This window comes from Apteryx rowi, unplaced genomic scaffold, assembly GCF_003343035.1.
Source record: "Apteryx rowi isolate R43461 unplaced genomic scaffold, aptRow1 scaffold_57, whole genome shotgun sequence".
Classification (NCBI taxonomy): Eukaryota; Metazoa; Chordata; class Aves; order Apterygiformes; family Apterygidae; genus Apteryx; species Apteryx rowi.
Window position 1 is genome coordinate 665,947 of NW_020450838.1, and position 72,089 is coordinate 738,035.

Sequence of the window (72,089 nt, forward strand, 5' to 3'; positions counted from 1 at the left end):
TGCCTTTGTTGACACAATCTTGTTTGGGTTCTCTTACTCTCCCTGCATACTAAGTCAGAGATGATTTCCCATGGTTCACAAGGAGGCCCAGACAAACAAGCAGGGATGATACATGCTTATGGTATATTGGAAATTCCCAATAAAGTCTGGGTAGGCCAGTTCAGAAAGCTACAGATGCAAATGCATTTCTACACTACAAGAGATGCTTCAGTGGCAGAACATTTGAAAAGGAACCTCAATGCCCCAGAGAGCCCCCAAAGCCTCTGTATGTTTTGTGTTTTCAATACAAATCGCTACTTTGATATTTTGTACTGGTATTTTGGGTGCGAGCATTGATGGAACCAAAAGCCAGGCAGAAGTACAGTTCTGGTGTGCCAATAATTTTGGAGAAGGATAACAATAAAACTGGAGATAAAATAAGGACCTACATTGGAAGTCCCAGATGATACTGTTCAGTAGATGGGGTAAGACAGTACTGAAAGTACTATTTCCAAAACAGTATTGTTCCTAGCCACTGTGATGCTTGCTCTATGAGGGAGGTCAGTCATATGACAGAAGGTAGGGCTGACATATGCCTTCTGCAATAGAAGACCTGCCTTCAGGGTAGTTATTCCTGCACCCCGGTCTGTCAGTCTGATAGAGGCTGGTATCAAAATTATCTCCAGGAAAACTGTGCTATAAATCCTTAAGGACCACACATGATCTTGAATATCTTTGAAAACATAATGCCTCACAGCTGCTGGAGTTGAATTATTCCATTCCTCTGAAGGGTAAACCTTCAGTGGTCATCTGGATCTGTTTAGAAACACTGATATCTGCTAAAAGAAAGCTCTCCATATCATCATGGCTGATATCACAAATCTAGCCACTCCAATCACTATACACAAGTGCCAACCATTTTCCCTTCTTTGGCTGTATCCTCTCAGCTATTCCCTGTACTCTGGTGAAGATCTGGAAAAGACTGAACCCACACTGTGCCACAGTAGGAAAATTTCACAGACAGCTTCCTATCCAGGACTGCAAGTCCAAGCTACAGGTCATCTGGCTACAGAGATCCAGCTGCTTTTGACCTGGATCCTTTGTCCCAGTAGAGGGGCTTCTTCCTTGCTAGAGGACCAGCAGACTTGGAGTATAACAGGGACAGGAATCTACAAAGCCCTTCATACACTATCTTCCCAGGGTAGAGAAGGTGCAGGTGGTTTCATCAGGGCTACGTTTCTTGCGTAGAACCACCTGGGGCAGCACTAGGGAGACCAAGATACCAAGCAAATAGCCAGAACAGGAAGGCTGGGTGACCTCTCTTCTTTCAGGTAGAGCTGGGCTAATATCAGTTTTTAAACTTATTTGCTCTTACATGCAGTTTTGGCAAAACTGACTGAAACACTATTTCACCAAAGAACAGGGAGAAAGAATTCAGAGTATTTTGTTTTCAAAATTTAACATTTTGACCCTCCATCTGATTTTTTTTTTTTTTTTTTGCACTTCAAAGAGACTTCTTTTAAACAGCTGGTGGTTAAAGAAAAGCCAAGTATCTTAAAGTGAAACAGAAATATGGAGTACCTGTGCAGCTCTAGCAGTTAAGGCTACTGAAAATGCTCTAAACAAGTTCATACATGCAGTACATGCACAGTAATATTCACTTTGATATATACCCAGAGAAGAACACTTACTCCAGTACCAAAACCAGAACAACAAATATACATTAGGTAGAAAGAAATATTGGGAGTAAGGATTCTTAGAGTCCTTTCTTTTTGCTATGAATTGTGACCTTTCAGAGAACAATTACCCTCCTAAATAATAATTTACCTATCTGCAACAGGGCAAAAGGGTTTTCTTACCTTCAGGGAAAGGCTTAATTCATTACGGTTTAGTGAAATATTCTTAGATCTTTATCTGAATGATACATTACTTCAGGGCAAATTTTACTCCTAAGAAAAGTCTTGGCTGGTTCTTCGCACAGAGACAAAGATAGAGCTATATCAAGATACTCTGGTGCCCAGAACACACACATTTCCCTTCTAGCTTCTGTTTACTCCTCCCAGGCAGCATCCCAGCACAGCAGGCACTCCTGGGCCACAGACACATTCGCTCCCAAAAGTGRCACCCAAAAAGGAGCCGCCCCTGCCCCAATTCTGATATTCTATAATCTCTAAAGAATATCAGATTGTGAGGTTCTGCCAAGAGAAGCTTTTATCTCAAAGATAAATCTCTTCATCAGTTATAAAATGGAACAGCACAACATGACAAATGAATTTAAGATTCAAATGTTGATATTGTAAACACACGAGGCTTTCCTAGGCAACAGAAGTAAACATTGCATTCATTATCATCCGTGCAGTCAAATATCATTTATTTGAAACCCATGAAATCATATTTGTTTATATCTAATGGCATTTTAATCCTTTGATTTTAATCTCTTGCCAATGCCATCTCTCCTGTTCTCTATGGATATATGCGTGCGCGCATGTTTGTACGTAATATATGTATTTTTAATGGGAGGAACCAAATTAAAACTAATTTTGGCAATGAAGACAAATTCTCTGCTAAATATTCTTCTGGATTTTCCAATGGCTATTATCTTGTCCAACTTATTAGACTAAAGAGGTTTTCAATAGGGATTATATTTTCTTTTGTGTCTGGTATTTGCAACCCAACATAACAACAGCATTTAAAAAGTAAAAAAAAAAAGTGTAAGCAACATAAAGAAAGCAGAGATCTTTATATACATTACTGACTAAAAAGTGTAAGTGTCATGAATCTATTATTTAGTTTAACTGTGAAACTGGAGTAAAAACCTGGATCTGCTGAAGTTAAAGGCAAAAGTCCCTTTAGCATCAAGGAGACCAGATTTCATCTGGATACTTTCAGCCTGATCAGTACAAGATTATGTTTTGGTGCTGAAAATCCCCGGTTCAAGAACCATTATCAGCACAACACATCATCCACTCAGACTGTGGAACTGAAACTAATCTTAGGGCAGTTAGTCAGGGACACCTTCCCTTACTTGGATTAAATCAACATTTATCTCATTCTAATGCTTTCAGTAAACCATATTGTTCAGTAACACAGCCCTCCACCCTGTAGTGCAGTCCAGAATCTCCCTATTTCCTTCTGCTTCAGTTATTAGACATTGCACTACCCATGATAACACTAAGATCTTGCACTTGAGAAATTGAAGCTAATTCAGAATTAATCAGTGTATATAAGCATCTTCAATTATTTCCCACAATGTATTATCTAGAATTTATCCTCACTGAACTTCATTTGCCATCATATTGCCCAATCCAGCTTTATTAAATTCTTCTGGACATTCTCCCAGCCCTCCTCCATAGTTTCTTGTTTAATTTTACCACCTCATTATTCAATTTATCTTCTAGATCATTAATGAAGTGTATCAAAAGGTATCTTCTCTGCACTATAAAGTGATTATACTTTAAACTGAATCGACTTTTCCTGCAATACATTGGCAGTGCAAAGAACAAGCCTGAAAGCATCAGAAAGAAGAAAAACGCTCCAAAATGCATCCCTAAAGAAAAAGAAAGATAGTTGACTTCTCAGCCTTGCCAGGGTAGAATGGTTTGCTTTTCAGGTCCTATAACACTTTCTGCAATTCATGGTGTGCTAGCAAAACAGCAAACAAAATATAACCTGATGCTTCCAACCCTTCCTCCAACAGTTCCTATTCTTTACTCCAGGTCAGGAGTCAAATACATGCACTGCTGATGCAGCTGGGATATTTGCTTCAGTCCTTGTATCTGCGAGACGTACCACAAGCCTGATACTGCTCACAACTTTTGACATCTCCTGCAAACCAAGGTTGGGAGAAAGCAAGAAGGCAAAGAGGAGGGAAAGCAAGCGTCACCAAGCTGGGGTTATGACCAGAGCCCAGTGAGTTAGGCATCCCCTCCCATTACAGTTTAGTAGAAGTTAAGCTCCAAAGCTCCTGCAAACCATTTGAAAACCCTCAAAGAAATGATTATATCTGAAGCATTTTGCCTGGGCGTGGAGCTGTCTGCTTGCTGTGCTGTAGTTCTGTCCATAACAGTGTGGGCAGACAACATTTTCAGACGCTAACATCAGTGAGAGGAGCTACTGACTCAGAATTTGCTGTGAACTTTCAGTGAACAGGATTAAACTCCTCGGTCTCTCTGGAAAAGAATTTTTCACAGCCTCTGTGAAATTTATCCATGAAAAGGTTCCAAAAGCCTCCAGCTGAGCCTACCCAATGGACATCATTCTGTCCTTTCCTCCACCCACAGACACACCCTCTTTTTCAAGGCCTAATATAATTTTTATAGATGTCAGCAGAAAGACAGTTCAAGCCCTAGGGCAGTCGCTTCCTTATTCATTTTGGGAAATACCCTCAGCTAAACAAGACTGCCGTTGACTTTCTTCCAAATCTCAAATAGCGAAGCTCTGCAGGGGTTGACTCGTTTTGTAGTTTCTTTAGGACAATGCTTCCTGCATCTCTCATTGGCAGTTTTCTACCCACACTGTAGAAGCATCATTTTTCCACATGCACGGTGCACCCTCTCCTTCCAGTAGCTCCCCTGACTCCTATTACTTACAGGTTATATATATCAGGACTTGTTTTCAAGGAATGGGACTTCTAAAAGGCTGGTGATTACACAGGTGAAAATGCTGCACATGAGCTCAACAGTAACAGTGACCCAGTGGAACTAAGAGACCCTCAGCCCCATCTCACCACCCAGGACATGGGCCTTGCAGCCTCTCTCCTCCCCCCAGGAGCTAAGTGGTTTTAGTGACCATGCAAGATGTATGTACTCTTTACATTACTTGCACATACCAGGAGAGTTGAGCTGACATCCCTAGCACACAGTAACTTGCCTGCACCAGAATTTGCAAACTTATTAGCCAGATAACAGGATCCAACAACTCAATTTTTCCACTGGGGGGCGGGGGATGGGGGGGAGAAAGAAAGAACCAAAGAGAAAAAGGAGGCAGGAATCTCTGGTTCTTGCAACAATTCTGCTACAGAGCTGCAAAACAACCCTGAGCAATTCAATTCTGTGCCTCTTTTTTGTACTTCTGCAAAATGGTTCTAATGATACTTATTTGCCTCACAGGAACAGCAAGGAGCTCTCATTTCAGTTTATAAAGTGCTCCAAGAAGTGCAAGGAGTACTAAAGAAGAGTGGAAGTTAATTGGTTCATAAATTGTCAGCCCTGTGGTCATCCTCTTAGGTTAAAAATAGCTTTAATAAGTCAGTTTGAATTTATACAGAAACAGGCATTTTTTTTTATACAAGGCATGAAGTACTTGTTTGCTGAAACTTACCCAAACACTAATTAGTAGGTAAATGTTTATTAGGAGGCACCACTCTTTGGAGACCTTCAAACAAAGTTTGGTACAGTCTGAACTCGAAAGCTATAGCACAGGCCACTATGTATATATTATATGCACTGTCAACATATTACTGCAATGCTAATTACTTGAAGACTTTATGATGCAATTATGACATCATTATGCAGACCAAGCTATATTTCCATGGTTCTATCAAGATGATATTTTGATACCAAGATGAAACAATGTCAGCATGCATATATGGAAGCAACGCTGGATTGTCAAAGTGAGAGGAAAGGGTGTGCCTGTAAATTGCTGAAGAGCAACCTTTAACAGGAAAATGGAAGCAACATCAATACAATGCTGCAAAGATGACATGATGTCCAAATTAAATAAATCAGTGACATTCCATTTAAAGTGTGCTATGAATAAGAACCATTTATGCATTTGTGATTCAGCTTTTTAAATGAGTCAGTTACAATAAATGACAATGTTTTGACAGTTCCATCTTGAACTGCAAGATGATCATCTTTTTTTTTAAATCTCCATCCAAAGAGATTATAAAATTCATTTCTGGTGATAAAAGCGGTTTCATAAAGACAGCACTCTGGAGATCAACATTTATTCATCATCCGTGACCTCCAGAGTAAAGCTCTAACCCTACATTTTTTGCCCATCATGTCTCATTTTTATTCTAATATCTACAGACTGAACTTATCTTGCCATGCACTGTCTAAACTATACCTGGAGACAGTCCCTGTTTGAAAGAGCTTGCAGCCTGAACAGTGGAGCTCATTGGAATTGTCTAAGAACTACTCTTTAAGGAAAAAATATAGCCTCTGCAAAAATCAAAATTTTCCAACAGGAAAGATTTTGGACTTGCCTACATTTCTTTTCAATTTTATGGCAGGAAAGTCTAAACTAATTMTTCGGTTTCTGTCAGGCCAACATTAATCTGCATCTACCCATGCTGCCACAGTGCCTCATGAACTCATTACTCCACTTCCTGGCCCCTCCACTTTCGCCTAAGATCTAGCCTCCCAGCCCAAACTACTTTCCATGGGCTGTCACCTCTCTACCTAAATAAACTGCCACAGCCTGTTCAAACCCAATAGGAGAGTTATCCTTCCTGTAATTCCACTAGATTAAGGAGGATGCAGAAAAGGCATCTCGTAACAGCATGGAGCTATAATTTCTGTTCTCAGCTGCATCCCCTGGACCACACATGGTGAGACAAACCCTGTGCCCACGCGCAACTGCAAGAGCATCCTTCCAAAACCTGCAGTTCCCACATGAATATCGAACACATCCTCCTCCTTTTCAAGAGAATCCTTCATGTAAGGGAATATATTCAACTACACTGAAATTTTTCTCAAGTGACCACCCAAAGGATTAGTAAAAATGAGTTGCCTAGTAATAGCATTAGATTTTAACTGCAGGTTCAAAAAAATTTTTATATATATATAAAATATGTACACACACACATATATATATATATATGTGTGTGTGTGTGTGTAAATATAAATCTGGGAAGGCAGATGCCTATTACAAATAGCCTGTGAAATATGCCTTCTATCCTGAATTAAGATACCTTTTCCCAAATTATTCTCCTAGCTTTTCTGACTGCCTCCTGCTAAAGACTCATGTGGCTGAACAAAGATCGTGAACTGCAGTCATCTCTTACTCCCTTTTGAGCATGCAGAGGGTTCATCTTGCACATATTGTAACACCACAATTTCCATAGCAACACCAGAACAGTCTTTTTAACCACAGGTAGCACAGAAACCAGCAAGAGTTTTTAAAACCATTCTGAAATCCTTGGAAGGAAGGTGCAAGATATGCCAACTATGAATTAAAATTCATGATGAGACCATTACTTTGACACAACCATTAAAGAGGAAGTGCCAGGTAAAAATCAGTATTGCTCTTTAGCTCATCCAGCTGTGTTACAAGGCAACTCCCTTCACAAAAATTTCTTCTTCTAATAAAACAAAGTATTATTTTAATAGTTAATACAAATCATTATGAAAACTTTACTACATAAGAGACCACATCATTTCACCTAGATAATTGTTGGTTTTTTTTAAATATACCTGCTACATAAAGCTATAACACAGCTGACAGATAGCCAAAGAGAAATACAACAGCAGTGGTGCTATTGCTCCCTCTACTGTAAGTATCCATTATTTCTTTCTGCAACTGATACACTGAGTCAGTAAAAATAATCAAACTAAATACAAAAAGTCGTATTTTCAGAATGATATAACCAAATGATTATGTTCCCTAGCAACAAAGTAGAAACAAGATCCAATGAAATAAGATTTAAAAGAAAATGCAAGTTATTCCTTAAAAAAAAACCCCTAATTCTACCAGTAGTCATAGATAAGCATTAAACAGATAGTTGTACCCATATTTAAAAAAAAAAAAAAAAAAAAACACTACAACAACACATGAGCAAGTCTTTGCTGCTGGCAAGCAAGAATGTGATCAGCTGCAGAAAGGGTGGAAAACAGGTGAAACATCAGTACTGAGGAAAGCAGGGAATTAATCAAGGCCCGGGGGGGGGGGGAACAAGTAGGCAATTCATGGGGAGATTTACAGAGCTGAACTCTAGGTGCCTGGGAAAGCAGATTATTGAATAACGCTCAGACTTCAGTTACTAGAGCTGCCTTATTTCCCAGCCAGCCATATCCAGCAGAGAAGCTACATGTGCACTCATTGCTGCAGTGCCAGGCTCACACAGAAAGTCTTGAAGCAAACTCTGATACTCTATCAAAACCAAAGAGGCTGAACATAACTTTATCCAAACTGTCTAAAAATAGTTTGCTATTGAGTGGAGGACAAAAGTTACTTCAGCATCAAACTGCTCTCTTCAGAGACTCTATGCCTTTGCAGATAGAGATTTGTAACTAAAAAAAGTCTCTTCCACCTTTTCTGCAATATCACGGAAATGCAGAATGAGATTTATCTGCTAAATTTTTAGTGCAAAGTTCCTGGTGGTAGGCAATTTAAAGTTGCTTTCACTCTTTCCCAGGCCCTTCCACAGCACAAAGTGATCAGCAGCAAAGGGATCCACCAAGAAAGGGTCAGTCAGGCATTCGCATCCTGTCTGCCAAAAATCTTCAAGATCCCCAGAATAGAAGAGATCCACACACCTCCACATTTCCCACTTATATAGAGTGGTTTGAGAGTTAATTGCCCTTTTATGCTTTCTCCAAATTATTTCTTTGCCAGAAGGAGTAAGATCATTTTCATTTTCTACTAACATTAGTTACACAGCACACAGCTCTGCGACCAATTTGTTTTAGCATGCTCCCTGTTCTTCTGCCAGGGGCTTGGAAAAATCTGTGCTTCTGGTCTTAAGACCCTTGAAATCAGTAGAAAAAGCCCTCACTGATTTCACCGAGCTCTGGATCAGATCTTTGTGCTCCACAGCCTTCAAGCATCTGAAATTGCAATGGTATTTTAACATAGAGAAGTTTTTTCTTTTGTGCCAGGCAGCATATATCAGGCGCTTTGGCCAGTGCGTTTCAATCATCTTATTCACTCCATGCTCGACTGCTCGAGGAAGCGTATGGCTCATTGTGTTTGAAGTCCCATAAATCTGCATTACTTTAAAACGTATGAATGCGAGTCATTAGCCTAAGATGTCAGAGCTAGTAAAAGAGCACACGAGTTCAAGATCCCTTCCAAGCTTTCCTGAGTTTGACGTTATCATGACCGAGCACATAAAACACCATAACTGCGCATTTGAAAAGTATCACTGACTGCTTTTAGGGCAGCTTTTTGCTAGGGATAAAGACTTCATCTAAAGTTTAAATGCATTTTATTTTTTTCTTATGAACCACCACAGATAAATAGCTTGTGAAGATTAGATCCCCAAAATAGCAGCACCATCACTTGAATCTAACTAAAACCATTTGTCAGAAACATATTTTAAAATTCAATGAGACCTGTAGAGCCAGCCTTGAGTTCAAACTATAATTATCTTGCCCTGGGTATAATTAGAATCACAGGGATTAATGAACATATACAATTACACATTTTTTTCCTTCACTCAAGTTTTTCATTTTAAGGCAAGAAGATAATATGCCATCGAGGAAGAAGGTAAAAAAATAAAATGAAAGGAAGAGTTGCGTCCTTCTGGCCACACTAAAGTGAAAAGAGTCCACAAAGAATAAAGCTCTGTTAGCAGGAAAGAAAGATTTGGCAAAGTTTGGAAATATTTTTAAAACCAGTACTCCTAAACTGTCTTCATGATGGTTGGTCAGAGAGATGCGGGACTCAGATATGCTTGTTTCGAGAAACACGGATTATTTTCTTAAATTAGCCACAAAAGCTTGAGGTGTTTAGCCACAGGCTGAACTAACAATAGCCATTTAACAAGAGCAAAGAGAAAATGTACCTTAAAATACAAGAAGGGAAGATAAAATTCCCTTTTTACACACACCTGCTTTTCATTCTGCTTATTCCTTATCAAAACACAAGAACAAAAAAGAGAGATATGTATTGACAAGGTCACTTTTCATTACCTTGACACCCCTTCTGTTTCAGGCATTCCCAGAGACCTCAGCTGCTCCTGTTCCACTTTGGGACACAGAGCACCTAGAAAGCAACAAGCTCCCACTGAGCCTGCCCCCTCCCACCACAATTTATTAACTCACCTGACACTTCTCCCACAGCGGATTGAAGGGGGAGAGGCGAAGGGCTGCTCCAGCTGCTCCACATCACAGAGGACGAGCAGAACTAAATAGCATAAAATGCCAATTCCCATATCTTAAAGCACACTGCTATCACAAAAACAGATCAGGTCTGCAAAGAGAAGGAAAATCTTTTATTAGCTCAACAGATGTGCTTTTTGGGTGTATAAACCCTTTAGGCCCTGGCAAAACTTTTCCCTAGAAAGAGGTTTGCATTCTCCAGAACATGTTTGTTTATTCCCAGTGATATCATCTGGCCTGCTAAAGTATACTGCCTTTCCCTACATCATTTGCCTTGCTTATATTCTTAGCTTGGATCATCACAACTACAGTATCGCTACTACTATGGCGAGGTTGAATTTTACAGCACTTTCTGTTAGTTTAGCAGCTGGTCGGCAGGCAGGGAAACTGCCACCTTTGCATTACTCAGAAGTGGCTCTCAAATAGTAATCTTGAAAGATTTCCAGACACCAAAAACACTAAGGCGACAAGAAAAGAAACATCCATGTCAGGCATATGCCCAGAGCTCAGGACTCTGACTTGGCCATCGCAATTGCTATTTTAATTCATAGAGGCTATGACTTACCATGACTATGTATTAGCCTGACTTTGGTACTCTTAACCCGATCCAAAACTGGCCTTCTCACTAGCTTTTCATGGATTTTTGGTACAACTAAAATTAACTAACCTGATTCAGTCCATATAAAATTTATCTCTCATTGGCATCATGCATCTTGGTTCACTCACTTTCCTTCTAAGGCGATGCTCCTTTACAGGCTCTGAGGAAGACTGAACCCACATACATAAAGACGGGACTTGAGGAGCCTTTATGTTTTCTTAGCTTTCCCTCTGTATAGATAATACATGGTGTTTGCATGTTGTGGTCAGATCTATCCTGCTGACAGCTTGTCTTTACAACAAATAGCTGTATTTGCTGTAAGGAATCCAACCACTTTTTGCAAAGCAAAAAGGGAGAAAAAGGTAGACTCGGATTGCAGCTAGACTAAATACTTCAAACAACAGCGGCATTTTTTTAAGTTGTAACAACAGTCATTTCCTTCCAATTTTCTCTGCCAAGTTATTTTCTTCCATGGTCATTATGTTGCTGTTTGTACAGTGATAGTTGTTTTACAGGCTAAATAAAAGACACCATTTCTTCTGCCAGTGTCAATAGGCAATATGAGGATCACATCCCAGGCCAGCAAGGACAGAGCCACGTGAGGGGGCTTTGCACAGGCGCGCTGCATTGCCTTTGCAGAGCCAGAGCTCTCATTTCCAAACGGCCCAAAAGAGAAAAGTGACAAAAAGCACAGGGCAGAGCAAAGCAGGGCTGAGCTCTGTAACAGCATGATTACATGATTCTGTAGCTTCAATTTGTGTTCATATATATCAGACCTTTTCCTAAATTAAAGCTGTGATTTAGTAGCCTTCCTAACTAGCAAACAACTGTTATACAGCAGGAATTATCTGTTATTTAAGTATCAGTATTAGACCCTATCCTTCTCCCATGCCAGTGATTGAAGGCAATTACTAAAAAGTCTGGCTCCTCTCCCAGGCCCACCTCCATCTCTTTCCCCAGCTGTGACCTGGGGACCACCCTGGTCTGCATCTTCCCTTGCTCCCCATTTCAAGCCCTTGTCTTTCTTCACGGTAACTGTAATTTAGGTTTAATACCAAAATTTAAAAAATATCTGCCAATATTTAAAAATATTCTCAAAGGTCATGAAAAGGCAGTTTTTGTTTTATTTTATTTTCACTACAAAGTTTGCAGTCATCTTGCATTTCTTCTTGTTTACCTAAGACAAGCTCCAGAGGTTTTTTGAACTTTAATTATATTAAAATAACATGCTAAGAATGAAGTCATTCTAACTGTATCATTTACGAAACCATTTATTGAAATGAGCCCTGTGGCTAATTTGGGAAATAAAGTGGCACTTCTACCCCAGTTTTCTCTGGACAGATGAGAATTCGCTATTTGTTTAAGAGATGTTATCACTCAAGACCTGATTTTTCTTGCTTCCCTGTCCATTCAGGTGCCGAAAGAAAAACACAAATTTGGACAGGGTTAACCACCCCCAAATCATTACCTCAGAGTATGGTTACTCCAAGCTTGCAGACAGCCTAGAAGTGCAGTTTAGCTTTACGCCAGCATCTCAGCATCTACTAGGATGTCCCATTCTCCCAAGCAGCACAAGAAGCAATGTCACTGTACAGAAAATATTTCTTGAGGGTGACTCTGGGAGTGTTTCTGCAAATCATTATCCAGTGTAAATGAGATTTAAACAAATTATTTGCTAATTAACAGCAGGGTAAAAATTAACACCTTGTAGAGACAATAGTGAGGGAAAGTTTCTTCTCCACCATCCCAGAACGTCTTTCTTTCCACAGCTGGGTAGAGCAGAAAACTCCTGTCTTGCTGCAGAACTCCAGGAGTTTTGAAACTGGGCAAGAAAAAGTGATACTGGGAGAAGTATAATAACAAATACCGTCATACTGTAGAAGCAGGGAGTTGAAAACATACATCCTACTTACAGGCTGTGATGCAAAGTATACAAAACCAGCGGAGAAGGCCCCAGACTTAAGCCCTGATCACAAGAAGACAACAGTGCCAAAGGCGTCATTAACGACAAAAACCAGCAGGATTGAACCACAGCTTACTCTTAGAGAGCACTTCCATTTGGCTGCCAGAAAAGCCAAATGGCAAGTGGCCAAAAGAGCAGACACTTAGTAACAAATTGGAATTAACTTGCATTTTTTCTGAAACTCCAAAGAACCCACTGCGGAGTGTACCTCAATCTCACCTCCCCAAAACCTCCTGGGAAGCGCTTGCTAAACTCTCCAGCTACTGCTCCCTCCGGACAGAAGGTGATCAGGAGCCTTGGGTTTTTCATACTCAGCCTCAGTTGCACATGTCCATCTCTACAAGCTATGGAAACTTGCCAGAGCATGCAATAACTCATTACAACATGTAAGAATTTTCCACAGATATATATTGTTTTTACTAATGTTTAAACAAATTCCAGAGTTCTCATACATTCRTGCACCTGCAGAGTAGCCCTCAAGATTTGAGACAGGCACGTGACAACTGGAGTTAAACACAAAAAGGGGTCAATAGGAGAAAATCATTAGGTCCTTTGCAAGGCGATGGCCATTTTTTCCAGTCTGACAGTGTATATCACTGAAATATTTTTGTCTGGTTAGTCTTTTTCTGATAATGACTAACCAGTACTGTTCTTGCTTTGTACAATATTGTTCTCTTCAACTTCCTTTGTGTTACACACGTGCACACACTTGTACAAGTCTACTACAAAATACTGCTGAGATGCCCACCAGCTAAAACTCATTAGAGTCATCACTGGAGTGGAATATCACCTACTGCACATGCACGTAAAATTCTTCCTATTTTACTGCCCATATTCACCATCAGAATAATACGAGGGTTTTTAGCAGCACAAGGAGTTAGACTATTATTTTCATCTCCCTTTCAGGATGCATAATTCTCCACCATTTTTTTCTGCTTTAATCAGTTTTCTTTTAAGTATCTCAAGCAACTAGGTTTCCCATGAAGCCCATTTTTCTGACATTTCATTACACTGGGTTATGTTCAAAACTGAGTCACGCTCATAGAAGAGAGTCCTGTGGAGACGCTAAAGGATCTGGTTCAAAATTTAACTATACCACTGACATTTCTTTTACTACCTCTGAGTCCTTTTTGCAGACTGCACACCAGATGATTTATTCCATCAAAATCTCAGTATTTAGCGAGTGAAGCTGATTTCAGTGTTTCTCCACTGACACACCATCTCTTACATTTTTTCCCTGTTAGTGGACAAAATGCTGGGGGTAGGGGGCAGTTAACGGGTGGTCTCCTGCCATTTACATTAATGGCACTAAAACTGCAACTATTAATATTGTTATTCAGTTCATTGGAAACAGGCTGGATCTCATCAGTAATTATGATTTAATGAACAGAGCCCATTTAAAAAAAAAAAATTACTGTCAGAAAATGAGAAAACTCATTCTGATTCTCTCCCAGTCCATTACCTGATGACCTAAAGATCATCAGTCAGCCCCCACTTCTGGGCCCAAGTTCTTCAAAGCAGGATCAGATTTACCAGCAATTTCTCACGCATTTTGTGATTTGTAACTTGGTGGTTTGAAAGAAATGGTGCCTACCTATTGTATTTTAGGCAAAAAGAGGTCTGGCAGACTGATATTCAGAAAATGCTAAACCAGTCAGCTGTGCTAATTGCTTTGGACCAGTTTGCTGGGGACCCTCAATTGAACAGAGCAGTGAGAGGAAGGCTATTGCTCTTCGTGCTGCTGTGAAAGGATTTCCAGCACCTCTCACAGAACAGCTGAAGCCAAAGCTATTACCGTTTTTATGCTTTCACTGCCACCATCCCTTGATATAAATGGCAGCATGCTCCTCCATTTATCAGCCACTTTGGTTTGCTTTTCTCTGCTGTTTCCCCCGCAAGTTCTGTTTTACTATCTTTTTTTTGATTTAGTTCTTTTCAGTTTCCCTTTCCAACTGTGCACCATTAGGACTCCTCTATTCTAGTCTTCTCCCCAGCTGCTGAAAATTATAATTCTTTCTTCTGGTACTTGGCTTCCTCCCTCTTGATCCTTTTTTTGCCTTCCTAGTAAGCCACCTGACCCTTTCATACCTCCTCCACCCCCTTTTCCCTCACTCACCTCCTCCTCTTCTTTTTCAGCTGCTTTCATCTTTCTTCATCTCTGTGTTCTGGCTTCCCAGTTTCTCTTCTCTTCAGCTAAAAACATACAGTTTTTCCTAGTGCCCGATAAAGCCTAGAAGCCAAAAAACGTCATCTTTAATCTCATTTTCTGATCATCAGTATGGATTCTATTAAAATTGAGTTGTTGGGGTTTTTCACTTCACATTATACTGACGCAGCATTATCTAGGTTCCAATTACAGGGTAAGGATAAAGAATTTAAAAGCAAAAGAAAAATCTAGCTACTTTAGATTTTTTTGCAGTGTGATTAGCTAAAATTATGTGTGTAGAAACACACAGGTACATGCAGCATCTCCATCTTTTGTTACCTACTGCTTTTTGTAGCTCTCTGGTCTCTGTTCATTAACAATGTCCAGAACAATTAAAGCAGACYGAAAGGGGAGACAGTTATCAAAGCTAGCAGTTTTCTGTTGGCAGGCAGGGGACTGACCATGTTGGAGAAGAGGGCATTCAGGGTAAGGGAATTTAGCATACCTCGGTGGCCTTCCTTACGTAGTGCACGCATGGGTGAGCCATGCACTCAGCTCACACGTTTGGTGGTGTGGGTGATCCAGCTGCTCCCAGTTTGCCCAGTTAAAACACAAGAAATCATGGCTAGACCAGGTAAGTCAGCTTTACCAAAGCCACAACAAGGAGAGGACAAAAACTCTTAGCAAAGAAAATGCAGCTCTGTTTCCATCCTCCCCTCCTCAGTTTTACCTCTGTGTAACCTCTAACTCGTTGGAATTGCATCAAGACATACTCCTGTGTGAGCTTCCCGGCTCAGCGCAGCAGCTTTGCTGGGCCAGTTTCAAGGAGCACATTGCAGCAAGGTCTCCATGTGAGGCAGCAAGCCAAGGTCCAACCCTTCAGCAGGTCACTGGTTGCACMCTTGGAGCTCATGAGGCTTACGCAAAGGCTCGGACACATTAGACACGCATCTCAGTTTCCATCAAGTCCCTCTGAGGTAGCAGCAGCAGCACCTCCAACCTGCTGGGAAGCCTTAGTGAGGTGTTGCAGAAGCCTTCGGTTGCTGGGCTGCGTCGAGGCACAGCCTCAGCAGGTCTGCAGGCTCCACACTCCTCACTGTYTGAGTGCTCTCTGAGCACCACCACCACAGGCTCTCTGGCTCATACTGTGCCTCTGAAGTCAAGAAACTGGTCTCAGAAAGATTATGCACTCAGCAACAGTTAAAACTGCCTTTTCTTCTTTTTTTTTTTAAGGAGTGAAAGTTTTGCTGGCTAGGTCTTATTGTTCTTATTGTTATTGTTATATACGATACTGTCATTAGCTGATCGCTGTAAAACCTAGTGTCAACACCAATTGGATGTACATCACTGCTGACCTTAAGATACATGACTAAATTGCTGTGATTTAATGAGTTACTGCACAACAACAACAAAGTAATTTTTCATGTTTGCTCTTAACCTGGGGAAAATGTAAGAGAAATGGCTTTAATGGCTTAAACCTGTGTGAAAGAGAAAAGGCAGATACATGTCTGAGTTACTTGTAACTCTGGGGCCTTCTCTGCTGAACTTGCTGAGCTTCTGACACCAGAGGATCAGCATTCCCTTGGTGCTACTATAATATGATTGGTAAATAATGATCTCCTGATGTGAGCTGCAGCAAGAGGAAGAGGACTGTGGGTGGGGGGAACCAGAGCAAACACATAAGGACTGAAACCATCTGAGCACACCACTGGGTTTTGTAGGCAGGTGTATGTTCACCTTCTGTGGGTGCATGGTAGTGCTCCTGTCAGTTGTAAGTGCCAGGGGCTATGGAGCCTCCACTGCTGTCTGGTTTGGGCTCTTCCCTGACACCTCCAGATGATTTGCCAAGTAGTCTTAAGAGGACAAAGTAGAGATTTCAGCAGTTAAGTCTCTGTGGACTCCTCTGAGAGGATAATATGTGGTCCATGGATGTCCTCAAAGTGAAACCCCTCCCAGGTATATGCTCTCCCAGCAGCCGTATAATCCTGTAACTCTGCAGTGTAACACCTTCCCCAGCAAGAAGAGCTGCAGTGCCTTTACATGAGATGGTGACCCCAAATACACATCACCGCTCAGTGGACTCATGACACAGACCCTTCAGCGGAAAATGTTCTGGTCGATGGCTACCAGAAAGACAGGGACACTGCAGTATCCTTTCCGGTGTAGAGGGTGCACAGCTAAGAGGGGGCGAGGGCTCCCCAGAGGGCAGGAGTGCAGCAGCGGATGTGAGGTGGTGGCTGCACAGAACTGGTGTGAAGATGAAGATCATCTTTTCTTCACAGCTCACCTACTGAATCTTTTTTCTCTATTTCCTAACGATCTCCAGTCATTGATCCCAGAGTCAGGAAGGAAACGTGTGGTTTTGCACACCTGCAAGGCAGAGGCACTACGCCTTCATCTTGCTGCTGGCTTGTAGTCCCTGAGGTGCCAATTTGCCTTAAGAAAAACTATTTCTAATTGATGAGTTGAAAACATGGAAGCTTTCAATGGGATCATTCATATCGCTCTAGCTAGGAACCTCTCTCACAGTAACTCTTCTGTCTTCACTTCTGCTAGCTTGGACGCAGCCATAGGGTAAACCTGAGGCAGTCCAAGCCAGTGTCCTTCCTGGCTACAGGGGCACAGCAGCTTCTCTGCTGGATGCCAGCTGACTCAGAGAGAGGGGAGAGAGTGAAACAGTTGCTCTGGCTGCTTTATTACCTGTTTCTCATTGAAGCACAGAGTTTTCAAGAGAACTGGAAGGGAGGAAAGACTGACTGGATCCAAATGAACTGTGATAAAATAGAGAAAAGGACAGCTCCCTCCTGCCACTCAGGTAAGCCTAAGGGTGATGAGACAAGAGAAACCAGAAACCAAGACATAAATGTCATTTTGTCCTGTCCTGCGAAGTGCCATGAAGAGCCCAGTGTYGCACAGGCAGCTGTAAGGGCTCGTGGGCCATTCGGGACCAGTCAGAGCACACTATGCCTCAGCTGTGCCCACGTTCCACCCCTGTCGGCACCACTTCCACCTGCGAGTTGGGTAATGAAACATCTGCAGCCTGGAGGAGAAGCTCTAGTGAACTTTGTTCTCCTTGAATTGTCAAACTGCATGGCAAAAAAATGAAGACCAAGCAGGGAATTTACACTAAAATAATTGATTTAGACCTGCCAGGTTTGCTGAAAGATATATCCTTGGAAAGAAGATGGGCAACATCTGAGTTTCAGAAATGTATTCAGTATTCAACACCTTCCACCTAGATACAGCTTGTACCCTGCTAAGGTCAGAGAGCAGACAATATATGTATGGCTGTATATCCAAGGCTGTTGTTTCTCTCAGCTATGGCTACAAGTAGGTAAATAAGAAGTATTCAAGTCTTCCCTCTATTTAAGGTGAGATAAAAATAGCAAGCTCCTCTTCACTGTCTTTCTCCCATATCTCTCACAGACTATTTGTACTTTCTGGAAGACAGGACACAAACACAACATGCTTCTACTGCGGGGTAGTTTGTTTTTATTTTGTTTATATCCAATGATCCTGCTGCTCCAATCCATGAAGGAGTCATTAGCCCCTTTTCTCTGCTCACCTTCTTGCCAGAATATGGATTAAAGAAGGGTAGACCACTAGCAGCAAATTGGGGGAGGAAGCAGCACAAGCACAGTCTTCATAAGATTAACAGCATGCATGCATGTCCATAGCAACGTACTGCCTACTTAATTCTATTAGCGGTAATGTGGTTACCACACAGCAGCACGCCTTCTGATAGACGCTTCCTTTGCACACCTTGCCCCACTCATCATTTTTAAGCTTTTGTTTATATCATAATATTGGTGTGCTATGTTACATCAAGAATTCAGGTTTCTCTGTAAATCAATTAAATACATCACTATCAAATCAGGTTTATGAACCATTCTGCATAATAAGCAATTATGACCAAGAATAAAATATAAATATGAAGGGTAGCAAAAATCATGCAGATTGTTTAATCAAACCACAAAAAAACTTGTTTAATAGAATATTCTCAAGGAGTAAGTATCTCTATTTGCAGTTTCTTGGATTGATTAATTTATTCTCCATAAACAGCTGAACTTTGTTTCTGCATTTAGCAATCAGCAGAAAAAAGTTACTGTGACCATGTTCTATTGCATTTGCACCCTCTCAGCAGTGATATAAATGCTATTAAGCTTCCCTGACAGTTTGTCCAATACTTACAGATTATTGCTGTTTTTTTTAACTTTGTTGCAAATGCTGTATCACAAAATGTCTTAAAGTGAAAACAGAATGAAACAGGAAGGTTTTTGTCACAATATTCTGCTTTATCAGGGCACACAAAACACGATTTAAAATTATCTGCCTATTAAAACCAGCTTAAATAGCAGTACATTTAAAAATAAATATGTATATCTAGATACAAAGAAATATGTATATGCAGCCAGGGCGACATTAACCTTGTATTTTCTGATACTCTCAGATGACTCTCTGAGATTCCTGAAGGAAAGGGTGGAAGCCTGGAGGTAGCTGTTCATTTCCCAGGTCCCAGGGGAGCCTAAAAAGAAGATAAAACCTACCTTCTGTTTTCAATTTATACCAGCGCCTATGCTCTATTATTTAAGCAGTGCTGTCACCAACCTGGAGAGAACAGTCCATCTGATGTTGAGGCCAGTGCCTCTTGCACACTGTTTGCAAGTGCTAGAGAGAGGATCCCCTGCTGCTTCTGTGCAGGGGAAAGGAGAAGTATTACACCAATCTTCCCAATGGAGTAAGTGGAGGCAGTTCAGAGAGGAGTCACTTGCTCACTCTCTTTTGGTTCCTCCCACAGGTTTTCCTACAAAAAACTAAGAGACCTAATAGGATGCTATTCCCACCATATTCAAGTACAAAAGCCTACTCTGACATCAATAGAAAAGGCAAAGTAATATTATTAGTGCTAACTGGTTAGCAACAAATCTCACTGGGACATACAAAGCCTAATCGCAACTTGAAAAAGTAACCTATAAGAGAACGCATGTGAGAACGCCACCAAGAATCTTCTGCAACAAGTTTGGCACATTCTTCAGTTAGCTAAATGCAGATAACCAGTACACTTTGGTGAATGACAATTTAGCAACATTATTTAGCTTCTTATATCTGTGAAAGAGTAGAATCTGTTTGAAAGAGGAGAGATGTAAATTCATGTTGTATCACTTCCATACGTGGCATGTTATCTTCCTGGGACTCTCTGGCCTTCGAAGATATCTCAAGATGCAACTTCAAACAAAGGCATCGGGAAGAGAAAAAAACATTGTCTATACAAATAAAAGAACCATTTCTATTTAATTTGTAGATTAAAGCCACAAAAAGAAATATTGCCAGCTTCCTGTGGCAGTCATTTAAGATTCACTGCTGGACAAACTTTATTGTAGTCTACCTAAAGCACAACTTCTGTCACCTGAACGTAAGGCACCAGTCTCCCATACACTTAAAGGAAGGTTGCAGAAATGATAATATTCTGCTATAAAAGCTTTAGAGATTTTTTACTGGATTAATTACCACAATGTACAATTTCTATTGGATTTCTGTTCAAATTACTGCATTATCCCTTTTCCACAATAGCACAATATTATTATTTTCAGCACTCTTTGTCTTTTGCCAGACCTCTAGTTTAGTTTATATCTATAACTGATGGTACATAATGATGGTACATAATTCTGGAGGTATGTACTGTACTTCTTGACATTAACTCTTCATCCTTCAAGGTGTTTTTCATTTGAAAATTCTTGACTGAAGCATCCGAGCAATTTACAAAGGCGATATGCAATCCATAGGAATTACTTAGAGCATACTTGTTTGTTGGTTTTGGGCTAAGATTACATATCATTGCAGGCTAAATGAATAGGAACCAGGCCTTACCATGACCCTGCCTTCCCTGCTTTTACATTTCAGAGTTCAGATGACCTCCTGGAACTATTGCTTTTAGGCTGCCTGCCTAAAATAACTCCACTTGAATCATGTTTTCAAAGAGGGGATTTGGGGAATACACGAAGATTAGGATGTGTATTTTAACATAAAACAGGCCTAATTTAAATATACAATTCTAGAAGCTGATACCCCAACTGGACCTTCAAATTATACCATGCTGCTGTCCCCTCAGACTGGCACACACACACATTCGTGTGTTTGCTGAGAAATATGCTTGCAGGCTGTTCTTGTTTTTTTTTTTTCCCAATCCCCCCTTACCCTGGTGGAGCGCTCGTCTCCCAGGCACACACTTCCCTGAACTGAGGGCCACTCCAACCTGCCTTGTGTGTATAAATGTTCATAAGTCACGTGACAAACTGCATGTAGTGTACCTGTCACCCCACTACATTTACATACCCCAGTTGCTAGATTTAGGCATGCCTTATTAAAGGCTGTGTACAACTAGTACCTTTTTCTCAGTCAACTCCTTCCCTTAGCAATTTGGACCATTCCACTTCCTGATTATCCTGCCTGTTCCCCAAGCACCCTATATATGAGTTTCAAACCACACCTTCTGATAAAATCACAGAATGGTTGAGGTTGGAAGGGACCTCTGGAGATCATCTGGTCCAACCCCCCTGCTCAAGCAGGGTCACCTAGAGCACAATGCACAGGAACACATCCAGATGGCTTTTGAATATCTCCGAGGATGGAGACTCCGCAGTCTCTCTGGGCAACCTGTTCCAGTGATCAGTCACCCTCACAGTAAAGAAGTTTTTCCTCATGTTCAGACGGAACTTTCTGTGTTTCAGTTTGTGCCTGTTGCCTCTTGTCCTGTCACTGGGCACCACCAAAAACAGTCTGGCCCCATCCTCTTTACACCCTTCCTTCAGATACTTATATATGTTGGTAAGATCCCCTCTCAGTCTTCTCTTCTCCAAGCTAAACAGGCCCAGCTCTCTCAGACTTTCCTCATATGAGAGATGCTCCATTTCCTTCACCATCTTAGTAGCCCTCCACTGGACTCGCTCCAGTAGTTCCATGTCTCTCTTGTACTGGGGAGCCCAGAACTGGACACAGCACTCCAGATGTGGCCTCACCAGGGCTGAGTAGAGGGGGAGAATCACCTCCCTCAACCTSYTGGCAACACTCTTCCTGATGCACCCCAGGATACCATTGGCCTTCTTGGCCACAAGGGCACATTGCTGGCTCATGGTCAACTTGTTGTCCACCAGCACTCCCAGGTCGTTCTCCGCAGAGCTGCTTTCCAGCAGGTGAGCCCCCAGCCTGTACTGGTGCATGGGGTTATTCCTCCCCAGGTGCAGGACTCTGCACTTCTCTTATTGAACTTCATGAGATTTCCCTCTGCTCATCTCTCCAGCCTGTTGAGGTCCCTCTGAATAGCAGCACAGCCCTCTGGTGTATCAGCCACTTCTCCCACTGGAGGAGTCCTCTCTTCCTTGCCTATCCCCAGAGTCACAACGCTATTTCGATGTGCCCACCCATCTTTGCTGATATCCAGCACTATTGCAAACAACCTCTCCATGGAGCCCCCAGTGACCCATCCAAGCTCCCCATGTTCCCCCCTCTTTTGGGTGAAACACAGCTGATGGTGTCAGAGCACTTGTGATGCAGACTGTGGTTGCCAGGACACCCAGGGACACATGGAACGAGGAGCCTGGCCCCACATGTCCCCAGACTGCAGCTGAGATGCCAGGGGCACGGAGCTGCTCGTAGAGCCGGGTCTGACGGTCCTCACCCGAAGACCAGCCAAGCTCCCCAGGGAGAACCTTGGCCTCTAGTAAAGGTGGAAAACAGGGAAGAACTTGGAAACAGGGAGAAAGGAACAGCGGGTGGGTGAGCAGGTCAGGAGGGAGACAACCAGAGTGAGGATGAGCACGGAGGAGGAACAATGGTACACAGCAGACCACAGCGGAGCAGGTGTTGGTAAGATGGAYGTTATGAAAAGATGGGGGAACACACTTCTTTCTGGGGAAGTTGGTCATGGAATGGAGGGAATTACCTGCTACAGGACAGTTTGGTGGGGAAGTATATATTTAAGAGTCCAGGGAGGTATTTCAGGATGAAAATTTGCTAACCATTTTGAAGTGAAACAAGAATAGAACCTGAACTGGGGAGAAATAGTCTAAGAAAAGGAGCTAATCGGCTCAAGAACAGGAATGTGGGAATTCTCAGACATATACTGCCAAACTTCCACTAAGCAGAGCAAAGACTATAGGTAGTAACGTCATACAGCGGTGGGAATTTTTCAGGGGCAGGAGTATAGGTGTTTGATGCCTGGAGGGGCTCAAGCCATTGGGAGGTCAGTTTTTGTTGTTTTCCATTGTGACTTACAAATCTTTTGGAAGTTAATATAATTTTCTTGGCATCATTTGTTGATCCACCAACTTGATTAGCATTCCATGCAGTAGGAATTCATCTCCAAAATTTTTTCTTTTACTGTTTTTGAATTAATGCTTTCCAAGTCCGTTTTTGTCTGTTACTAATCAGTTGGTAGATTATTACAATAAGAATTTTTTTAATTTTACTGTTAACCATATTGAACAGCAAAAGTAGGTGAAACAGTTTCAAGACTGTAAATAGTTGTTTTCAGTTTCATCCTCTGGTTCTCATGCAGAAACATCATCCAAACACCAAACAAAATACTAAAATCAGATCTGCCTTCCTGACTTTTTGTTAAAGCATTAAGACATTTCTTTAATACCAGGATTTGTAAACCTTTAAAAAATGCAAAGCCTGCATTTTGAGTCTAAGCTACCTAATAGTAATTCAAGCACATTTAGAAGCCAGTCTTTTTAAAGCCCAGATTGAAAGGCCGATCCCCTACTAAGCTCAGGACATGGTAATGTAGGTCACAGATACAAGAAGAGGAGACCAGATGGCACAAGAGGCAAGAAGCCAGCATTGAACCCTGTAAGGGTAGGTCCACCATAACAAAAGGGCTGGCCCTTTTGGCRTAAGAAAGAGACAAACAACTCTTGGAATCAGCATGGGGATTAGAGATGTGAGTGCAGATGAGAGCTTCAGAGGGAGATAGCAAAGAAACAGCTTATTTTAGGTCACCAGTTTTCTTTCATGTGACCTGACATGAATGCTAAGACTGAGACCACTGCTTCTCCTTGTATGAAGCCGGGAGTAAATTATAGCTCTGTAAATCACACCTAAGAGAAAGAAAGGCAGAAAATCCATCATCTTGACAGAAGTCCAATAGAAAAAAAAAACTATACATTTTACTCAAAACCCAGGACCGCCTCTATATTTCAGGACCATCTCTTCACAACCAGGCTGTCAGGTCACCTTAGCCCTGAGAAGCAGACCCTTGTCCACCAGAGGAGGGTCTTGCACAGCTCACAAGACAGCCCATTCCATGACACAACAAACGCTACAACGGGTCTGAGCTGAAAGTCAATACAAGCAATTAAGTTGTCATAGAAGGACACAGAACATAGCAGTTACCGTAGAGTTGTTCTTCTATATAATTCTATTTGCTTCTCCATACGGAAAGGCACAGACACCAAGAGTTCAAGCTTCCCCGGCCTAAGCCAGCAATGTCCCCCAGCAGTAATCTGAGCAGATGACTCATATTAGAAAAAGAAAATCTGTCTTCAAGTCTTTATGTTTCCAGCCATCTCTGCTGTGGGAGTCATAAATTAGGCTAACATAGTCACTAGAAAGTAGAGTGAGATCACTAAATTCATTTCCCATAAGACAACAAACAGCTTTCAGATCGGAAAAGATCTTCAGTCACTCTCAGTACCAGGTTGGGCAAAATTCAAGCCAGTGATTTGTAGACAGTCTTTTTTTTTTTCCCCCATGAAAGCAATATGACATAAATCTTAAGGAAGATTTTGCAAGTATTTGCCTTGAAATTTAAGGGAATATGATGACAAGAATATCCCTGAAGGTTTAAAATGCCTGCTCCATAAGTGGAAAAAACAATTGCTTGAGAATTTTAGTTGAGAGATACTGCAAATGAAATAAAGGGTAGAAAGTAGACATTCAAAGTAAAGATTGTATTGGAGCTAGAATATCAAAAGTGAAGCATGGCTCCCCATCACACAAAACCAGAGGCTAGAAGAATCCTATTTTAGAGAATAACTGATTTTCTGTGACTAGAGATTTCTTCAAATCAATTTTTTTTTCACACATAAGATAATTAAGGTGAAGGTGACCATATTGATGATTTAATGCTCTTTACTCCTACTGAATAATTTAAGATGAAGGCAACCTTCTTCCTTCAAGCTATTACTGGCATCCTTTAATGTAGGCTCAGGACTAAGGAGACATATCTGAGACTTGCTTATGTTCAATCATTTCCTGTATCATTTCAAGGAGCTGCAACAGATAATGATACATTTTCTGCAGTATTATCTGAGGAGAAAAAGTAATCAGAAGCCTACTATTAAGTAAATAGTAAGCTTCCTAATTATTTCAAATGCTTTAGGATAAAGTTTTAAGACAATTTAAAAAGTACCTAGACCTCTGATAAGATCTGATTCAGAGACTTGCCAGTGACTAAACTGGGAATACAGGCCAGCTTCCTAGCTAGGGTAAATGGAGTGGTGCTGATTTAACACCAGTTGCATATCTGGCCCAGCTGAGACTCTGGTTTAAACAGAAATAGTAGCATCAGGCCCATGTTGTACAGAATTCATGAAGAAGATAAGAAATTCCAACTAAGCAATGCTCATAATTTTCATGGGCAGAAGATACTGGTATGTTTTCACTAGCAGGACATTTCTCAAGTTTTTGGCAGATGTATATTGGACTAATTTTTTATTTTTGAACAAATATTAGAACACTTAATTCAGGAGAATGCTAAAGATGTGTTTCATCTTACTTGCCTGATGCACTTGTTGACAAGAATAATGTTGAATAATAATATGATAAAATTACATAAGAATGTATGTATAATTAATTACAAGGTTTGTTAAGAACCTGTTTCTCCATCACCCCATTATCAGGTTTTAAAAAAATTCTGAAGCCAATCCTCTGCAATAACAGCCCCAAACTGGAATAACTAAGTGGTATATCAGATGTAATAYACTTAGCTTTCCTTACAAATTGCTCTGATAAACTTTAATTATCATAATATGGTATTAACACTGAATCAAAATGGTAATTGAAATGTCTGTGTTCTTAATTATTTTGCTGATCCAGAAAAGGAAGGGAAAATACTTGACATAAGAAGTGGCCAGAGCCAGCTACATGTGGGCTGATTAAGGAAGAGGATTTTTTTCCAGCTATACTATGTCCAAGGAACCGAGGGATAAAATCTGAATTAAAAATTCTCTTAACATATCTTAACAACTTAAAGAAATCTCATGCAAAAAAGATATTCAATAAACAAATGTGCAAGATTCTGTGCAAGTCAGGAATCAGCAACAATATATACAATGTAAGGAATAACTAGACAGCTCACAGCTTTGCAGAAAAATATTTGAGGACTATTGTGAAATACAGGTTCATCATTTATATTCAGGGGTATCATTTATAGCCAGATGAAATAATCCTTCTGCTATTCTTAGCATTGGTAAGGTCTCAGCTGGAGTGTTTTGTCCAGTTTTGGGAATCATATTTCAAGAAGGATGTGGATCAGTTGAAGACTCCAGATGAGAGTAACTAAAATTTTATGAAACAAAACATGCAAGGCAGGATTGAGCAATTTCAGGTTGTTTACTATAGAGCAGAGAGTACCAAAGGTGACATGATAATAGTCCTTAAATCTTTAAAACATTATTGCAGAGATGTAAGGGAAGAGATACTCTCCAAGTTAATGGAGAATAGAAAATAAAATGGTCAGTTCAAAATGTAGCAAGGCAGATGTAAGCTAGAGAGCAGGATAAGCTCTCTCGCAGAGAAGCATTGAATGTGCAGGGAGACGCAAGGACCTGCTTCTCCCTAAGGGACAGGAGCTGGGTGCGATCCCATGGGGGGATCATCAGCAATCCCAGGGCCTCATCAGCCAGGCCACATCCCATTGCCCCTGAGTGAGCCCAGCCAGGTCCAATCAAGGGTCCATCAGCCAAGTTCGTAGTGATGAGGCAGGTCTGAGGTCAAGCCAAGCTGCAGACCCGGATCAGGCCTGGTGAGGGTAGCTGGGGTCAGACACAGCCTCATGATCACTAGGCAGGTCCATAATGACAAAACAGGTCTGAGGTCAAGCCAGGCAGTGAGCCTACGGGTCCGGGTCTGGATCAGCAGGGCCATGGACAGGCCAGGCAGGGCTGTAGACTGGCATTGCTTCAGCTGCGGGAACTGGCAGCCGCAGGCTGAACTTAAATGTGGTCCTGGGCCATGGGCAAGCAGTTTGGGGGAAGCCCCAGATGAGGCTGGTCAGGGCCATGAAGGCCTGTTGATGGCATCAGGGCCATGGCAGGCAGAATGCCAGAAAGCCTACACATAGAAAGTCTGGAGGTCTTCAAGAGCAGGTTAGACAAACTCCTGTCCGGAAGGGCAAAGACATCACTGATCCAGCCTCTGGGCAGAAGGAGAGACCAGGTGACCCTCTAGGCTTGCCTTCTAACACTTTGTTCTCAGATTCTTTGTAGTCAATTAAAATAAAAGCTAGGCACATTGCTCTCACTTTAGTGTTAGTGAAAGRCTGATATTTGCTTCCTGAATTCATCAGCCACTGAGGTTCTTGATTCTTCTTTAGAACTGGATTTTTGGGGGTAAAGGGAAGAAAGGTAAGGGAGATGGGGTCCCACCTATCACTACCATGTGATACCACCCCACACCATCCTTTCCATGCGGTTTGGTATTATATCAGTCCAGCTTCTCAACTGATTTTTATATGAAAGCAACAAGTTCTGGGAATCAGTTTTGGTAGGCCCTACTAGAATTCTGAAATAACTTACTATTTGCTTTCAGCTTTCTCTTTCATTTGCTCTTCCCCTTCAGCTTTTCTTTACTTCTTTCTTCCCTTTAGCTTTTCAGTCAGCTCTCCCCTAAGCTAACCAAGGCTTGGGGTGCAAACACCCTAGGCTGCTGTCTGGCCCAGGTGGAAGCCGCTGCATAGGACCCGACCTTCCTACAACAGGTCATGTGAACAGATGACCCCCCATGGGGTTCCTGAGCCATCCTTGCAGGGACCCTGTAGTACATCACAGCTCCTCCCACCCTTTGGAGGTGTCTTCTCACCACAAAGGGTCACTCAGACCATCCAAACCCTTTTCCTCATTCTCAATTTACCGCAGCCTGCTACACCTCCAAGATGCCTGCACAGTACAAACATGACTAATATATCTTCACCTATAAGAAGAGACACTTCTAGTTATTTTGCTGTCATCAATAGAGTGTAGACATTAGACAGGTCTATTGGTTACTGGCAGGGGCACAGCCATTATGTCCTTTCAGCCCTTACTCACACAAATCAGTGGAATAGTTTAACTATTTTGACTGTTCCCTTCCAACCTCTGGATAATTTACAGCCTTTTGTGACTTTTGGGAGCCTTTTTTGCTTGCTGACATTATTGTCTTCTCTTTGATTTTCAAAGGAGGCTACAAAAGGACACCACATTTTCTGGGAGTTTAATAGACATTGAGCACTCAAGTCCTTAGGATAATTAAGTACTAGTTTTCAGGGATGCACACCTCATGGAAAGTCAAAACTGTGCTGTTGCTTAGAGGTCCCAGCAACTGTGTTGCAATGGTAGATAAATTTGCTTGTTTAACATTCGTTAAAAATCTAACTGCTTCTGACCTCATTTTCCATGAGGAATTAGATTTCTCCATCTTACATGGAAATTTATTTGATTCTTGTTCCTATATATAATGTAATGGGTGTATATTTTTCCTTCTTCTCCTTATGTCTTATTTATCATTTGAATGCTGTGATTGTGAAAAACTTAAATTTAAAGCAATGGCTCTAGTATTAATTATAATTGATTGAGCCTATATTAACTACCACTAGCACTGAGAAGTGAAACTTTTGCAAGAAAAAAGTTAGCTGTTTTCATAAATTCTGCCTTAGAGAATGACACTTGTATGATTTCCTTCGGAATGCAGCTAATTTAAGATTTGATTCCATGTGTCCCAATGGAAGTGGAAGTTCCCATTTAAGTTTAAGTTTGTTGGGCTTTGAATTTATAGTTTTTTTCAGTAGGAGAGTACTGAACTGTATGAAAGCTTATTATTCATATTTGCACATTCCATTATAGACAAACTGTTGCAAAAGTATTATTTTTCCTCATAGGTGCTGTAATTACATCGTGTACAAATAAACAAACGTGCAGTCTTTCAAAACTGCGAGAAGTGCTAAAGCAATATGCAAAAGCTGCTATCCAAACCCAGGCTCCAGATTTGCTACAATGGTCTGCAGAGTACGTTAACTTTTTTTTTTTCCTCTAACAAAATACCAGTTATTCTTGGACACAAATGATTTGTGCCCGTAACCGTAGAAATCTTGGTAATTTCAGTGTTCTGCCCCTTGACATTAATAGAGTTACCTTGCTTTACCCCTCCTGGGGACTGAGCTTCTAGTAGTAGTAACCTACTAGCCCTGTACAGCAATTGTACATACATGAAGTGGCAGATGGCAAAAGCAAAATATTGGCTTGTATTTGTAGTAGGCTGTCTCTTATTTTACATCTTTCTCAGTGAGAGTGAAGAGTTAGTGGGGGTAAATATCTGTGCTTAAGTAGTTCAGTCTGGTCAAAGACTGGTTGTGATTACTSTATGATCTGAGCTTAAATTCACCACAAGAATAAGCTTTCAGCTAAGTTTAGAGTAGGTCAATACTACACCACTGCCCTGACTACAGTCTGTTTAGACATACCAGAACTAACTTTAATGCAGCTAAATTGCATGCTGATAACAAACCAGGTGAGAGCCCCTAAAGCGTAAAAACCCGATGGAGAAACAGGGTAAACAGACATACCACGATGAATCCATGCTCCTGTGGCAGTCTCTGAAGTTAAGAGCACTCTGGTCCTGAAATAAAACTCTCTAGAGTCACTGGAAAGACTCCATATTGATTACAGTGTGTGTTGGATCAGGTCCTGAAGGCACTACTCAAAATCCAGTTTGAGCATGAATAATGAAGAAGTCCATTGACAGCACAGAACAAAACAGTGCTATTTAAAATTAAAGTTAACAGACAAACCAGACATTGAAAACCAATCACTTTTTGTCTAGTAAGCATAACTTGCTTGAACATCTGTGTTAAAAAGATCTGCTTTGATTAAAGGCATTTAGAAAGCAAGCACCTCTTTATCTTTTCATCTAGCTACTTTACTGCTGTGGCCTGTGGTGATACTCCTCCAGTAAAACAAGGACAAGAAAGGGGGCCTTGGTCAAAATGGAAAGACCTCACACCAGAGCTCTTAAAAGTCCTACATCAAAGAGTAAGAAACATCTTCCTTACTTTTGGGGGCAAGAAACAGATTGATAACTTATATATATAGGGGGTTTATTATTTTTATTATTCCAGTAATATAGTTATGGTGAACACATTTTCAGTTTGGATAGCCTGCTTTAKGCCTATAAATATTCTATTCAGTTAATACAAATACAACGTATATAGAACATAGTAGTGTATTAGCTGTTTCCATATAGTAGAAAGTAGATTATTTCTTCAGCTGTGCTTCCTTTGGCCCTGACTATTCATGGCTTTCATACTCAGATCACTTGCTCACACAAGTCATACTGCTGTAGTCAAAGGGAGAATTTGCATGATTAAATGTCCACTAACAAATTTAAAATTACAGTCAGGCCATAGTTCTGTAAAATTAACATCCTACCAGATATTGCAGAAATAATTATTTCCCGTATTCACACTGTTAATTTTATCTGTATTTATACAACCTGTAATCATTATTCGCTTCTACTTTTTTCCCCCCTATTTTCTTCATGGATTAATTTTGCCATAATCTTTCTTAGCTATACCAGCAAAACGTGAGCTTCAGGCAGCCAGTTATTCTCTGGTATCACTGATGCTCCCTTTAAGTCTTGGCCCCAATTATCACAGCTTACTTCAAAAGCAAAAGCGTAGGTTAAGCCTCATTCAAGTATTCCAGGGCTGATTTTGGATTAAATAAGAGAAAAATTTGCCTTATTCCAAATGAAGACAAAATGGCATTCATTTTCCTGTGATGCCTTTTTATTTACATTTATTTCCAGGTGGGAGGGAGACTCATCATCAGTGCAGATGAATTGGCTCACATGTGGAAGTCACTGAATCTCCCAAAAGACTTATTYGCAAGTGTAATGGATGTTGGGGGTTTTACTGAAGAAATTGAGTGGTTGAAGTTTTTAGCCCTGTCATGTAGTCCGATTGGAGTGGTAAGTTCCTTTACACTTTTATGTTGCCCTGTACGAATATTTTTTTATATAGTGATTTTGAGTTAATGTTTGGGTTGAAATAGGAGACTGAGTAATTATGCATTTTAACTGTATCAGTGACTAACACAGCTGTTGTTTTTTAAGTCAGGAGGAAATCTCTTTTAGGAATAAGGAAATTACTTTAACTGTATTCTTTCAGGGATCAAGGGAGTCAGAATATTTATAGCACGCTCTTTCCAAGCTTTTGTCCTTCCAGACAATTTGCAACAGATTAAACATAGGGGAAGGCAGCTAGAGAGACAGTGACAGAGGCTTCATCTAATGGTTTCATAAAGACATTTCTGCAGTGCTATGCCATAGCTGCGAGGGCTAGAACAAAAGAGTTTCTCTGTCTCCAGCATCATTCAGCAGATATGACTGAAGAGAAGTATCCTGGCTCTGTTTTGTTGTTCCTCCCTCACTCTGATTTTGTATATGTAATTTGGATGACTAAAACAAACTTCTTGTGTCAAGGGAAACAACTTTTCACCGCTACCTAATATTCAGACAATATCTGTCAAAGAAATCCAAGAACACTAGGGAAACTTGGTGCCATAACACATGCTTTCAGTTCATGTTTTTCTGACTATAAAAACCAAAGGGGAGATAGTGCATTTGGGTCTAATGGCAACTGATAGTCATGCCCTGTGGTAAACAGGTTGCAGTCTTCTCTCATAACCTCTAGAAACTGGAATGTAAAAAGCTATCAGTGTTGACAATCTAGCAAATACAGTCACAGACTTCACTGTGGGTTCAGAAAAACAGCTAGATACTTCTCACAGTACTTAGATGCATTGCTTCTTTGATTCTCTTAGCCATTTTATAAAGGAAAATGGATTTGTGATTTTCAATTAGAAGTGGAAGACAACCAAGTTACTGAGCTGATACAATCAGATGGATTGATGTGACAGATTCACCTGCAGATATCATGAAAGGCCCTTTCTCATCCCATATACCTGCACTGGGCAAATGTTTGCATACTGGAGACTGCATAGTTCCCTAATYTGTACATGAGGCCATTTGGAGGATTAGCAGAGCACTAGTTATGGCACCTTTGTTATATTGGTATAACCAACTTCATTTTACAGTTGAAAGCTGTAATTCAGATGAGATTAGGCCGTGGATGTAGGCATGCACAGAGGTGATGATCAGTGGACTGGGGAATAAAAGATAAAGTCCTGAATGATCTGTTACAACTCAAACAGAAGTTAAAGCTTAAAGCAGACGTTAATGGATGAAGCTCTATGGGCTGTTTGCAGTAGCAGTAGATTATTTTAAAAGTTTCTTAGACATTATAATTTATTCATCTATGTATCTACTTCTAACACAACAAGATTTACAAGATTTAACCTTGGTGGGACATACTTCCTTGACTCTTGTCTTCAAAACTATTTCTGCCAGCATTAGTTCTAACACCTGCCTCATGGGAATTTCAGAAAAGCACTCTAATTAGAGTCAATTCTCTTCAGAGATTGTATTTGCTGTTGTTCTTCTGTTGCTTCTGCTCTTTTTCCAACTTGTCATGAAACTGAGAAATGTTTTTAGAAATTCATCTGTTCACACAGTTTGTACTTCTGCAAAAGCCATCAGGTTCTAGTTGTGATATTAAACTTATGTGCTGTGGAAATAGCCTATGTGTTTGTAAAGATCATTTTGATGTCACAGAAGATATTAAATGTAGTTGAGTGACAAAAAAAATAGTGCAATGAAGTTTTAGTAAAACATTAGTAAAACATTACTGTTTTCATACATAGCTCTTCACTAATAAAAACATAATTCCTATCAGCAGAATTGCCTGTAAAGACAAGTTTTGATAAAGATTCTACGAAATGTCAGCGACCTTTTTCCTAATTTTACCTAAACAAAAAAGTTGTGCATTGATTTATATTAAGGAAATGAAGAGTCATTTTTTTGGTTTAACAAGTGTATATCTTATTATTATATAATCAGGTGGCACCATCTTGTGGGATTCAAAAGTCATGCACAAGTACTTCATGCAAAATAGTATCAGTTTCCTGAAAAATCTGGATTGTTATTTAAGTTGTCATCAGCTCATAAAGCTCAAAACATTGTGAATCTTTATGTTTCCTACAAGAGATAATTTGATATCCTTACAATATTGCCCATGTGAGAACTTCTTAAGGTGAAGAGCATTTAATGTGCTTTACATAAGATATTTACTTAAATAAGGACAGACAAGCCAAAGCTAAGCTTTTTTTGATTTTGCCATTCTATTTACATATTGGGATGAAGAAATTTATGGCTTGTATGCCCATTCCATATTGTCCGGCTTTATCATCTCATCTTTATCTACCAAATTGAAAAGCCTGCTACTAAACTTCTGCTTTCTCTAACAGTATTTTTACTGTGATCAAGACAGCCCTTAAACTTGTCTTTGACAAATTAAGTATCAGTTTTCTTTAGGTTCTGTTCTTAACTATATATTCATTGCTCTTAATCTCCCTTTTTCTGTTAGTTATACATAAATTGAAGGATGGGTGGATAGACAGAAAAGATGTCCATTCTCTTTCCATTAGCCAGGGTGTAGCTTTACTCCTCAACTGTAAATTATGGCTCTCAGGGCACCTACCAGCTTGTCAACTTAAACTGTAAATTATTTAGGGCAAGGGTCATCTTACTGTGATTTTCAATGATGTCTCATGCAACATGGAAGGCACCTCAAGTATTAAGATGGTAAATACAACCAAAGATATGTTTTAATTATTCATAATTCATCCAGCTTTTCCCTGGTTTATGTTTTGAGACTTTTCTTACACAGCTATTTTTTCCTGTATTATATTGGCCCTGTCACCATTTCCTAAATTATCTCCAGTTTGTCAACCACCTTCTAGTAGGGAGAACACGTTCTGTCACAGTAGAGCTATAGAACACGTTCTATCACAATTCAGCTAGTTTGATTTCTCTGAGTAGATGGTCTAGTGCACAATGAGCTGTATTAAGCTATCATATTCCACTTCACCCTTTTTTCTGTTTGTAGTTCATCATCACTGCTTGGACATTATTGCATTTTATGTTCTTTTTCCTAATGAATAGCTGAGTTGTTTCTGCAAGGTGTATCTGTTAGCATTTTTACCCCAAACAAATTCCAAACTGAAGTTTTATTCTAGGGCTATATGTTTTTAAATTCTATTTCTTATTTATCTGACTTTAATAAAAATGTGATTTTGTGAATTATACCCCAGGTTTTCAGCACCACCAAATTTTGTGATAAGTAGTAGCTTGAATTATATATCCACGCAAAGAGTCTGAAAAACACTGCACAACTGTACATACTACTGAGACATTAAGTGTACAGGAACAGATTTAAGATACGCAACCAATGACTTCCTTCCTGGAGCAGACAGTCATGGAAAGACTGAGAACTGGCAAAGCCTTTAATCATCTCCTTATTATGAGAGGCTGCACATTAGAACCAGCACAGAGTGGGCCAAGATTTTCTGCAGATCTAGGTCAAAATTACCATCCACACTTAGAAATCAGATAGCAGGGGGGAAAAGATGAGCTTTAGAAGCCCAGTGACTTTTAAAAAGTGGAATATTTAAACTTTCACCCTTGTCCAGGGTAGACATGGGTGGAAGCTCTTTAGCTTCCCTCTAAAAAGGAATATGTTATTTAAAACAAGACGAACACTAACATCCATCACATATTCATACTAATGATAGTATTTGTAAAAATATTTTATTATTCTTCCTCACTAACAACAATATAGTCCTTATATCTTCACATAAACTAATTCTTCAGATATGACATAAAATCAAGTTTGACATAAATCATGGAAATCCAAGAAGTCCCCTTCATCTACTCAGGACAATGCTGACATCATTATACTTTTTATTTATGTCACTTTTGCCAGCACATTTTTATTGCCTTTGGCATTACTTCCACACCAAAAGGTATTGGCTACTGGTCTCTTCATTAACAATGCCAAATTGAAGCTTTTTTGTTGTCTGTTCTCTTTTCCAATAGAGTATTGCAAAAACACTGAAAATCATATGCGAGGTTTTATCTGGTGATCACGATGGACCCCCACGTATTCCTTTTAGCACTTTCCAGTTTCTCTATACTTACATTGCTGAAATGGATGGAGAGATTTCAGCATCCCATGTCAGCCGAATGCTAAATTACATTGAACAGGAGATGTAAGTATGATCATTCATTTTTGGAATGTTGCTACACTTTAGCTATGAAAATGTAGAAGGATGGATGAATATGGCAGGAGATGAGCGAAGAAGGTTCAAGATAAAAAATAATATATAGTAATAATGATATTGCTATTAATAACTAAGTAATAACTAATAACAATATTACCATTAATTTGAATAGTACTAATAGTAATATTGCTAATAGTAATAGTAACTAAGTAATAACTAATATAAAGTAAAAACAATGAAGTGAAAAAGCATAAAGAATGGCTAAATCCAAGGAGTAAACAGTAATTATAGGACATTAATAAAGTCTAAAAAGACAGAAGAGTAACCATAGTTGTTTATTTTATTTTATAGCATCAAAGATGCTTCACAACTGAGAAAGACAATGTCCCTGATTCAAAACTTTACAGTATAAATAACATTTTCTTATTTGAATGCTAAGGACCATTGCTTTCTGATTTACTATGTAACACATTTGTTCGCAATTGTTCTCACTGTACTACATACATAATAAATCCTTGTGCCTGGTAGCTTAGTTTAGTCTCTAGAAAGCTGGTAGTGTAGTTAGTGCAAATTTTTATAGTCTTCTGGAAGTCAGATGCTGAACAGATATGAYACAAAAGAAAAGAAGAGACATGTTTTGGATGCTGATCAATCTTTACAATGAAATGTTATTGCAGGATAATATTTTAAAACATCTCATAGATTTTAGTTGGTTAGTTTAATTAGAGTTTAGTTGTTTTGGAAAGAGGAAGGTGTTTATGTAAATGAATGAAGAGATGAAGAGCCTATTCTATGTACAGAATGTGTCAAGAGAAAAGTCATGATGAAGCTTGCACAAGGTCCAAACCATCTCTTCCCTCCATAATATCAATGGAAGAGTATCCATCAAGTGTTGGAAAGGTCCAAAGAACAAAGCTTGAAGAGACATTTCAATAGAGTTGAGGAGGAAAAATCCAGTCGAAGTAGGGAAACTTATAATCAGCATTATTTTATAATACATTATATTGAAAGTGTAATATTAATTAATTAACAGATGCTAATTCTATTCTTCATACAGCATTGGACCAGATGGCCTAATTAAAGTGGATGATTTTACACAGAACCCTTGGGTCAGGCTGGAATAAGTGCACACAACTTTTCCAAGACTCTAACGATGACGGATGAAGAAACGCATACCACAGATGCCCCCATTACCAGCAGGTTCTCAATGTCTTTTTTTTTTGTCTCTGTGAATAAATGTGGTCAAGTCAACCAGAAAGTATATGTGTGAATTAAGAGAAACCTGTTCCGGTGAAACAGAACGTTTTCCTGAATTGTTGTTCAGAGAGGGTTGTAATTTTTATGTAAAATGATATTCCAATGCTATTACTGTTGTGTCAAGGAGATTGTAAGGTTAGTGGTCGTCCTTGTCCTCTGCACAAACTGTCATACTTTGTATGAAATTTATCTGACAGAGACAATGAGAAAAATTCTGCAGTCAAGTTATTACTTCATTTACCTGGGAGCAGAGCTGTATCAAAACATATCATAAAGCCATATAAAGTGAACACCTTTTCTCTCAGTACCTCCTGTCCACTACAGACCTACTGACCTTCTTCCCAAGGACTGGGTATATGTTCTCCTCAAAAAAGAACCCAGGACATGCATCCCTCTCATACTGCACTTGTGACACTCTGTGTAGTCTCTGTTCAATGAACAGTCTTGTATTGTCATTAAAAGTTTTCTTTTGGCCAGCTGACAGGATTTTCTGCTATGGAGGCTTCTGCATTTCCCACTTTGCAGCATCCACCTCTCTCCATGTATTGCACAGTGAATCTGGTGCCTAACTGGAGATTCCACTCTGTAGAAGACTTCCCAAAAGTTGGGTTTTACAGTTCTGAATCTAAGGCTGCTTTATGGACTTATCCATCAGTGACTTGTCCTAAATAACTTTGGCACAAGTACCTCAAGTCCCCAGTTAGTGCTGCAATCAATAGGCAATCCTTTCTCTCTTAAAAAGATGGAGGTGAAAGGTGACTTCTCCCTCCCAAAAGGAATTCATGTATACTCCCTTCTTCAGAAAGTACACAGCACTGAAGCTACCCAATAGAAATTATTTACTGAACCTTTTAGCAGAGCCCCAGCATCAATTCTGGCAATATAGGTACAATAGTGCATACATGGCATCTTAGGCCAGCATTCTTTCCCAGATATCCTCTAAAGGGGAGTCCCCCAGATGTTCAAGGCAATTAGCAAGAATTTATTTTTCACATCAGTAAAGTATGATGTAGTCCAGTGTACTTCTCTTTGTCTTTGCTGTTTACCCCTAAACCTKCCAAGAAGCTTCCCAGGGGAAAGGGGGTAATTAACAAACCCTAATGAACAGGCATGGCAAATCTGTGCATAATCTATACTCTGATCCTGTGGTTACAACCGAACCCATGTCCTTGATATTAATGCCATTCTTAATAAAGACTTCATTATAGCTACCAATCTTCTCATTGGCTTCCTTTTAAAAAGCAAATTAGAAGAATAAATCAGAACAGTACATAGGAAAAGCAGTCTCCCTATCTATACAAGAGAATTTGAGGTGACCTTCATCATGAGAAAAATAAAATGTCAGGAACCTGGAAGACTGTCACAGAGTTTGCTTTTGCACTCCCATCATATAATGCTCTGAGAAATAAAACGCAGCTTCAGCCATATCCCAAATTGTGCCACTGCAAAAGCTTGGGAATGATAACTATCTAGCAAAAAGGAAGAAAACATGGAGTTTGTTTAATGGAAGGGAATGGCATTTAATTTTCTCTCTGAAACCAAGTTTAATCATGAGCATGAATAAATAATATGATAATATTATGTATGAACGCGGCACATGACATTGAAGTATTTCAGTGTGTACGACAGAGAAGCTCTTTTTATCATAGTTTTACAATAACAGCAGGACAGGACCAGAGATATTAAGTGATTTCCCAAATTGCTTCAGTGAAGGAAGTCAATGACAGAAATGATATCTACATCTTCTCATACCCAAATCTATGCTCAGAATACATTTCTGCTAACTCCTGTAGTCTTATCACAAGTCTCATTACAGCTGCATTTTTCTTTAAAGACTGACCACTTGGAGGTCTGTGATTTCATAACAACTTTAACTTTTTAAAGCAATTTTCTCATCTTCATTGTTGCATTTAATTTTTTTTAATTATTTATAAGTCAGTTTTACAATTTTATTCATAATTTCAAAATGATTCAGTTGACAAGAATGCACCTTACTAGCCTTCTGTATTAAATTTCCTTTTGATAAAAAAATGAAGTATGGTTCTGCGTGTCATCAAATAATATGTCAAAGAAAAAAAATGGGATTGTGGTTTGGGTGACTGGTTTTTTTGTACCTGTTAGCTGTTGTTAAACAACTTAAGATAATTCTTCCTTAATTATTAAAATTGTTGCATTCATGTCTCAATTCAATGAGAATTCATCCATAAAGTTCCATAAACCCCCTTAAGAAAAGAAAGTACACCAATGGTTCTGGACACTGTGTCAATAATAGCCACACATCATCTTTCAACCTTTTTTCATTTTTCTAGTTTATACTCCTCTCTTTAGCAGACAAAAGAGGGAATTCTGCTGTTTTCCTATTACAGTGATCTTCTTCGTTAATTTTGCAAAGAACAGAAAAATTGGACCAGACTCCATATTCCTTCGAGAAAACCCTTTTTTCTGTTTTTGACATGATAAATATCTTCACAACATGGTTTTAGTGCAGGTTCAGCATAGTTTCAGTGTAAATGTTAATGTAGCAATACATAATAATGACACAGTTTACACACTGGGAGAGTACAGAAGATGCTGAATATTTATATGCACTTCTGCTATTGTACTCCTAATAACATAGTAATGTAACTACATTTTCAGCCTGAGTAAATATAATTGCTTTCAATGCTAAGTCTTCAGAAGGTCTATTTAATCAGCTAATAAAAGCAAACTTATGTAGAATACTAATATGCTAGTCACTGTGTGTGAAACACAGCTATAATACTCACTTGGTATTTGGAAAATAATTACTCTTGACTGCCCAGTACAGTTCACTAACAAAGTGTACAGTCATCACCCTCTCTAAATATGATGGGATATAGGTGAAAAACACTCATCACATCACTCACCTGAACACAGAGATGCTCTTGGTCTTGCCCCTGTTTTATGGTTAGCCTTCTCGTTTCCGCAGGTATGTTCTCTTTTCCTAAAAAGAAATTTTAACAGGGTGGATTTTGAGGATTTTTTACATTTGTCCAAGCATCATGGACATACAGACTACTAGTAAACTAAATAGGGCAAAAAGAATTCAACATACATTTAGAAGCATCAAAATAACTGTATACACACATACCATATTGCAGCACATATATACAAGAAGTATGAAACACTTATCTACCCAGGAAAGCACCACTTGTTTTGGTTCACCTCACTTTTGAACATTTGCTGGCCTCTTTCCCACTGCCTATATTTATTTGACTTGACACCTCTGTCCAACTGCAATATAGCCCAACTTCACCGTCCTTATCAAAATTCCCCCCAAAACATTCTGTTTATAATGAGGATGTATTATTCAAAATGCACGTGACATAATTTTTAGAACTGGCTTTCTTTGTTTTAAATACACAAAAACATACATATTTTAAACAAAACAACAATTTCTTCAGCCTCCCAAAGAGAAGAGACAAAGTCCATGGAAAAATAAGATGTGATTATATAATTAAAAACATTATCTAAGGTATAGGCACAARGAGTAGAAAGTAGATTATCTACATTACTAATTCTGCCTTTTCCTCTTCTGAGTGCTCAACGGTGCATCATTAGAATTCTTTAGATGCAATTTACCATCTCTTCGATTTTCTAATGCCAGGAATTTAGCCTCAAAATTTCTTGTCCATACCAAGTACAACTCATGTGCTGTCCTACCCTTTCCATCTCCCAGTTTGTTTAAATTAATGTATTGCAATACAGTGAAAATATCCTATATTGGCACTTGCTGCCTATGCAAAGAGAGGAAGTCTTTTGTTTGATAGTGTCAATGACTAAGTGACTCATTTTGAGGACACTACAGTGTCTGATGTCAAATATTGCTGGGTTTTGTGCAGTATTTTTCTCTCTTGTACAGATGCACATCATTTGACATCCTGCACTGAGTACACTGGTTCTCACCCTTTACATGATGTCGATCTCTGACTTACACTAAAAGCACCACCACCAGCAGCTTTTCAAAAATGAACAATACCAGTTTGCACTTGTAAGGACCATCACCAGCTGATGCACTGGGCATCCTTTATGCCCCATGTAGACGATTGTTTTAAGGGATCACTGGAGAAGATTTCACACTAGCTCAAAGAAAGAGAGTGAGGGAGCAAAAAGCTGCTGGTTTGACCCTACCCAAAACGTCAGCATTTCACTTTGCTTTCCCACCACCCTGCTTACCATTCATGCCCCTGAGGCTTTGCAGGACATGGACTGCACAGCCAGGCTGAGCCTATAGGACAGCTTTGTGAAGCGTTCCCTGTCCAGATATCTCACTTTTCCTTGAGGGTGGCTCACCCATCCGCAAGGCCCGTTTTTCAGTGTAATTTATGAGAGCACAGAAGCTCAGGCCCCGCAGGGCCTGCTGCTCATCAAGGGTTCACAACGGCTCAGACAGCACTTCGTGGCTTGACTGAGACAGGAAGAGCCAGCTTTATTCCTTTTTTTGTTTTTTGTTTTGTTGAGCTGAGAGACAAGTGCCAGGGCTGCTCACGGGGGGGGGGGGGGGCGCGGGAATGGGGAGGGAAGCGGGAGCCGAACCCCAAGACACCGAGAGGCGGCAGCGCTGCCACCAACGGTCACACCGGCACGCGCTCTTCCAACCCCACACTAGCCCCGCCCGTTCTCCATTCTCCCCTCGGATTGGCTCCTCGGCGATCCTTCTCCGCCAATCCCTGACCGTGCTCCGTAGCACCGCCCCTCCGCCGTCCCGCGCGGGCTGCCGCCGGCGCCTAACGAAGCCCGGGGGGGGGGAGGGGGCGGTGTAGGGCGGCCGTTAGCCCCGCCCCTTTCCTAACGGCCGTCGCGTCTGTCAGCCAGGCCGGCTCAGGATTGGTCGGCGCGGGGCGCGTGCCCCCCTCAGGCGGGGGCAGAGCGGGACGGCGCGCGGGGCCGGGGCCATGGCGAGGCCGGGGGTTCCGCGGCCCTGCAAGGTGCGTGGGGGGGCCGCGGGGAGAGGGGGCCGCCGGGTGGGTTTGTGTGTGGGGGGGGTCATTTACAGCCCCTTTTTGTCTGGAGCCGGGCCTCCGCCCTCTCTTCAGATAGTTTTTTAGGCGATTGATTTTGTGACTGGGGTTTTGCGTTGTCGTTGCCGAGTGCAGCGCGGCGGGGGCGTCGCTTCTAGGCGGGGGTTAGTCCCCTTGGGCACTACGTGTCTTTCGGGTTCCGGGGTTTGATCCAGCGGCCCTTCCTCAGTGCTCAGTGGGCTTATTTATATCAGTACGGTGCGTTGCATCAAGCTTTTTCCTTCAGGTGTTCTTCCACCTAGATATATCAGTGATGTTGTAAGTATTTGAGCTATGATGGTAGCTTATGCATAAAATCCCCAAAGTTTAGGTGCGTTTTTTTCATTTAGAAAGGAAGTAGAGAACTGAGAGAATTCCAGACTTGATTTCAGTCTGGAAAGTCTGTTTGTATGTCTGCGCCTGTGCTTGACCATGTCATTTCCATTAAGTGAATTGCTGCATTTGTAGAATGGTACTGAAGTTAATAAAGCTTTGTGCTGTAGAGGGCTTGGTTTGTGAAGTGAAAAATGCAAGATTCAGGCCCTAGTGGTTGTGGTGGGCTCCTTCCTTGCACTCAGAACTGTAAATTAACTTTAACTGACTTGCCTCGGAAGTCGTTCTTGAAATTAGTGATGTATGGTATTCTTCAGTTATACTGTGAAAATATTTCATGAAAGTGAAAGTTATTTCTATAATCAGCAGGTGCTGTCTTCTGGAAGACTAGCAGGAGCGGCTAAATTGACAAATGGAAGAAAACAGTAAGACCTTAATCATGAATACTACCTAAGCTCGAGTGTACATGTGAGCATTTGGGAGCCTCATACCTGTCATACCTCACAACTAGCCAAAAATTCTTTGCATGTATCAAAAGGTTCTTAGCAGGAAGGCAGTACTTCTGGGTCCTAAGCAGCCCACAAATAAACAAGACTCAAATTGAATAGGAGTTCTGCTTGATAAGCACAGGGTTGACTACCTATGCTGTGTGTTTATTTATAAAAGATTGAATTTGTATAGTTACTAGCCTGATGTGAGATTGTTGAGTAAAGACTGAATTCTCCTTTGATATAAAATGTTAATATCTGCTAAATATGTTTGTTGCAGCAATACAGATGGAGTTTGCAAAAAGGGAAAGGTAGAACACAATTCTTGTTTTTCTAGTTTGTTATTATTGTATAAAAGTAATTTTTTTTTTTTTTACTTTGCTGCCTATTAGGGAGATAGTATTAACAGTGAATTTGATGTTTTGGGGTGGTTTTTTTTTTTCAGATTTGGCTTAAGAAAAGGCTATCATTCTGATGCAGAGTCTGGATACTCTCTCTATTCAACTGACTCTGAAGATCAGGTAATTATTGACATTTTAATACCATCATCTCTGTTAATTTAGAGAGAAAGGAATACCTTGAATAGTAAAAGAAAAACAGGATAATTCAGATAGTACTGCATCTGGACTAGAAATAGCTCTTGCAAAGCCATCTAAAGTGTTTAAACTACCTAATGCAGATACATTCGGGTGGGCTTTGTGTGGAGTGAATTGGGCTCTGACAGAGCTTATTAAGGCACAGGATCTATTTTATGAACACAGCTATGCTGTTTACAAGATAGAGCTGGCCCTGGCAGAAGTACAGCCATATTTGTGAGTTGCTGTGCCAAAAAGAATAAGTGATGTAGAAGTGCTGTTTTTGTGCAGTGCTGAGTCAGTTTATCTCCAAACTAATAATATCCTGTGGATAATAGTTTAGCTGTTCCTGCAAATAACAGTAAAAAAACACACATGCACAATTACAAAACAAAATCTGCCAAATGGACATGCATGCAACAACACAATTTAAGGTTTTTTTGCAAAAATTATGCATTTGCAAAGTTTGCAAACTTTCAGGGAATTGCAAAGTAATATATGGGTAAAATAACATTTTTGCTCATTATCACAGTTACTTTTTTTAGATGACAGAGTTGAGAAACAGTCCCTTCTAAAATAATATCTTGGTTTACTGAAAGAAAACAGTGATACTTATTTTCTGACTGCAGTATTCTTTGTGCAGGTTGATACTATTCATAATGGACTTGACCGTTGTGCAGCTTTACTGCAGAATATTTTACAGAATGAGGCTACAGGTTGTACCTATTAAAAATTTAAGTTATATTTTTAGTTTCTGTAAGACCGTTTTCATTTGTTTTGTTGACTGGCTTTTCGTTTCAAATAATATTAGGAAGAGAGACTATCCATAAACAGCCTGGGAGAACCACTTCTGTTAAAACTATTTCCAAGCCTTTGATAACCAAAGGAAATACTTCCAAGAAGAAAGGGTTGAAAAAAAATGTTGCCGCTAAACATGTGCGGAAAGAAATCAGTAAGTGGATTTTCATGTGTTTGCTTTTTTTTTTCAATATTAATTTATGTAACTTTTTTATTAAACGTGTATTGATTACTACCTTGCCTACACAGTTGGTCACATCATACTGTTGTATATTTTATCTTGTTTTAACTTTTAGTTAATAAAAGAAAAATGACTGGGGCTTCATTTTCTGTAATTTAAATTAATGAATCCAGATGGACTTAAATTCAGGTATATATAGTGCTTAACTTATTGAGGAGATCCAGCATAGTTTCAGGTAATTGTTGTCTTTTGTAATAGGTGGATCCAGGGATAGATCCACAAAGGACGTAGGCATTACTTATTACCTTTGGAAACCTTAAGTACTTTAACAATTACTAGAATTCACAGCTGTTTGAGCTTTATGTACAATAAAAAAAATTGGGTGCATTTCCAAACACCAACATCATCAGGTCCAGCTAGTAGGAAATGATAGGAGGAGAATGATAATACCCACACCCCATTTCTCCTGGGGAGTTAAGCACCACAGTGCTTAATCTCTTTAGCATACATAGCTATGAACTGCCCTGGAGATAGGTGTCCCTTCAAGCCTTTCTCACATATCACAATTTCTGGAAAAAGTGTTACAATATATAATAACAAGAACTCGTATGATTTAGTGACCAGAGCACTTGAACAGAAAACAAGATGAAATATTGTAGGCAGAGTGGCTCTCAGTTGAAAATATTTCGCTTTTTATTAGCGTTTCTCTCCCTCTCCATCCCACTTCCTTTCTGTGATGTCTAATCTGGCAGGCATAATGTGAAAATACTTACAGGCAGGACTTGTAGACTAGTAAGTAGCAGAATGCTTATTTTGGGAATTACAGAAGGTGGACATATAGCTAAGGTCTTTCTAGCACTGTAAAAATATGGTGGTTTTGATTATAACCAGCAGGAGAAATGTAGGCTTGGAGCATGCTTTAGTATGGGTTATTGCCAATGGCCTAAAAGATTAGGGAACAGCTAAGCAGAGACTTTAAGAATCGTATTTTAGAATTGGCCTTCTGTAGGACTAAATCTCTGTGCTTTCTTCAAGGACAGCTGTCTGTCCAGCTGGTGTGTATTGCTCTATCAAGAGAAAAAAAAGATGGATTAGCTTGCTGCTGGATAAAAGCCCGATTGGAATCTTAGGTGGTAGGGGCTTGGGTTTTGGGGGTGGGTTTTTTTGTTTGTTTTTTCAAAGGAATCTACCTGCCAAAGTCTGCCTGATAACACTCTAGGTTTATGTAGATCAAGAAGATGGACAGCCTCAGCTGTTTTGGTTTTCTTCTCTCTATAGTGCCAATATCAAATAGGAAACACGCCTCATCCACCACACCTTCTACTGGGAAAGAACTTTCCAGTGCAGCACAGAATCAGCTGGTTCAACCAATTCAGGTGCCTTGCAGTCAACACACTCCTGTGATGCATCAAAAATTATGTGAGCATGTGCAGACTCAGATGGCTCTGATAACTGGCCAACCATCACAGAGCAGTAATGAAATTCCTACTATAACTCCTTATTCTGCTTCAAATCTTGGTTAGTGAAAATACTACTTTAGAGCCTGCTCTCTTTAACACAAATTGCCCTGATCTGTGACAATATTACTTTCTTTCATTTCAGGTTGTCAAAATGTTACAGCTCTTAATTATCGGTTGCCTACCTCCACACCAGCTCTTTCCCTGCAGCATTCAGCTAATCCTTTATCTACTCGGTCTGTAAGTAAAAGCTTGATTCAGATTATTAATAAATTTTTAAATTAGCACTGCCTCATTAATTATATTTATTTAAATATACAGTTTTCTTTTTCTTTTTTTAATTTTCCTTAAAGGAGAAAAAATTGCACATCTCAACCTGTAGTAATGAATGGAATAGATAATGACGGAAAATACTGCTACGTAAAATAAATTTTGTGTGGAGATAAATTAGGGGCATTTCCACTTGGTGTATTTATTGTTTCTGTATTGTGAATTCTGTAGTGGACAGCAGTCATAGAAGGAGCAGGAAATAACTCATTACTGATAATAATTACATTCTCAACAATGCATATTAGGATCATTAACCAACTCCTGATAAAGAAATCGTATCTTTCATATAGTTTTAAGCTTTTCCCTGCCAATGATCAAGCTGACTATTTCTTCAGATACTGTGTAGTATCTTAGAGCCACATTTTAAAATACTTATGTATTTCAGGGTATAAAATAAAACTAATGGAGAGTACCAACTGCCACCTTGGGAAATGTGGTAAAGGGCTTTCACCTTGAGACTGTAGACTTACCTTCTGTCTGCAGGCAGTCCATGTATAGTTAGCGCTCTCCTTCACTTTTAAGAAATTCATCTACTTAAATTAATGAAAGGTAACAGTGTTTTGTTGTTTTTTTTCTCCTTCCCTGTTCTGGTTTAATTCAAGGAATGAGTACTTATAAAACAAACAAACAAAAAAAAACCTGAGACTTTTTCTTCCTTGCAGAACAACTGAATATGAACTGTGTTTTAATGTTGCCAATAACTTTTAAGGTAAAGATAATCAAAACTAGATTTACATCTGAATTAGTAAATGGGGAAATCATGCAATTAAGCCAGAAAGAATTCTAGGGTTTTTTTTTTAATATATATTGCAAAGAGTGATCAAGACTACATTAAGCGAGACAAGTTTCTTTAACACTTAAATTCCCTGTTAGTTTTTGGCTTAATATGAGTATTGTTTATCCAGGATGTTCCTGCAGACAGTAGCAATGAATGTGTGCCCCAGATGGGAGGAACCGTGGTTTGCCCAGTAGTTTCTGCTCCTGCTGCCGCTACTGCACAAATACAGTCTGCCACTGCTCTTCCGGGTGTGATGCCTTGTGTAGTATCAGGTGCATCAAGTAACTCTACAGTGCCTACATTCATTCTATCATCTTCTGGCAAAGACACCACCCCAAACCAAGAGCAACGGATAAAAGAAGCAGATTTGATAAGATGTATACAAGCTCACCTGGCCTTGTTACAACCACATGAAATGAACAGCAGGACTGAACAAAAGCCTCATCGTCAATGTCCAGCACAACATAATGTCTCAAGTAATAAGGAAGAGGACACTTCCGAAGAACACAGTGAGGACATGATCAGTGAAGAGGAGGAACTGAATGTACTTGACATAGCCCCTGTGAGAGATACAAGCTGTCAAGCAAGTTTTGTCAAGAAAGTTCTAAAACCTAAAAGAGAAAGTCCAGAAAAAACAGCCCATAAAGTTAGAACAGTAAAATATCTTTTGGGAGAACTCAGAGCACTGGTGGCAGACCAAGGTAAAGACATTTTCATTGTGCAGTAGAGCGATTACATACAAATAACATGAGCGATGTTAAAGGAATGAGCACTCTTCAATATCTGGAAGTTGTATGTGTCAGATGATATGTGACATCTTAGAGTGGTTTTCCACAACTTTGTTTTTAAGAGTTTCTTTTTCACTGTGAATGATCATAATGATCGTAACCACTAGGACAAAGATTGTTCTCATTTCATATACAATGATATCCTCTGAGAGTTGATCAAGAAGCAGTTTAGACAGATTGTAACAGCAATCCCACCAAGTCTGATTGAAGAGCTGATTGGTGATGATTTATCAAGCGCCTAACACACAGTTTTCATAGTCAAGCTGATAAGTTTTGAATAAATAAAAATAGGCAGTCAAAATAAAGACAAGTTTTGTTTAAAAGAATAAATACTATTACATCACTTTGTAGGTTGCTGTCATATTACAGTTTTTTCTGTGGGTTTTTTTTTTTCCTCACCTCTTGCAGATGATTCAGAAATGTTAAGGTTGATGAGCGAAATAGAAGACTGTATATCATTGCTCCCAGCTGTAGTGGGAAGTACAAATATACAAGCTGAAATAGCGCTAGCTCTACAGCCTCTCAGAAGTGAAAATGCCCAGCTGCGTAGGTTAGTAACTGTTCAATGATTCTGTATTTACTTCAAAAATGCCTAAAACATCTTTAACTGAAGTGTTCTAAATTGCATATTCTAGCATTGTTATGGTGTAAACTTTGTCATTTCATTCTTGTCTGTGCAATATTTATATATTACCAGCTGTGTTGCTATGGCTGTATAGCTTCAAAAAATACTTAACACATAAACACTGAAACAAGATTTCAGTTAATACTGAAGTTCTAGTAGCATCAGTTTTTGCCAGATAGTGGTCTTTTGCTTGAAAAATGGATAACCAAGCGAGATGGGGCAAGTATAAGGCAGCTGCAAAACTCGCATATGTCTAGTTGCATTCCCCTTGTAAGATGGCAGTAATACTTACTATTTTACAAAAGTATTTCAAAGTTTAATGCATTCTTATAAAGTGTTTTGAGAGTCTGTTTAAAATACATTGCCATCTCTTCCGTGACTGGGCCTTTTTCTAAGTGGAACCTTCCAGCTGGAAACCTCACTTACGATAGCTAGCCTCCTTATGGTCTCTATGTACTCTAGTCTTAAATGCAGAAATAGAGCTCATTTCAGGAGACCTCTCAAATATATAGCTGGATAGCACTTTACTTCAGAAGAGAGCAATATATCTACCAGAACTTGCAAAGGGTCTGTTTTATTGAAGAAAGATAGGAATGCAGGAAAATGCATTATTTAAACTTTTTGGTACTTCTAAATATTTCTATTATTGTATTTCTAAAGTATTTCTAACTTCTAATTTATATTTCTAAAACTTCCATGTATTTCTAAAACTTCTATATTTCTAAAACATTTTTATGTTTTTAAAATAAGTAGACACTTCTTCCAAACTAATACAAAATGTAGTGGGTTTGAACTTATTCTGAACTTTCTGAATATGGGCTTTTTCATAATTCACATTTAGGAGACTAAGAATATTAAACCAGCAACTCAGGGAACGAGAGAGAAATGAGAAGACATCTGGACAAAACTGCAACTATGAATGTAAAGTACTAATAGAGAATGATGCTTGTAGGGGCAGTTTGTGTTAAGGTTTAAATAGATACAGATATATAAAGATATAGATACATCTATGTTTTAGATATTTAAATAATAATGTGTATTCATACTGCCACTGGCCTTTAGTGGCCGCTGAAGTAAGTGATGTGGGTCTGATCATGCAACTGCATCTATAGGCATGGATGTTGTGCCTGTTTAGAACTCCACATAGACACTGAGAATCAGATTTTCAGCTCCAGAGCAGATTAATTTTATCCCTCTTATAATGCTTATATCCCTCTTACAATGAGGATAACATGCTAGACAACTAAGAAGGAAGCTTATGTTTTATCTCCCTATCTTAAAAACAAACAAACAAAAAAACCCTTCTCCTTCTATTTTTAAGCCAAAGTCCTATTACCAAGTTTATTTAAAAACTTAGTTCAGTGTAGAAATCCAAAAACTGTAGACAAAACACTTAAAACTTTCTATGTTTTTCTCATGGTAGTAGTTTCTCTGCAGTCCCTGAATATGATGCTCCAGAGTCAATTGAAAGAATCACTAAAAGGCCTTGAGTCACTGCAGGCTAAAAATGAAGAACTGTTTAAAATAATAGAAAGTCAGAAAGAAGAAAATAAACATGTTGCAAAAAGTATCCAAGATAAAGATAAAGAATTGCTTGAAAACAAACAGCAATATGACATTCATGCCACCAAGCTCAAGATTGGTATGTGTTTTGAATGTGTTTATTCTTCATTCAATGTTTTTAAACTTAATATGAATTATTAGCTAAATTCTACTTGGCATTTTAGAAGTGGAAGAGGCACTAGCAAACGTGAAGAGCCTTCAGTTTAAGCTGGAAGCTTCCGAGAAAGAAAATCAGATTTTGGGCATAACATTACGTCAGCGTGATGCAGAAGTTAACAGACTGCGTGAGTTAACCAGGTACTGTTGACTAAGCTATTTTTTTTGCCTCTTGACATCACTTTTTCTTTTTTTTCTCTACTTTGGATWACTGTAATCTTAATACTACACCAGCATCATGTAGGCCAAAACCTCTCTTTGTATTTTTGTTACGATAGTACTCCAATTTTGTTAAAATAGAGCTCCAGTGCTCCAATTAGAGTTCTGTTGTAAAGTCTTTTGCTACCTGAYGTAATTTATGCAAAGTTTTAGCTTGCATAGCAGACCTGCCTATAAGGAGCTCCATGAGAATTGGATGGATCTGGAAACTAATACTTGAAGCTGTAGTATTTGGAGACTAGCTCTTAACCTTAATTAAGGAGGGATTTCTCTTTTTCCTTATATTGGCTTAGAAATCACTCCCTATGAAAAGAGCTTGCAGAACAGTCTGCCTTCAGAACCCACAGAGAGCTCTTCCTATAGGAATGAGCAGTCCAGTCCGTAACTCCACATACCTTTGAAGTAGATTATGCGCAGATATTATTTATGGGTGTAGGTGGGAGCTCCTGGACCACTGAATTAAGGTAGCATTACTCACAAATTTTGCAGAACTATTCTATATGGTCTTTTATGTATGTGGTGGCAAGTTGGGAGGCTTACGGGGCCTTTTGGATATGCAAAAGTGGTATATACATAAAATTTGTTTGTACACTATGTGCACAGGAAGTTGAACGGTTGCCTGTTCTGTTGTTTGTGCCATTCACATCAGTATTAACTATAATGTTTTTAATCAGCACTTCATATTTTTTAGTAGAAGTTTATACTCATTACACTTTTCTGTGACTATTAAATACTGACCACCAGGTGGTGGTATAATGATATCTTATTACATGTGTCTTTGTATATGCTGTATACATGAGCATTAAATGTTCATTTTTTTGCTACAGACAGTAAAAAAAAAAAAGTGTAGAAATGATTCTTTTATTAAGCTTCTTCTTTTTAATATATTCCTTAGATGCAGTGGGAAAAATAATTTGGAAAAGTTTTCTCATCGATTTTCAAAAGCTGTTTCTATATGCTTTGTAAGAGCTTCTTGCTGTCAAATTACTTTATTTTGTAGTACTCAAAGCAGGTAAATCCAGAATAATTTCAAGAACTTTTCTGTGTTGTGCTCTTTTAGTCATTTTATAGGCACATTTCTCTGAGTTGAAAATTGAAACTCAAGAAACCTGAAATTGATTCACATTTACATTAATGTTTTGTGCCATCATACTCACTTATGTGGGTTATAACTTCACTGCAGTCTAATTAAATCTAATGTTTTGGGCTTATATGAACGTTTTTGAAAAATAATTGCTAAATAAAGTAATTAACTTGATGAATTGATCTTAACAGAACCTTGCAGGGCAGTATGGCCAAGCTTCTGACTGACCTCACAGTAGACAATATCAGAYCTAAACCTGAAAAAGGTCTCTCGAAGTCTCTTTTGGAAGACTATGAGAAACAGATGCAGTCTGATCCATTTCCTGTGCGTACTTCGGTAATGACTTATCTTAAAAAATTAGACACTGATCGTATTTTGACAGATACAGAACCTCARTTCTCAAACAAAAGTGGGGAATTAGAAGTGCTAAATCTAGCCTATGGAAAGTTTGCTGCTGAAGGAACTAAAATAAACAGTACGTTCTCAGAAGAAGAAACCACGGCTCCAATAATTCTAACAGCCTCACTGAAGCAAGATAGAGAAACAGTTAGCGATTCTGAGACTTTAATAGATGACCAAAACAAACTGGATGAGACTATTTATATTCCATTAACTAGCAGTGCCTCTAAAATACAGCTGCCAATCTCTGAGAGAACTGGTATGCAACCCCGAATSAGAGGGGCTTGTAAGATGTTGGGCTTCAACTATGAACTCTCAAACTCTGAGCAGCAGAACGGATGTGAGGTGTCAAAGGACCCTACTATTTTGGATAAAAGTGCTGGACACAGTTTGAAAAAGCCCATAGAAAACACACTTGAAGCTACAGGGGATACAGTGAAGCTGGAAGGAGACAAAGTCCAAACAAGGCCAGAAGACATTCCAAGTAGAGCTGCAAAAAACTTTACAGACAAACCAGACCAACCTCAGCTTGGTACATACCCTCGTGTTCCAGTGCTCTTTCACAAAGAGAATTCTCAGAAAAAAGGCAGTGAAATATCTGATGTTAGTTCTGTTTCGTTTGATGATATGTCAGGGAAGTCTGAATGCAGTGCATCCTCTTTCTCAACATTTACCTCTCGAGATGAAGAGGACTTTAAGAACGGCTTAGCAGCCTTGGATGCCAACATAGCTAGGTTACAAAGAACTCTGCAAAATAGCATTATGAAACAATGAGTATGAAGAAACAAAATGGTGTGTACTTGTTTAGATAACTTAGGTTTTTCTAAAGTATATTAATRAGTATGGTACTGATCTTAATATTTGTATTTTTTGTATGAAAGGGCTAGCTCCTAGCTGTTTAAATTATGAATGGAATTTGTTCCTCATTAAGTTATGGTGCTGCTTCCCTTGATGTGTACAACTTCAAATAACTGGTAAAAATGCCTTTATCTAAATTAATGACTTAGTTTTATACTCTTAATTGCAAAATTAATTCTTAGCACAGCATTTGATAACTTTTTAAGAAACTGATGTGCTGTTGGTGATACAGTTTTTCTATTAAATGATGCGTATCCTTATTTGTTTTCTTCTGTGTGCTTTTCAAAGTAGTAAGAGCAGCATTAAGATGCATTTGAAGTCAGTTACAGATGTGATAAAATCTAGAGAAACTCTGATATCATTATAATCTGGCTTGTATAAAACTGGATGTATAGTTATTTTCATGCTTTTTGACCAGGTATGTTTTCATGATGAACCAGAGCAAGGATCTAATGTCTGAAGGTGCACAAACAGTACTGTCAACATCAAAGAAATGGGTGGGCAGGACTCCTTATTCAGTGGCATTGCTTCTTGATCCAGGTTGGGCTTAATCAAGAAGTGGGAATTTAAGTGATAAAAATGGAGCTGGATGGAATTTAAACAGTCCTCTGCCTTGACTATTTCAGTTTTTTTTAARGAGGAGTTTAGGTGCAGAAGGCTTAATTGAACTTCTACTAATTTTTTTTCTTTTGTGAAGAACAATTGCAAAGTACCGTACATGGGCAGGAGGTTCCACAGACAAAGGCCTGGGAAGAGCTAGCTGCTGGGGAGCAGCTCTGCGGGAAAGTTGAGAGCTGTAATAGATCACTGGCTGAGCTTAAGCCAGTGTCATGCTGTTGACAAAAGTGCAGCCATCATCACAGAATTTGCAGAACATGGTAGATCCTGTAAAACACATGAAGTAATCATTTTTTACTCATCATTGGTAAGACTCATTTTTCAGTTTTGAGCACTGTTCTTGCAGAAAGAAGTTATTTAAGTGGAGAATCCAGGTGAGGGCAAAAAAAGAAAGAACCAGCAGAGTTGTTTTGTTCTACAACTTAGGTCATAGTTTTTACAGATGTTTAGTTTTCTCTAAAGTAGAAGAGAATACAATACCCATGGTAAACATTGGACAGCCTGATGCTGAGGAAGCAGAAACAGTAACGGACTTCAGCTGACACAAAGGATACAGATTAGGCATTAGCAAAAACTGACAAAGCAGTACAGTTAGTGAAGCACTATTATAGACAGTCTATAGGGAAGTCATGGAAATGTTAAAAAGTTGTTTAGGTGTCAGACTTCTWTTGGGCATAAATACAGGGAGTCTGGAATGAATCACCCAAATTGGCTCTCACAGGAGTGKTGGTGGTGGGGGGAATGATTCCAATCCCATGTACTCTTTGATCTGTGTTTCCAAATCTCAATGTCAAGAATTCAAATCATGTAAATTTAAGTTACAGGTTGTGTTATTCCTACCGTTCTGTTCCTGTTATACCCCTTAGCAGCACTTGACTATTTAAACTCATGGTTTTTTCAGGGAAAGTATCTCTGGAAAGAGAACAGCAGTATAATGGCCTGAATTTAAGACTGCTCTTTTTGCAAAGTTGTTCTTTTTTCCTCCCCCCCACCCCCTTCCCCCCTAGAAAACATTACTGTGCTTCCTGGTGCTGGCCTTTTCCCTTATATTTCCTTGTAGGTCAAAGGTCTTAAGTCTTATCAGTTTGAAGATCTTTCCCTGGTTAGATTTACTTCAAGGAGCAAATTTTAAAGTTAGGGCACTATCCATACATTGTACAATGCAGCAGTTCTGTGATTATTTTAGTTATTGGTAACTAGTTATTTAGTTATTGGTACCATAAAATGGTATGAAGACAACATATACTACAGAAGATGCCAACTGGCACTCCTACTTTGAGAAGGAGAAGTTAGACTAAATAGTGACTTCAGTGATTTAGAATGCTTTTAAGGCTTGGCCTGGGTTTCTTATTATTTTTCACACTGTTCATGCTCAGGTTTCAAAGTAAGGCTGACAGTATGAAAGTGAGCACATCTTAATTAAGTATTTACAAGCAATTGCACTGTACAAGCAAAGCAAGATTTAAATTGTGACTATGGCATGGGTTAAAGAAAAGCTACAACTAGTTCTAGTCTTTCAGACTGTTGGAAGGAAAAGATGACAAATACCTATGCAAAGAACAAGAGGGTGGACAAAAAGATTAAGTGTTCAATAAATGATTGCAGAAATATTCATTAGTAGACAGACTAATTCAGTTTTCTTCTTGCAGTTAGGACCATTATTCCATTTGAATATCCAAGTGGGATATTTAACCTTGCCAAAACTAGTTGCAAGCTGCCTAAAACATCTGTGGTGCCAAGATGCCTAAGTGCATYGTTCTCACACTGAGAGCACTTTTTTTCAGGTGTAGGTCAACTGGGAAGATGTTACACCATCTTATTTGTATCTATCTTACTCGATGTTACAAAGTTGTTTCTAAGCATGAGATTACTACTGCAGCATTTTTGAATCACGAGATATGTGCAGGTTTCTAATCAAGYTTCTAATCCTCCTTAGGAGGAGGAGAAGCTAAGAAACCAGAGGGAAGAGTTGTCTTTAATACAGTTCTTTGTTTTGTACTTGGATATGTCAATTGGAGCTATTACAACTTTAAATGAGTAACAAAATATTTATGAATGTGCACTGTTATGGATGCAGAAACCAGCAAGATCAAAGAGATCCATCAGAGAGACTTTAGAAGGCCGGAAGTACTTCCAGGAATAAACTCAAAAAAAAAAAAAAAAAAAAAATTGGAAGTCAGCATAGCTCTAGTATTCAGGTAGGCTCGGTAGAAGACAAATACTGATAACATCTCTTGTCAAGTCATTCTTTTAATGAGTGCTGTATGTAGTCAAGTAATATCAACAGCAAATGAAAGAAATCCTAGAATTTACTCATTTTGTCACGTAAGCATTTTGACCACTCCAGTTTGCATAGTCTTCCCTAAGCACTCTCAGCAGCACGTAGCAAAATAAGATCCTAGCTAAYTGAAAAGAAAGATGTATTAATCTTTGCTGTCTAAACCAGCTTAAAAGCTATTTCTTCTCACTGCCATAATAACAAGGTGGAAGGAGACTTTTGGACCAATGGCATCCTCTTTCTCAACACCTGTACTTGAGACATCAGAGTAGCTTGTACTCATTGGAGTATGTATTGCTGCTCTTCAGCCATCAGGATATGACAAGTGCTGGTTACCGCATAAATTGGGAGTTCCTAGGACTCACTCATGTTGCAAGGAAGTAGAGCTTAGGTCCAGATCTTTCATGGACCTGGACCCATTCCCTCACACTTGTGAGTATGATCCAGTTGATTGAACTACCTGGCTTTCCTAGGGAAGACAGAATATTTACTAGCTACTGCATCCAYCTGCCTAAGAGAACTATATGCCAGTGCAACACCCCCTCAAAAAGAATAGGGTCATGATAGAGGAGTCTGAGTGTATGTATGATGTAGAATTCAAGTTCCATTTTTCTTCAGGTTTTTTCAGGGATACTTAAAGATTGGGCTGCAGTGTCAACTGATACAGGTTATTTCTGTGTAGCACGTGGAATTTTACTGCTGTTTGTAAGGAGAGAAGGAGAAAAAAAAGGTAGCATTTAAATTCAAATGTATTGCCCAGTTAGAATAGTACAGACCTCACTCAAAGCTGAAGGATCAGACAAAGAGCAACCAGCTGTTGTGCTTCAGTTTCTGTAGCCAGGAGGCCATGTTTGAATTAGCAAGGCTAACAGTAGCATAAAGAGCCATGCCAGATCTCTGCGCATATCCCAGGGCAGAAACAAGGAGAGAGCAGAGGCAGTTCAAACAGGAACCATTTCCTTTCATGTCTGAAGGCCTATTCTTCCACACCTACTGTTTTACTGTGGTCATGGAAAAGCCAGCCTCAGATATCCTTCCACCATGTTGTATGTGTTTATAAAATAAACAATTTTATAGTGCATTTTCATTAGTTATAGACTTGCAATTGAAACTTATGATGCCAAGCTGAGGAATGCTGACGTGGTTGGGCTGAACAGTTTCAGTCACRTGTAGCTGGTCATGCAGCCAAACAAGTATTCAGCAGAACTTTCCAGCTTGGCCAGCACAGCTGGTTACAAGTTATGCCCATCTATATTTTAGCCTCCAAGCATAAGGGATGTATGAAATTTGTATATTCAATATTAAATCATTGTTCTGGTTTATGTTCAGTAATTGCTGCTGTGAAACACCTCTCCTATTCCAAGGAGTAGCTTACAAGGAGCAGCTCAGCAGCTGCAATTTTAGTGATCGTGTAGCCTCCTCTGGCTTTTCTTGAAGCCAGAAAGAGAGAAGATACAGGAGTTTGTTTTTTCCAGAGCATTTTCTGAAGCTGAAATCTGCACTTCCAAAGACAGGAAAGGCACTCTGAACATAGCTTTCATTAGGCTCTTAACAGTCACTTTCCTTTTATGGACCTTTTTCCTTATGGAAAAGTGCCAAGGTTGGGCAATACTCCAGAATCTGATACCTGAGTTTCACCCGTACATAATTCCCTGCTCTGACTTCTTGGGCAATGAGCGTCCATAATCCAGTGTCTTATTCAGAGAAGTGGGGAATGATAGCTCCCTGCAAATGCACAGAAGGACTTCTACCTTACTGTTGTGTCCAAGTGTCTCAATGTCTTCTACGGAACAAAAATGCCTTATTTGCTAAAGTGGAGCCCGTGCTACAGCTGTATGTGTAAATAAGCTACCTGAGACATCAGTTGTGGTCAAGCTGCAAATGTGTATGGACGGGAAGTTTTACAATTTACAGTGTGTTTTGTGAAGTTATGCTGATTGCTACTAGTATCTCAACTATCTTGCTTAAGGTTTTAACTTATGTAGGCATCCTTAATCAGGGTGGGTTTATTTTTTCCTAATAAGGGAGAAAGGTACTTTTCTGTTTTGAATCTAAGACAGATTAAGAAAAAAAAATTCATAGATGTAGTTACTTCAACAGTCTCCCCAGATAAGACAGAGGAATAATCAAGTTTGAGTGGTCTTGTTGATAACATGTGATGCCTTGCTGAGCTCTCTCTTGCTATAGTCTGAACAGTCAAAATATCTGTTGGTTAATGCTAGAAGCATTTTTACTTAGCTTCATTCCACAGCTTATTATTAGCATCTTGCAGCAACTAATTGGAACTGCTGAATGGAGATACTCAAAGGCAGTATTGAGCCAGTTAGTGCAGTTCTGCACACCACTGCACTGGAACCAGAATGTGCAAAAACAGTTAAGAATGTCAAGTCGGCTCTGGAGTGTTAAAGTAAGTTTTACAGAAACTTCAGTCCAAATGCAGACTTGGCCTTAGCCGTCCTAGGTAGATCAGGCTGCCCACGTTAGTGATCTGCTTCCAATTAAACTCAGACAGGCCATCTCGAGTTGTTCCTGAGCAAGACTAATTCTAATAGTGTTGGAGAGTCATGTCTACCTTCCCCAAAGGTCAGTGTATTCTTTCAGTAATTTCATTGCACAATAAAGTCCTAGAGTCACATTTTCCTTCAGCCAGATTTGGGGATTTCAGTAGTTTCTGATTATATGGGCAAGTCACAGATTTTGCCTGCAGAGGCATAGGTACAGGCAGAGTCAAACAGCAGATAGTCTGAAGAACTAAGCTCAGCAATAGTTTATCTTCTTTTAAGGTGAGATCAAGAGTGCCAGTAACTTCCAAGAGTATTCTTATGATTTGAGCTGTAGCCAGATAGGAATGCCCAATAGGAGACCTAACAGCACACCCTAGACTATGTCAGGTCTTTCTCAAGAATAAGTTAAAAAATAAAGTGCACACTTGTGCACACATATACACACACATAGCGTGTGTGTATATATAGCTGTGTATATATATATGTGTGTGTGTGTATATATATATATATATATAGCATAGCTGAGAAATCTTTCTGGTAGAGAAGAATGATTTCTCAGGTTTTAGTCTCCAGCTTTCTTTTAATCTATGAAAATGGAGTCTGTTTCTTTAATCCCTAACATTTGTCACAGTAGAATCTTCACTGTAGCTCTTTTCATCTGTTACTGCAGTATAGGCAAGGGAAAGATACCTTTCTCTGTAGGTAGTCCATGCCTTCAGTTATTGGCAATTCTCTATTATAGTTATCAAGAATCTTCAGAAAGCATCTCAGTAAGCTATGGTGCAGCTGTGAGGAGAACAGTATTCATCAGATTATGCTTGTGCAGATATGGGTTAGTCAATCCACATGGTTATGCACTGTTTTCCTTTCCAAAGTTTAACAGAAGCACCACAATTGCATGCTGAAAATGACCTTTTTCAGGAATGGGATCATATATAAATGAGATGGTGTCAGCTTTAAACTTAAGATCTACAGAGATACTGCATTCATACTTAAATGCATCTTTGGTGAATAATTTCACATGCTATTTGAAGATCAAACACCAAGCCAAATTGAAAACTAAATGCCTGTACCTTTGGAGACATGTTCTCTTTATCAGGACACAGAGTCAAGTGGAGAGAACATTATCCCATAGGTTCTCCAGTCATACTCTTAAATGTCTGTCCTGGCCACACACAAGGCCTCAGTCATAGTGTAAAGCCATATAACAATCTACAGTCATAAGGTGGCACCAGTAGTATGACCAGTTCATCAACAATGAGGCATGCTGAAAATTTCCCTTTTGCACTCATGTGCAAAACATCCATTACTAAGCTTTCTACACTGTGCTCCGAAGACAAATGTAAAAATTGGTACTTTACTGACTAGAAAAAGAGCTGCTTAAGCYAGCTAAAGTGTAGCAGCCATCTGTGCTACAGTTAAGATTGTGTGGTTTATAGGCCTATAAAGCATTTGCGTGTCCAAAGAGTAGTTAAAAGCACTATTTCTTTCAAGTCTCCTGGTTTTGTTCAAGCCCCTGATGAATTCTGGCTACTTCTCTGCTGCAATAATGCAGCCAAAACATATATTTTCTTACTGCCTCCTCCCAGATTCTATTCCGTATTTAGAAGCTAGCAGTGATGGTTTTGGACTTTCAATTACGATATTAAGCTAAGTGTAAGATATTTGTCTTGGCATAAGATAGAATATAAATAGCTTTAACATCAGTTTCAGGTTCTATTTATCCCACCAAGGAATGCCAGTACTCTTTCATACTGGATCTCAAACTAAGATCATCCCAACATCACCCTTATCCTAGTACCCTCTTTCCAAGAAACACAAGCAAAGCAGAGCTAAGGACTCTGTTCTGCCCTCCAAGGCTTCAGACAGACAATACAGAATTATTGCTCTGTGCAGTTGTTCCCATACATTCCCTCAACATCCATCCCCCACCTAATCTGCAGAGATGTAGCAGTATGCTGTGGTATTGGACTATCTCCAGCACTAGTGCTATCCCCAACCTAAGTCTGCAATTCTGTTCAAAGAATTTTTCACCACAGCATTTTATGCCTTCCACTGGGCCAAGGCTTGAAATTCTAGTGCCACCGATTTCCACCTTCCCTCTGTAACACCAGGCACACGTGAATGCTGCCACCTAGCCCAGCCAGAGCTTCAGACAGATCCTAAGCAATGAACCTCTGCAAGAGAGCAGTAGAATGTCCCTATAAGTAGTGAAGCTAGAGTTTAAGTGACTACTTTCATGGCAGCCATTGATTAAGCAATGATAAACTCCAATCAGATTTTGAAGTGAGTTCTTTCAAGATCAGTTACTTTTCTATTAAAAAAAAACCTATCCACCATCATTCCAGTTTGCTTAGTGTATCATATACTGAGAAAATATAAGCATCTGYCTGTTCAAGATTCCTAGTTGAATTCTTCCCAGGAACATTCCTGAAGAGGGTCCTGCAGGTACTATTAAGTTGTTTAGAAGCCTTTGACATTACCCACCTCGAGGAGTCACAAACGCCTACCTTCTCTCTGTACGTGCAGGCAGCAATGCCGACCGCAATTTCAGTCGAGACAATAGCCAGCAGCATGCCTGTGAACTGAAGAGTCACAGCCCAGTCACATTTGTTCACTGCGTTCAGTTATTGCACGCTGCAGGGTTAAACTCACTCCCTCACATGCCATCATCATCTTTATTTCACTTTTGTGTCTGCCATTCCATAGCCTCACTCTAACAAGGGTTAAGATCTTCCCCTGAGAAAGCACTACTTCAAAAGCCAGGCTCCGAGTGCATCCACTATGGCAGAGCCCACTCTCCTAGCACCCAGCTGTGGAAATAGGAGAAGGAATCATCACCACAAATCCAGCTGAGGAGACTCAGACACCATTCGTGCAGACTGTCTCAGGCCATGTATGGAAGAGCTGCTATTGTTAGTGCCACTCAGGAAATATTCTAGGGAGTGTGTAATCGTTTACAGTCAGATTCTTTTATCAACACTTAATTAACTGCAGTTACAACACATGTTCACCATTAATATTTTAAATTACTGAGACAGTTTTTAAACCTATTCTGTAGGCATTCTTAGAAGCTTCCACCAGAGGTTCCAAAGGTGATAGGCTGTAGTCCCATGCTCAAAGTAGTAGACCCTTCTTATTGAAAGGTCCTCAAGTATGGTCTTGCATGACCTCTGCATTTCATGTCCATGACAATTCAAAAGAGACCATTTCTAGAAGTTATCTGATGCTGATTTAATTTTCTTTCTTTGTAAACAATTATGGGCATTTCTAAAAAACTAAGTCACCCAGCTACAACAAAAGCTGTTGTCATCCATCCCAACTACAGAAAGTGGTTACTTTGGATTTGGCTGCATCTTCCAAATACACTGTTTCATCAGTCATCTGATCCAACAAAGAAGCCACAATGAGAAATTCTTGGCTTCTAAAATCCAGACACCACTTCTAAAAGCCCAGAATTTTTCCCCCGGTCAACTTCTTCAGTTGGATCCCCTTCACTGAAGTAACTGAGCAGTAGCTTCTTCACCTTTTAAATAGGAATATACTTCATCTAACTCAAATATACTGAAAGACTCGCTTTCATTTTACAAAGACCTGAGAGAACTGCAAATGAAAGTCATTTTACAGTGCCTGGGTTTTGTTGAATCAGTCAGTGCTCTAAAAATTAGCAAAAAAAGCTCATCCTTTTGAAGATGTCCTGTAAAGTTACAGGCTTGCAAGAAGATTCATTGCTTGGGTCACAAGGCTTAAAGTTGATCATCCTCAGCCTATTCTCTAGACAGTCTGGCTATGTAGCACGCCTAGTCATTAAAGATTTCATGTTTGTGGTTTTGCATAATTTTAGTTTCCAAAGTAGTTATTCTGACAGTTTAAGGGAACATTGACCAGTCTGGTTGTTCCCACTCACCTCTTGCAAATATTGACAATTAAATCAAGATTATAATTAATGCAWTTCTTCTGTGTATTGTTGCACTTATGGTTGCTCAAATCTGGCAACATTGTCAGTTCATTAACATTTAGAAGACTGTGCATTTTTTCTGGAGGCCTTGTGCATTTCTTGGTCTAATCTGTGTGGCTTCATGCTTAGGTATTAAAGCCTCTCCCTTTCCTTCCTGCCATAACTTCTCTCCTTGCTAATATCACAACAGGCATGGTTCTGCTCCTTTCCAGTGCAACTCTTACTGGGATGAGAGTCTTCCTTGGTTACCCGCTGGAGGAAAAAAATTCTTACCATAATGGCATCTGAAAATCTGTGGCTAGTTTATCATAAATCACTGCTCTAGCTTCCAGGGACACTGTATTTCCAAGCCAAGTTCCCCCAAAGAATGCTCATAAAAGCTAGTGTGCTTGAGATCAGTTTAAGTATCTGGGATCCAAGCCTGTGACAGCACTCTGCATCTCAGTTTTAGAATAAGGACCTGTCCTTTTTAGATTTTTCAGTGCTTATGCTATTTAACAGAGAAACAAATAGCTGAAGGTATGCTTTATCTGAGCTAGCAGTTATTCTTGTTCTTCCTACTCCATCCATAACCAATCACAACATTCTCATGCTTCAGTCAGGTATTTAGCCGAGGCTACCATTGATCTTGGGAATCTTAGGACTACTACTAGAGGGGATTTAATGGAAAGTATTTTTTCCATAGGCAGGAAAGGACTTAAAGGTCATCCCAGAATAAGCAAGGAGAAAGATTTAACCCCATACTCTTTAGCCTCCTTTTCAAAGACAGCTAATATTTTATCTACAGATAGAATACCACCAAAGACAATCACCACACCAAAATCTGTGCAGCCCTTACATGTGTGTTCTATTGGATAATTCAGAACTGCTGTGTTGTTTTTCTACCATCACTTCCTCYGAGGTATCAGAGCCAAGATAACATGTTTCCTGAGCCACTTCTGATATGAGAGAGCTTTCCCACATACTAAGAAGGTTAACATAAATAAGCAAAGCTTGAAGACTTTGTGCTAAATGTGTAGCTTTTTGTGTCTGGTGCTTCTGGAAAAAGAGACAGTTTGCTAGTAAGAAATGTACTCAAATCAGCCATTTCCTATAACATTAAAGGTCCACCCTTGCACAGCCATTCTGAATCTGCCTTCAGTCAGATCAAGAACCRATACTTGTTAATTAAGCTACTCACAGTTCAAAAAGATATGAAACTAAGGCATGATCTTTAAATAAAAAAATCCCTCTCACACTTTTCAGTTATGAACTAGCTACAAGCTGTATCTAGTAATTGAAAATAAATACTGAGGAAATACTGTGAAAATCACCAAAGCAGCATGGCATCACTATTACAAGCTAGAGTGCTTCATCTGGGTTTTTTGAAAGTGAAAGCTTTGCTTTCCTGGTCACTCATTCTATTGCTACATAAAGACAATAACAAATCACTACCTTGACGCTGATGACAGAGATGCACTCTGTACAAAGCTAAATACATTTTAACAATGGGAACAAAATGAGCAGTTTCCTCTAAGCCATTTCAAAACTAAGCCATCAGAACAGTAACACACCTCTAAATAGGTTTTATACATAGTTTTTTTCACTAGAGTTAACTAGAGTTATCACTACAGTTTATTTTTTCAAGTAGCAAAGGTTTTCAGATTAAACTAAGACCTTAATAATACAGAACAAGTAAGCCAAAGAATGTTAAAATTCTTACCTGTAAAACAAGTCAGTGGATTTGTTTATATAAGCAAGTTTTAAGCAAGTTTACATAGGCAAGCTTTAATTAACAACTTATTTTTGGACCCTATTAGATTCATCTATCTGCTAACCATTTAACCATCCCTCCTAAATGAGGCCTGGAGTACTGACTTTATTTGTGTTTATTTGTTGAGATGGGTGTAAATCAAAACACTTCCACTCTACCATATTCTGTCTTTACTGGCAAAAGCCAACATAGCTATAAGGTCCCAGCAGTCAGCATTCAGGAACGACTCCTGTGCAGGTTGTCCTGTCAGTCCACACACACAGAGGTTTGGATGAGCCATGGTGTAGTGTGGTTCTCCATCGGCCCATAGGCCAAAATGTGCAGGCAGAGATCACAGGAGGATGTTGGGGGTACAACAGAGCTGGGTACTGAGCACTGTTGGGGAGTACTGAGGTGTTTGGAGAGCTCTGTGAGAGAAGGGGAAAGGGCCAAAAGTGCGTGTGCGACAGGGAACATGGAGGTGAGCTGAGGTCATTGTTCTGGACCTGGGCTTTGGACACACCAAACAAATTTGTAGGAAATCGAGCTTTGTTAGTTCTACTACTCACAGATCTGCTTGAGTTTCTGTCCATTTGCTTGCTTTTAAATAAATTTATATATCGTGAGGAAAGGCAAACTTCTTGAAATATGCCCTAAACACCTGGAGAAAGTGGGAGTTGGTGACTGATGATCTTTGTCTCCCAGGAGAAACTGCTGCCCAGAACTGGACCTGCCTTGGGAAGGGTCTTTCTCTGGCACTGCTGAGCTCTAACACCAGATCTGCTGTCTGCATCACTGGATTTCATATGTGATTTTCCTGAAGAAAAAAAAAACAGAGAGAAAGAAAGGGGGGGAGGCGGAGAGAGAGAAGATTTCTGTCGTAGATAAAGGAGGAAAAGACATTCTGGGCAAACAACAGTAGCAGAGGGCTGGCTGATTAGATATAACCTGTCTTTCCATTTCCAGGATGGTTGAGTTACTGAAACACCTAAGGGACAACTTCATGGTTAGATGCCATCAAAATTTATGTTATATTACTTTTAGGCTTCTTCTCTGTAAATTTATTTTCAAAGAATTGTTGCTAGAACGCATTTGTTTTCTGTTTAAGCATGTCCGGTCCCATGAAGGATTCCAATTAGCTCTAGCAGGCATGAGGTATGTTCTTTCTTTGGAAAAATCAAACCTAATTAAAATGTTACTGCAGATAAATGGGTGCCTGCAAACAAAGGCACATCTGGGATGCTGGAAGATGGGGTAATTTCCCATCAGTCTGTAAAGGTCAGTGTGGGGACCAGTAGCATTGCTTTCCAGGACACAGAGAAACCAGATGTTTAATAGTGCCCTCTGGCAAGGGACAGAAAGTGGAGAGAGAACCAGTGGCATCAGGAGACCCTAGACTGTCATATTCTAACACTATTTAAATGTTAAATATTAGTTGTGAATGACTGTGACAGCTCAAGTAGGCAGAATTTATCCAAACTGTTGAACAACTGACTGCCTTTCCTCATGTGTCAGGTTTTAGCCCCTACACAGTTTCCTCTGATACACTTTCAAGAGGTCAGTCTAGCCGGAGCTGCTCTAGTTACGGTCATCCCAGAGTCATATAAAGAATTAGCACTTCCTTTGCGGTGATATCCTACCACACGGTAACTGCTCCAAACTACTCCTTTTAAGCTGTATTTGTATTTTTTGTTACATTGCAAGCTCCTTTTCATTACATTGTTCATTTAAAATTTTAAGCCTTTTTTACTAGTTGGATTTTGCAAGCTCCTTCCTACCTCTGGACAAGATTGTTTCCTCTTACATATATTCCTAAACTACACTTTCCTCCTTTTATTGTTTTCTGTACCTGCTTCTAATCACTTTGCATTATTGTCGCTCTTCTTTGCAACAATTCCGAATGTACTGTAAATTTAGGATTTCATTAATTTTCAGTTTTCTCTCCTTCCAAACATTTTTTAAAAAGTCAAATTTGGCCTCTGCATCACAGCTTCTTCATTTACTGTCCATTAGAGAACATTCAGTATATAGACTATAGTATTCCTATGCAACTAGTGGTAAATCCTGAACTAAGAATTTATACCCTACATGCACTAATGCAATGTATAATGGAACTAGAGAAGTTCTTAATACCCAAACAGGTAGTTAATTCTTTCTGGAATTCCTTTAACTTTTTGGCCTCAATGATATGAGACAGTGCACTCTGGAAGTTATTTATATTCTCTGATCATAAGTGGTATTTCATTCAGTTGTAAATATGTTGCCTTGCAGTTTCATTTGATATTCCCCTAGTCTTATACCGGCAGTATAAATGGGACAGCTTGATATGCTTTCTTCTGTACCAGACATAATTTCACAATCCTTGTGTCCCTTCTTATTTACCTTCTCTATAAACTGCACACATGTATAGCCACATTTAAAAGCAGATGATAACTGTAAAAATGCTAATATTTGACACTCAGCTTTATTGAAGCCAAATGAGTGTTGGACAAAGCTGATGCCTTGGATAAAGATTGTGCATAAAAAGGAAAACGGTTTTCCAGTAACAGCTGTAGAGGCAAAAGCCTTAGGTAAAGGTATGTTAATCTACTAATACTTCACCAGTTTTCAATATATAATGAAAGCAGGCAGTGTTTGTATAGCATGTGTTTGTAGATCTATTTATCAATTGTTATTTTTATCTATTCAATTTCAAGTTCAATTTGCCTTAATGAGACTAACTTATTAAAAGCCACGGTTCCATGAATAAACTAATTCTCATGTTCAGTTTTTAGACATTTAGCAAATTATTTTAAAATGTCCTCAGGAAAAAAGCGAGTGCACTGGAATAACAGTTAAAGCTTTTGTTACAAGATTCATTGCAAACCATATAGTATTTGAATGACTACTGATGAATAGGGGTCTGATCTGAGTCAGAGACTCTGAGCTGTTAATTAATTAAAGCCACGTTGCTGTGAAGTCAACATAACTATTCATATTGTTATGATGCTAAAAGACTGCAACCTAGATGCTGTTTCAGAAGGTGAAGAACACATGTAGGGAAAAAAACAGTGTCAGTCATGTAGACCTCGAAGTCTAATACAAGAGGCAAAGAATACGTGTAGTGAAATATTATTAGAACCTCCATTTTAGAGTTGGGAAGCTGAGATATAGAGAGCTGCCCAAATCAAATTATATTGTAAGTCTGTGGTAAAGAAATTAAAATGTTTCTTGAGCTGCATAGATGTGGTGAAAACATTTCACTTTGATGTGACTAGGCTACCTCCAATTTCCAGCTAATAAGAGACACATTTATGTTACTAATGAACTCATGCTCCAGGATAAAAGCAGTATGTGCAACATATAAAGATGTCAAACAGTTCCAATTCAAAATGAAACTCTGGCAGCAAAACATATAGGCTGATTTTTTTCTGGGGTTTATTTGGGGAGCTGATTTTGGAGTCTTTTTTGGCTGTTTCTAACACCAGCCTTTTAGATGTTATAGGGTGGAATAGCTGCAGTGGTTGAACTGAAGTGAATATGTTTCAAACTTACGTTCACAGAAAAACAGCTAGCAGGAAGCCTTTCTCTTTTTCGTTAAAGGATAAAAGTGTAATTGATTTTTTTAATGCCAATGAAAGCATTTGGAATTGACAAGTCTGGAGACTGACACTTTCTATTCAGATACGGAAGTGTATATTCTTCTGTATTTCTTACCCCTACCTAGAAATTATAGGTGGCCAGGATGTTAAATCTTTCTATTAAAACACTTGCTGTTTCTGAGAGGGTGGCCTGTGAGGGTGCTAAATCAGTACTAGTGAGTAGTCTGAACAGTAATCTGATTTAAGAGTAAACAAGAGGCACCAGAAGTGCTTCCAGATCTTTAAAATAAAACCACCACATTTCTTAAAATTATCAAGAGACATGGATAAACCTTACCACATAAAAGTAAGTTATTGAGTGTGGGAGACGCATTGAATCTCACTGGTTCCACCAAGCATACTGATAAGCCAACATATGTTACAATAATTCATCTGGATCTCACACCTTTGATATATTTGCATTTTGGGCTTGTTTTTATTTTGTCATCTTTACAGTGGACATTTTGCAACAATCCAGTAGAAACATCCCACACTGATGGAATGACATCGGAGGCCCAGGGATGTAAACAACCTGTGGCTAATAGATATCTGAAACTTTGAAAAAAGCTTGAATATAGTATTTGTTTGAAGAATCTGCCAGTTTGGACATTTCTTCAGTTCAACAAAAATGTATTCAGCCCTCTGAGTTATCACAAGCATCAGTCTTCAAATATTTTAAGATAATTCAAAACATTTGTTTTTGGGAATAACAATCAGAGTTGACATCTGCATGGTAATGACATCTTAGTTTGTTCTAGAGGTCAGAGAGGCAAAGTGACTGCCATTTGCCAGATTAACGCTTGGAAAGATCTCAGTCCTCTACTTAATGAGTAAATATTGCCTTAGTGCTAAGGACTGTCAGTCACATTGACACACAGACATATGTATTTATATAGGTATGCATCTATAGGCAAATAAATCCCAGAGGCTCAACATTATTCTTAAAAGACTCTAGTATTTTGTTCATCTTTACTGTCAAACAATGCAGTATTAGTCACAGTTTTCTGTCTCAGAAGCACTTCCAGAAAAGAAATCCACAAAGTACACACTTTCCCTAGAATCGAATTCCAGTTCCTCCAGGGGGGTACATACTACTGGATGCCTTAATGAATGCCAGGTACAAAGTACCTATGCTCAGCTGCCTTCCTTTCCCTGCTAACAGCTTGTGTTGGAGCAGCATCAAAGCTGGCTACAAGCATAGCAAATGTGTGCACCTGCACAGAGTAATTACTGAAGCTCATGCCAGCACACATTAGCTTCAGTGCTCTTGTGAAACAAGTATGGATTAACTCACAGCGTTTGGCTTATTATAGCTGTCTCGCCGCACATCCAGATTTTTATGGACACTTATAAAGTAATATCCACCTATATTTTTCTCTTATTTCTGATGATGGAGTCCTTCAGTCCTTAATTGGAGTGTGCTTCAAAACTACTCCTTTGGCTGTTTTTGTCTCTGTCTCTGCTTCTGTCTCTTTCTTTTTTTGTTGTTTTGTTTTGCTTTTCCACTTCAAACTTAGCACTGTTTTGCAGGTTACTGCTTATGTTCTACCACCCTGCATACCCCTATTGATCTATTTATAACTTTGATATCAGACTTACTTTTGAATGACTGAGTGAGTACTGGTTTCTCCCTCATCATCTGATGTTTTGGGGGAACCAGTGAGAAGGTTGATTAGTCCCAAAAGGCAATTCAGAGACCTCTTCTAAGAATTGAAATGAAGCTGATGATCAGTGCTGACTGCAGTGGACATCCATCTAACGAGAAATGAATTTAGCCATTCCTGACTTTTGGTCAGTATTGTCCTAGGCGGGAATAAATTTGGAGACATAGAAATGAAAAGCTGCTACTTCTGTAGCCATTCTCCTGAACTATCCTCAAATCCACTTAAAATTATTTTTATTGTGAGTTACAATTTCTTTCAAGTGAAAAGGGAGTAAAGATAAAAATAAACATGAGCTCTAATACCCTGCTTTCTACGTATGCCTGTTTTCTCTAGACTGTGAGCAATGAGAAGCAGACACCACCTGAAATGCCAGATTAGTTTTTTAAGGAAATGAGGCTTAAATCCTGGTATCTGTCTGTGCCCCCTTAATAACTTTTGAACTCATTGTCTGATTTCAAGCTAAGGTGACAGAAGGGGGAACAAGAAGATAATTAAGCTCCCACAAGTTTCATGAAAATTAGAAGCTCAGTAGAAGAGAGAGAGCACATAAATACCCTGAAAGGAAGTTGGCTGCAAGAATGCATGTAGTTTGATATCAAAGAATCCATACAGTCACTATTCCTTATAAATTTCTACTCTGCAGGAAGAAAAATGGAATGCGAAATTGTAATTGGTTGAGAGAGCCAAAGAAACAGCAAGCCGAGCTTTGTTAGTCTGGTACCCAGGGAATTAGTTTGCTTATCTGCTAAACCATGACGATGCGTCCTGCAATGCGCAGGAGGGACTAACACCACAGCTCAACGGTGTTCAGATCCTCCTGATGCTGCGCTAAGGATCAGGGACAGAAGCTGGGGTTGGCAACCTGCAGAGTTGGCACTGCTCACAGCAGGCACAAAGCTGCATAAAAGCTGTCTGCAAACACAGTGTTTACTATAACTGAAATAACTTGTATTTGGCTGCCAAAAATTTAGGAACTACGAGGGCATAAAGCAGCCCTGACAAAAGCTACTCTTTTGATCAGAAGCGGCCTGAATGCCCAGCGCTTCACCACAGGGTTGCAGAGAAGAGAGATGCTCACTTTGATGTCTGCAGATTCTATACAGCAAAGGATTAAGATATATTTAAAAGCCCCTTTTCCTAGCTGGGGTGAAAGGAAAGAGCCATAGTGGTATTGAGAAGCTGCCTCTGGAATTGTAGTTCATAGCCACATTGGACTAGAAAAGCGGTGCAACGCAGAGCATATAGGGTGGGACCAGGAAGACCAAGAGTGAAGGAATGAGTAGATCTGCGAAGAAATCAGTTGCTTTTTTCTCTTGGCACAGTGTGCTTCTCTGGGCTGTTACTCATCTTTGTGCTCAGTTTCTCCCCATTTTTAGCTCAAAAGTTCAGGGACACTCTGAAGTCATTCTGTGCTTAGCTGAAGGCTGAACAGATGATAAAGCTGCTTTTCATCTTCTTTCCTGCTCCTTGGGGAATCCTGCTCCAGTTCTAGCAGAGAAGGAAACCTTGCCTCTGAAGATGGAGGAGAAGGTCTCTGCTCTGGGAATGAGAATTCATCCATGCCTTTTGTGATGGTGTTACRGCAGGCACATGAAGTAGCTCATTAGCCCAGAGAAAGATGTTTCCCAGGTGTCACATTAAACATGCAAATGTCTTCTCTGCAACTGCTAACATTACAGTTATAACTGTCATGCAGCAAACTCTGATCATTGTGATCTTCTGGTAGACAGAACTTGTTGATCTTTTCTGCCAGCCAGTTGCTGCTTTGGAAGTTGCCTAGACACAGAGTTATTTTACTTAGGGTATAGAGTATAATTAATTCATTTTCTATCCGTAATGAAAACTACACTCACGTGTGTGCTGGCCTTTATCATCTTCTTCAAAGCACTCTGCCAATGTATCAAACTGCACCTACCAGAGCACCTGGCTCGTAATTCGGGTTTTTTGTTCTCTCAGTCACGAGAGGGCAGTGTTAAACATGGTCTACCTATACTTTGCATAAGGGGCTGCTTGCAGTCTGCAGGAACAGAATAGTCAGCAAAGCCTTAAAGCCTTGGAGCTGTGTAAGAAAGTTTGTTCTCTGCTTTAATTTTAATAAGTGGTTATTGGGGTAGCACTACTTTCTGGTAACTAGGAATCTATGTTTGAGTGGAGTCCTCTGAAAGAGGAGAGTGTCCATTCTTGCTGAAGAGAAGTATACCAATAGTAGAAATCTAGTAAACTATGTTTTAAACTTGTCTTCTTTAATGGATATAAGATTCTGACAGCAGAAGGATGTATTAATTGCACGTTTACTAATAAGAAACATGAGCACTGTAATTTACCCAGTGTTGTACAATGGCAAAGGAAGAATTAGGGCTTGTCTCTTGTGGTTCTCAGTCCTGCACCCAGATTCTAGAGCTGCTTCAATCTTCTTTGGGGAATAAGAGGAAGAAGGGAGTGGGGTATTTTTTTGGCAGAAACAAAAGGCAAACCATCACAAATTGCTCTTCAGCTTCCTTTTCTTTTAAGTTGCACCAGGCAGGCAGTAGCCAAACTGTTGTTAAAAATACTTTTTCGCAACACAGGGCTAAATTATGGAACTCACTGCTCCAGGATGAGTTGGGATTGGGAAATTCGTATGCCTCAAAAGAAGCTGAATGTGTTCGTGGACACCAAGAACACTGAGTCTTCATAATTAGTGTAATTAATTTTTAAAGGGATATCCTTGCTTCTGTCTCACAGCTTAAATCATCTCTTTAGAGAAGTTCTGCAGAAGTTTGCTGTTACATGTTGCTTATTGCAAGGTGATTATGCTACTCTGGAAAGTACTGGGTAGGTGGCACAATGCAAAATGTTAGTCTGAGCACAGTGCTGTGCTAATGTGGCTACATCATCTCCAGCCCCAGGCTAAGCTGGCAGTCTCTGCCTGGCTCTTCATAGCTCCATGTAGACAAACTTTATGTCCTACAATGACCCTGCATTAAAGCTCATGCCTGCAGCATCTCCCCAGAGCCTGCGCAGGTAAGTAATATTAATTTGGTACCCCCAGGTTCCTAAGAAATCAAAGACTGGTTTCCTGATTGGTAAAACTTCCCTTGTGATAAATAAACTTACGTCACACAAAGTGAGATGAAATAAATCCTAGATTTCAAGAGAAGAGAAACAAGGACAAGGATGTTCTGTATTGCTCTTAAGATTTATTATTATTCCTCATTTTAAGTAACTGAAACATTGTTTATATCACCTCCCATATGCCAAAATTCTTAAGTAGATTCTCGTTTTTCCTGCGAGTTAAATGGAGGCCTTATGCTTTGCCATAAAGCGCTTTCTCCTCCCTCAGTCCCAGTAAGTTAGAATGTGTATGAATAAAATATGTAAAATACTTTTGAGAAGGTTGTATTTTGTCAGGCAAATGGCCTGACTTTGGCAATTGATTATTTGTTCTGCAGGAGGCTTGTGAAGTCCCACTGGGTGAGGTATTTTTGGAAGTCTGTGACAGAAAAGTCTCTGCCATGGAAGGAGCTGGGGTTGCACCCTGTGTTGCAGCCTAGAAGCAGAGCTTGAGTGCGAGTTCCCTCTTTAATCTGGGGTCAATGAGCTAGGATAACTCGCCAGGCTGGAACTTTCTTTGAGCTCCCCAAACTTCCCTGCAGTTATTTCTG

At 39.5% G+C, this 72,089-nt stretch overlaps 2 protein-coding genes across 5 annotated transcripts; both read left to right on the top strand.

Annotated features, from left to right (window-relative positions):
- The first annotated feature begins 22,540 nt into the window (after window positions 1-22,540).
- LOC112973833 (ropporin-1-like) lies at window positions 22,541-36,288 on the top strand. Its single transcript, XM_026082190.1, has 6 exons — window positions 22,541-22,595; window positions 28,867-28,993; window positions 29,899-30,016; window positions 30,792-30,953; window positions 34,980-35,152; window positions 36,222-36,288. The coding sequence occupies exons 1-6, from the start codon at window positions 22,541-22,543 to the stop codon at window positions 36,286-36,288; spliced, it is 702 nt and encodes a 233-aa protein (XP_025937975.1).
- A 5,020-nt stretch (window positions 36,289-41,308) lies between these two features.
- On the top strand, window positions 41,309-52,331 carry CCDC14 (coiled-coil domain containing 14). Of its 4 annotated transcripts, none has more exons than XM_026082215.1 (13): window positions 41,309-41,367; window positions 42,139-42,197; window positions 42,706-42,781; window positions 43,479-43,551; window positions 43,647-43,787; window positions 45,093-45,332; window positions 45,417-45,511; window positions 46,507-47,080; window positions 47,576-47,717; window positions 48,634-48,713; window positions 49,216-49,434; window positions 49,520-49,652; window positions 51,006-52,331. In XM_026082215.1, the coding sequence occupies exons 1-13, from the start codon at window positions 41,335-41,337 to the stop codon at window positions 51,985-51,987; spliced, it is 2,847 nt and encodes a 948-aa protein (XP_025938000.1). In that variant the 5' UTR covers window positions 41,309-41,334; the 3' UTR covers window positions 51,988-52,331. The 4 variants fall into 4 exon arrangements, with proteins under 4 accessions (XP_025938000.1, XP_025938001.1, XP_025938002.1 ...); XM_026082216.1 differs by having other exon boundaries at window positions 42,142-42,197; XM_026082217.1 differs by lacking the exon at window positions 45,093-45,332.
- The last annotated feature ends 19,758 nt before the right edge of the window (window positions 52,332-72,089 follow it).